A 69,606-nucleotide genomic window follows, 5' to 3' on the forward strand; every position below is an offset into this window, starting at 1 on the left:
ATTACATACTTTGTAAGTACATATGTAGTATTGATCGCCCACTTAAGGCCCTAACGGGCGGACACTGACACAAGTGTATTTCCCCCAGCTTGGGTACGTATGCCCGTGTCTTTGCCCAAAGCTCTGCCCGTGGGCAACCGAGGTTGCCCTTTCCCGCATAAAGGCGCGTTGAACAGACCTGCCGTACACCATGCGAGACGATTGTAAATACAAACACATGCGAAAGCACAATATGTTGAGTGTTATAAATATGTGACATTGTCTAAGATTGAAATGGAAAGAACCACGAACACGCGTGCAATGATGAAAACTTCCGTGGATGAGCAAATGAGATATAATGAGTTTTCAGAAGTGAAATGAAAGTGAGAAAGAGAGACTGTCTAGAAGGATTTGCGACAAAACTAGTATATGCTGAGACGGTGTGAGCCAAAGTGATGAGTAATGGCCGACGGATCCGCAGGCACGCGGCATCGAAAGATCTAGAATCCTGTGGGTGCGCGCGTCGATCATCTATGTTCGGTTAACAAAAATTGATTGCTGCGCACAGATCCGGCCAGGCAGGGGTGAAATGAGATAGTGTGACAGAGGTGCTGCCACCACACGCAGCCAGGGGTGTACAAAACACTCAAACTTTTCAAATAGACACTGGTCGCAAACGTGATAACAATCCCTGATTAATTTATCAGTATCATGTTGTTAATAGATTATTTCTATTTTAATCAAGTAATTCAGATATTTATGAGTAACGCAAAGGTAACTCAAAAGATTTTTAGTTTTAAATTTATTTCCAAATAGCTTGAATATTTGATCCGGTTGAGTTTTTCAAGCATGGGATTGATTATATCAAATATATATATTTTTTTGATTATGAAAGAAAATAATACAAGCGTGCAACTTCTTAACAAAATAAAGAGATAAAAGGTCAAAAGACAAAGGCACTCAGAAGCTGAGATGTGTAAACAAGCAATAATTGCGCCAGGCACTCTCTCGTCTAAGTATCAAGACCAAGAACAAGAGGACTAAATTCAACAATGAAGTAAACGTATTTACCCATACTTACTTATCTTATCTTACTAAATTATCAAAAATTATTTATACACGGTATAACAGAAGGACATTGAATGCAGTATGGAATACTTCGACATCTCATAAGATTGAATTTTTACTTATACATAAAAAAAGATTTTCAGAAAAATCTAATATATCAACACTGTTCGGTTTCAATGATTTTTAAATATATTGTCAAGGACATGATTTGGACAACTTTTTCCTTACGCATAATGTTAGGAAACCTCTAGTTTCCGAGATAATCGCAAAATACTTTCGCTACCTCATAGCGAATTATGATATATACATGTATATACATGAGCGTGCTATGAGAGGTTCACAAGCGCAGTCGCACGTATATACGTGGTTTCAGCCTTCAACCTTTTCGTATTTCATGTAGAAAAAGCGTGGGCGGAGCAAAGGCAAAGCCCCTGCATGGGCTGCATCCCCACCCTGTGAAAAAGCTAGCCCCACTCAAACAGATCTGTAGTACCTAAATAAAATCCATCCCTATATGTACGAAAGAACATACGACACTATCGCGGTTGACTGGAACTCTTAGAACTTTTGTCGAGGAGAGTACATGAAACCGGAGAACCCACCCTTCTCACTACACGCTCATATAGGTATAGTAGTTTTACAGTACGCTGACAAATATAGAATTTTACATGTGGTAGCGAAAGTTTTTAGTAATTACCTTGGAAATTAGAAGTGTTTGTGCATTATATGTAAGAAAAGATTTGTTTAAACTCATACTTGACCCACCTTTGACAACATATTGAAAAGATCATTAAAATCGAAGGGTGTTGATATATTAGAAACTAGCTGAGTGTTTGCACATCGCAGCGTCGACAATTATTTTAGCGACGATTAAATGACGCGAAGGAACTTCGTTGGATGAAGTCCTGTCGTGTATGTACTAAGTGGCCTGTATCTTAGGTGAGTATCACACTAAGTGGTGAAAGCTGAATGGCCCACTCCATTGTGAGAAGTTGACTGTACCACTGGTTAGTGAGAAGTAATTAACTATCTCCTCATCGCCGACCGCGACGGCTCGTATCCTGTCGAGTACGCTGAGTCTTCTATTTCTCCAATCAATGCATTTTTGCCATTTCTTAAAAACTAGTTAACGCCCTTTAACCAGCCCCTTTCCGAGCGGGGTGAGGGCAAAGTACGAGTATGGGGGAATTCTCGGAGTTTCGATGGGTCGTGGAAATTTCCTTCAGGTCGACTCTTGCCTGGAAGTGTCGTCGTGCACATGTTTTAGCCGACCCTTCGGAAAAACCGAGTTTATGACCTGCTCGGTTATTAAGACGGATGAGATGAAATTCTAAGCCATTGTATGAAATTCCAAAAAACTAAGATAAACTTTACTACCGCGACAGACAGATGCCGGTTGTAGAACGCATAGGACAGAACATTGAGAAAGTACTTGCAGTTATATTACAACATCTAAAGAATAATTTCAAACCTTTAGTTTTAGGGTGACTAGAAATGAAAGATATGAAAAACATAGAATCTATAACCATGGTATATTTCACAATTTTGAGGACATTTAAGCAAGTATTCCATTCAATTGTAACATGCATTAAAACATCTATGTAGTAGGCCTGTTTTATAGACGCAACCACTGAAATTAATTTCATTTTCGTCTTCCAGAAAATGTACGTGCCATGAACGATACAGTTTTTACAAGGTGTTAGGTTCCGAACAAGATTAAACCTTCTCTTTTATTATTTCATCGGCCTGAGCGCGATTCAACAATGCTTATAGTATTCTGTGAATTCCTTAATCGAAGACAGTATGGTCTTTGATGTTTTAAGGTAGCTGTATCCTTGGTGATACAATTTTTGATTATGCTACAATTCATAATTGTAGTACCTACAGCAACTTTTATACAACATTGCACGCAGCGCGACACACAATCTTCGCGTCGGTACGACATTTTCCACTTTAAGACTTATTTAGTACAATTCAGTGTTATTTCTGGTATCACTGGAAAGAGAGATGCCTACCCTTTAATATAAGATAAAAATTGGCTACTACTAGCTGCAATTATGGTAGGTATTGGAAGTTCTTGGTACCCATAAAAATTGTTACGCTAACCACAGTTGCAGATAATAGCATATACTCGTAATTGTCATTTCATATTAACCGTTTTGACGAGACACAGACGATATTCTTTGAAACTAACTCGAAAGGAAGTCACAAGTACATTGAGAAAAAAAGTTATTTTATTCCAATATTTCACGTATCCAGGCATTATACAAAATTTAACATTAAATATCAGATTTTATAGTTTTACTGCGTTAAATCAAGTGGTGCTGGGAGTCACCTTCCGAGTGCACAGAGTGGAGAACAGATCGTTCCCTTTTCATCAATATCAAAAACAGCTCCGAACTCCACCAAATAGGTCTCAAAATTAGAAAAATCCACGTACATCCAAAAAGTGCATGACACATTGCGAGCGGCAGTGTGAATAAGAATTGCTCCGACTACCACAGTTGTAGCTAATAGCACTTAATTTTTATGCAATATTACAGATTGGGCCTTTCTCTTTCCATTAATACTAAAATCAACTCTGAACTCAACTGAATAAATCTTAACATTAAAATATGCCGTATCCATGCAAATACCGCTTGACGCTCTGCAAACGTCATTTTAAATAGAAGTTGTCATAGCTATTGCCTGATAGCAGCTAGTAACACTCAATTTTAGTTTTTTATTAAAAGTTAGAATTTGACTTTTCCCATGATACCAAAAAGAACACTAGGCTCTACTAAATTCATTTTTGAAATAAAGGGTGAATATAAAGAATGCTAAATAATGTATAAATAAAAAAATGTTTATGATATCGACATGAAATTTGGTAATATTCAAATATGTGGATAGTACACTTAATCTAACTTGGAATTATTTAAATTATAAAAGCAGTAAGGTTGTAATTGATTATTTTAGTTTTTAATCTTTCTGAAGTTGTTTTCTTTAAAGTTGTGTAGTTCGCGTTAATAATTAACAAATATAAAAAAAATCATGCTATATTATGACCCAAATGTTTATTTAACTATGTATATACTTTCTCGGGTTTTGGTGATATTTATGACGCGGGACTTTTTATCGCGTTAAGGAGGCAAATGCCCCATAGTGCGTCGCGTCGTGTTGTATATATGTCATTTTTTTTAATTTAGAAAAGTTATTACTACCGGTCAGTCAGTTTTCCGAAATGCGCCGAACACAATAGTTTATAAGAATTCATCCGAACCAATGTCGATGTTTATTTTAAGCATCCGCCCTGTGAAACACCGCGAATGTTCTCACCCTGCACTTATCTGTCTGAGAGAGTAAGAAAAGAATTCAAGGAATAAAAGGAGAAAGAAATAATCAGTAAAGAAAAAAATGCTCATAAATCCTAGTAATGATTAAATAAACGAATCGTGATCCATCACGCATCGAACTCGCAGCCTAATTCGTTGGACAACAGAAATGCAATATAAACAATTTTTAAAGCAAGCCCGTCTTGCCTTTCTTCGAAATGTTGAAGCTGCGACACTCTTTATTGCATAATCGCGAAGTGTGTTGCGGAGTGATCCGTGTATTAGTTTGAGCCAGAGTTTGTCGCAGTTTGGTTAAAGTGTTAGCAATAATGGGCAGATGGACCGATCTGCAGGTTAAACATGTTAAATACGTTAATGAATTAATCTCGTTAAAATTGAAGTCACTTGTTAAAGTTAAATCCTTTCCTTTGACACTTTCATTGAATTAAAATTGTTGTTCTCTACTTGTTTCAAAATTAAAGTTTAATTGGTTTAAAATTATAAATAATCGTAGATTTAATTAGTATGCAACTTGTGACTGTGTGTGTTCCTCTTCTTAACCGACCATCTCTAAATTCAACAGGCAAGCAACCAAGGACTAGATAGCAAATTCAGAAAATCTAATCATTGATAGATATGTTTTGTTATTAATCAATTGATGAGTTATTTTCCTTACCTCTTCAGTCTGATTATGAATTGTTTGTTAGTCGAATAATTTCCAGTAGTCATAATGGCTTTGGGATTACCCTCACTGGGAGTTATTCCGTATAAAATTCCGATAGTATATTGTCTTGGAAAATAACATTAAAAGAGATTCCTTTTTATTATTAATGTACGAATTTACTACTTGAGTAATAACCAGTTACGAATCTTACATAAAAACTTGTTAATATTTTATAACTTCAAATAAAATGAAATGGGGATGAAACTGGATTACAGTAGATTAAACTTTCCTTACACGGTCTTTCTACACCAACAATCAAACACTTTCTAAGCCAGAAGGGGCCTTTTTCGCTACCTTCGTAAACGCATCCTATGAGCTTAATGATATAAGTATTGAAAAACAAAAGAGCGTGGAATACAAAATATAAATTTTTTAAACTTACACTTATTTCCAACGCTTCCTCTTAAATGTAAAAAAATCTTTAACTAAAACAATACTAACTCTTTGGTATGTGTTTCATGCTTTGGGCCATTTAAAGCTTTACTTAATATATCTGCTACCATATCTTCACTTTTCAAGTACTTTAATTTAATTTCCCCTTGTTGCTTAACTTTAATTTTGAATCCACCAGTATTTTGACAGATTTTGTGTCAAACATGTTGAATTTCTGTAATAGTTTCGTAATGCATCCTTTTTGACTTAATTTGATTCCTTCTTGGGTCAGAACAAATTTAACTCCTAGGCAATATTTGACTTTTCCTAAATCTTTGGTAGTGAAAACCTTTGATGACCCTTCTTTAAGATACTTAATATTATAATAAGATATCTGTCTTACTCTTAAATATTTTAATTGTTTGTCCAAAGCTCCATACCATCGTCGACCTGCTTGTTTTAAACAATACAGGGTGAATCACGAATCGCGATCAGTAGAGATTACTCTGTTGTTAACAGTCGATCGAAAATGTTTTTATCAGCTTTTGCATGGTTTCAAGAGAGCTTTAACGTGATTATAAAAAATTATTTGTCAACTCTTTTTTTATGTTTTTTCTAAGGTCACCCTAAACTTTTTGCAAATAAACATATAATTTTTTTACATACATCTATTAGAGGATTTTAAGACAAATTCGGTAAATATAGGAACATAACTTTTTTTTCATCTGGGTCGAGAAAAAATTAAGAAACTTCGTATTACAAGGAGTATCATATGCTACGCCGTTGTACGCGTTCCAATGTTGTTGACAAATCGAGATTTGTTCTGACCTGTTGCCTGCTGTTTGTAAACATTTCATTCTGTACATTGGAACACATCTAAATGATATCTGAACAAGTATGTCGTTAGTAATCTTTGCGGTATTCGTGAGCGTACAGGTTCTAATGGTGAGTTACAGTATCGACGAAACGTTAGAGATGATTTTAATCTATGTGGAGGGCGGACGTAATTCAGTGTTAGTTCAACAGTTATACGCTGAACGATTTCCCGATAAACGTCACCCTTCGTGATGCATTTTTGAGCGGATATTGAAAACACTTCGAGAGACTGGTAGTTTACTTGCACGAAAGAAAAGTTATTCAAAATCTAAACCGAACAATGCAAATGAATGTATTGTTTTAGTTGCAGTAGCAAATAATCCACAGATTAGTTCCCGTCAAATAGCACATGAGTATAGATGTATCAATACATTAAGCACTTCATGAAAATGATTTTCATAATCGTGTAGTGTTTTGTTGGTGGGCGTTATAACAACTCCAGCCTGAAGCTTCATTTTTCGATAAAGTACTCTTTACGAACGAATCGACGTTTACAAATCATGGTCAGGTAAATTGCATAAATTTGCATTACTTTGGCAGAAAATCCTCGTTGACCATGGAGTGTTAATGTATGGTGTGGTATGATCGCGAACTGAATAATTGGTCCTTATTTTATCAGTGGTACCCTAAATGGTCAAAGGAACGCTGCATTTTTTGAAAATGAGCTTCAATTTCTTTTTGATGAAGTGCCGATAATGCACCATACTCAGATGTGGTATCAACACGATGGTTGCCCCGCACAGTGTGCTATGGTAGCCCGTCAAGTACTTGACAAAATTTCTTGGTCATTGGATCGGCCGTGGTGGTATAGTTAATTGGCCAGCTCGTTCGCCCAATCTTACCCTATTAGATTACTTTTTATGGGGTACATTAAAAGAAAAAGTTCATGTAGATGCTCCAACAACGGAAGATATGCGACGAAGGATTGTAGATGCATGCTCAGCCATCAGTGTAGAGGCCATAAAATATGCTAAACGATCTTTTATTCACTGTCTATGCGAGTGCATACAATTCGTGGACACCATTTTGAACATTGCTACGATTGAGGTTGGTAAATTTCGTTTTGTCAACAACATTGGAACGCGTACAATGACGTAGCATATAATACTCCTTGTAATACAAAGCTTTTTAATTTTTCCGATATTTACCAAATTCGTCTTGAAATCCTCTAACAGATAGGTGTACAAAAATTATATGTTTATTTGCAAAAAATTCAAGGTGACCTTGGAAAAAACATAAAAAAAGCGTTGACAAATAATTTTTTATAATCACGTTAAAGCTCTCTTGAAACCATGCAAAAGCTGATAAAAACATTTTCGATCGACTGTTAATAACAGAGTAATCTCAACTGATCACCTTGTGTATTGCTTTCTTTAATTTAAAAACTTTATTTCCTCAACTGAATTGTTTCAGCATTCGTCTTGCCTTTGATTTGATTAATCTATATTTTATCCATATTATTCCGTATTTTCTATCCTTATTAACTTATCAAGCATTTCCATAAAATGTTTAGACGGTTCTATATAAATTTTCTCATCCAATGAACTGTGCAAATAGGCGGTTGATGCATCTACTTGGTGTATACGCATTCCCTAGTGAACTGCCATTGCTACAGCTAAAAGAATTAATTCCAAATGAGTAACGAGTGCAAAAGTTTCATGGAAATCTCTCCTTGGTATTTAGCTGAACCTTCTAGCCACCAATCTGGCTTTTCTTTCATCAATACCACCGTTAGGACCGTATTTATTGATCAGTACTATACGACTGCCAATAACATTTTCTCCTCTTAGCTACTCAACAATTTCTCGGGCATTCTTCTCCAGCATGGATCTTATTTCTTGTACTATAGCAGTAAGCCATTCACCGGCACTTTCACTAGAAATCGCATCCTTTTCCATTACTTCTGATGCATAAACCGTAGAATGTTCTACTCTATTTTTCTGTTTAATATGATACTCTTTCCTCGATCTTCCTACTTAAACCTGTTCTTATTATCTTAGGACGGCCACGTCCCCTTTCGGTAATAACATTGTTAAGGTATTGTACAGGTCTGGTTTATGTCAGGGAAGGAAATGTTGGAGCACTGGAAACATTAAGCCGGAGCCTGACCAATAGTCCCTCACGGAAATCAATGTTGCTCTCTTCGTTTCGTTAGGAATGTTCCTGCCATAAGCCAGGCAAATTTTCAGGCAACGCACATGGGCCCAAGGTAGCAGAACCTCTCGCCGTTTCCAAATCCCATAGTTTTTCTGTAAAGGACTCACTGGTATTTTATATCCACTCTTCCCATCATCGGAGAAGGGGAAGAAATTAATTTTCCTTAGGGGTGAAAGAACGCCAAAGGGGGTATAGTCTTTCGAGCACAGTCTCTTGAGAACCTCGGTAGTAGTTTTTAGTTAATTCGCATCATTGTATATTCTCTCCAATGGTAGAGGGAGATCCTTCGAACCTCTAGAAATCTCAGTCGGCACACATAGTGGAATCTTCAATTGAGTTTGATGTATTTAAATCAGGAATCCACGAGGAACATTAACAAGCATCTTCATCGGTTTTGGAGGTTTCACTTTTCTCTTCGTAGCTGAGTTTTGGTTATCATCATTCTCAGAATCTATATTATTCTTATTAATCTTTATATTATGGTTATTCGTTGACCTTCTATACAGATCAATTACAACCCCACCTTTATCTGTTTCTTATTCACCTTCTGTTTCTTCATGATCAATGGCGAGTTCGTATTTTTGTAGATCTTTGTTATAATATATTTCGTTCAGAAATTTAACATCTCTACTTATGATAATCCTATTAGTTTCTGTATCTAATAACCGATATCGTTCAGAATGTGTATCATGACCTATAGGTTTTAACCTATTTGTGCATCTTAAATTCAAAATAAATATACATTTTTCAAACATGGCTCTACCTTACACCAACGTTTTATAGGTGTGATTTCTGTAGCCTTCGCGCATAACCTATTTTTCAAATAATTGGCATAATGAACAGCTTCTCTCCAGTATTTGTACAGCAACTTTGCATCAATTAATAAACATCTTGACATTTCCAATAATGATCGGTTCTTTCTCTCCGCAGTACCGTGTTGGTCTGGAGTATAACCCGCTGTATACTACGGCTGTATTCCTTCCTTACGAAACAATTTGTTGAGTCCATTGTTCAAGCATTCTTTTCCTCTGTCCGATCTAAGTGCTTTTAGTACTCTATTAAACTTAGTCTTCATGAAGTGTACAAATTCTTTAATTTTTCTAGGTACTTCAGGTTCATTATTTAAGAAATATGCAAATGTAAATCTACTATAATCATCTATTAGTATCAATATATATCTCTTCCCACTTGGTGTAATTGTCTGCATAGGATCACATATATCTGAATGGGTTAATACTAATGTTGATTTGGATTGATCACTACACTCTTGAGGAAACAGTTTCCTTGTCATCTTCCCCTTTACACATGTCTCACCTGTCTTATTCCACAATCTTTTATTTTAATTCCGTTTATATGTCTTTTTGAGATCATATCCTTAATTGATTCCAGGTTCCTGTGACTCAATTTCCTATGCCATGTAGGTTGACAATCATCTGAATGCTGCTGCACAATAACTAGTGTCCTATCAGTGTCCCTTAATGTAAACGTGTTATTATTGACATAGGTTTTAGCTACAACCTTATTATCTTGTAAGACAGAACATCCCTTTTTATCAAAGCTGATTACAAAATCTTTATTAGTTAATTTCTTTACTGATATTAAATTTTTTTTCGAGGTAGGGTTATGCATGGACATTCTCTATTAACTGTTTACGTTGATCTGTATATCATTATTACACATAATATTTACTTCCCCTATTTCTTGTTCTTCTATTTGAGTACTATCTGCAAATTTTACACGTTCATCTTCGCAGATCCTAATTTTTCTGAAAAATTTGATATGTACTAAGTATCTTTACTTAATCCCCCAACTTATATATCAAAACAATACTGGTCTGCCTTATACTTATGTGTATAGCCATTGTTTTTGTTATTGATACCTTGGCTAGCTTTTTGACTTTTCCTCTTTTCTAATCATTTCTTATATTTAAAGCAAGGATTTTTCGTATGTCCTAATTTATTACAAAAATAACATGACCTTGTAATTGAATTTGTTCCTTTAAAATCCTTTGAATTATTTGACTGCTTATGGGATAATTTTAGTGCTTGTTCAGTATCTTCATAAATGCCACTTCTAGAATTTGTAGGCCTATATGCCTCATCTGAAGCTCTAATGTTAATTCATCCTGCATTCTGGTGTCTAGTACTGTGATGAGAGTATTGAAACAGTCTGGCAAACTACTTCATAATAAAGAGATAACTAAGGTTTCCTTCAGAACTTTCCCTAGAGCTGATAATTTGTCTGTATGGAACTAGAGCGTTATCGTACCCTATTTAACTGTTTCTCTACTTAGGGAGCTATTGTAAAAATTAAAAATTATTCCTTTGTTGGCTGTTCGCAGTTTAAAAGCCATAGTCCACCGATCGGACAATCCCGCATGTAACAATGGCAACAACGGGGTACTCCCAGCGATGTAGGATCATACAGGATGTCCAATAATTATAGCTCGTAAATAAAAGGCCGTATATAACTCACTAAACTGAGTAAAAAGACACCAGTAAACTTGGGTCGAACTCTGAACGACATCCGAGATGAAAATAAGTTTCTTTAAAAAAAAATTTACTGCGACCGAATTCAGAACATTGGATTATCTCGAAAAATATCAATGATACGAACAAATATATTAGGTAGAAGTTAAAGGGTACGAATTGTTACATATCATGGCAGGAGGTATTTGACCCTGAAGTAATCTTGGGACGTCCTACGAAGGTCACGTTACAATTCCTTAGTAGAACTCTGTAGTATCTCTATTCCATATTTTGTAGTTGATATTTAGACGATTTCAAAATACTAGAAATTAAATTTTTCGCGTAAGCCGTTTTCATATCAGCATCCAAAGTTTCCGATTCGTTGCGAGTGATGGTACCTGATGCACAATACGGTTTTCCTTTTATGGGTACAAGGACAATGAGATGTTCGGTTAAGCAACGATGACACCTCAGTTTCAACAGGTTCTCTGTAGTGACGCAACCTTGCGGGATGGGAGGAAAGGACAGAGTGAGTGAAATATGTACAGTGCATTACTGATGTGAATCCAGCCGGCCTGTGGCTCGGAAGTGAAGAGGGGCAAGGGGACTCGGCCGCACGCTCCACCTCAGCTCGCGGCTTGGCCAGTAACAAAGACGTGCCGAAACTAATTCTGCCATCACTATCGGTCCGAGCGTCGAGAATTGCACGTTTCCACTTGCTTCTCTTCACTTTCAAGCCACAAGCCGGCTGGGTTAACGTCAGTAACGTACTGTATATACCTGTAGATTCTCATACGGACGCATGGGAGAGTAAAGATAACGAGTGCAGTGACTGTGTTCTCAGCTGTGAATCCACGACTTGATCGATGAACAATGTCTTTGAGATTTTCCATCGTGTAACAAACAATGATCCAAGTTATTGCGTTTCTTTACTTTCTCATGACAGTCGCAGTGTTCGTCGACTACCATCACTATCGACGAATCGACAGTTTTGGATGCTTATATCTTGATAACGGTTATGCGAAAAATTTAATTTGTAATTGTTTAAAAACATCTGAATGTTGACTTCAAAAATATAGGATAGAAATTATATGTAAGAATTGTAACGGGTCCTTTTTAGAACAGTGTAGGACTTTCAATCAAGGTATGTAGTATTTTACACCATGTAATTTTTGTTTAACATATCTGCTTTTATCAGTCATATTTTTCGAGGTAATTGGGTCTTCTAAATTTGATTGCAATACATTTTTGACAAAACCAAGACTATTTTAGTCTCGAACACCGTTAAGATTTCGACCCTTGTTGACTACCTGATCAGGCCTGATTTTTCATTGTTTCGAGTACGGTAGAAATCTGAAAAAATTCTGAAATACTTGTTATAGTTATTAATTTAATACGCAAATGTCATTTTAGCCAAGTATTATATAAATTTTGCAATAAAAATTCAAAATCAATGTGTCATGAAAAAACGTAATCTTTTTCATAGATGCATAACTTTGTAATAACTATTTAAAAAAGTTATTGTAGAATGTTAATTATGAGAGTATAACAGCATCCTTCGAAAAAATATGAAAAGATTTGCAAGTCATTGGAAAAGTATAATTATTTTGAATCTTTAGTGTGCGAGATTGTTAAGTGGATCGCTCGGAAATTCAATTGTTAAGCTCTTAGCGTTTCTTAATGCTTACAGGAAAAAATAAGACCGTGGAAAGGATGTGCAATGGTAATCAATAACCATCTACGAGTGTCCGTTTTCAGAGTATTTATTTCCAAAGCTTTATCTATAATACTGTTGTGCGAAGGTAATAGCGAACCGTACACCAACGAGAGTAGTGACGGTAAAACGCGTGTCTATCAGAGCCCTGTCGGTACGTTGTCTGGACTCCTCGCGGCTGCCACGGCCTCTACCTAATAAAGAACTTTTCCTTCCTAAGGAGTAGCCTAATTGGCTTTCTGCCAACTAGTGGAAGTCCCGAAAAGAGGCTTCCACCAATCAGGTAATTTTACAGCTACCCGCCTACTTTTTGCGCCCTCAGCGTGTTTGTTCCGGGGGTAGTTGTTGAAAAACGCTTTACTTAATTTACTGGTGATGATGCACCGAAGTGTCTTCCGGGACTAGCCTAAGTGCGGTGCGCAGCCTTAGGTCCGCGTAACTGGACTTCAACTTTTGCCGGTTGATGAAATCCAGGCGCACGCCTTACTTGAGCATCTCGAGCTGCAACCCTTTCGATGACCTAAAATTTATGGCGTCCGATTGCGCTATTGACACTGTCGTCGAAAAGCTACGTGGACCTATCTGTCAGTCAAATATCTAAAAACGTTGAGGACACCTTCTCAGAAACAGCGTCTTATATTGCGCATACCATAAATTTCGCTAAACACTTGTGTGTTGAAAGTTTTTCTACCGGCGCACAGCTAGTCGCTACAAGATGACTGTAAATGTATAAATTATGACAATTTTAACTTTCCATAAGAAATTTATATTCCTTTCAATTTTTTATAATTTTTTATTTTTTATAACTAAGATTTTAAATCCAAAAGGGAGAGTATAATTTGTTGAATTCTTTTTTATAAGTCTTGTTTACGACAAAATGAGTAGTACGAATATAATTTGATAATTTGAATTTTCCCCATAATTACCATTTCAATGAAGATAAATAGTTGAAATTTACTGAGAAATGTTTCTTTTTGAATAAGCTATCACACGGTTGGTCGTTAATTTCATTTTGTTTAAGAATATATAGTAAGTTTCTGTTCTACTATTTTACCAAGAGGCATGTTATAATTGTTTTCTAGGATGATCGGTGCTATGCCAGCGGTGGCAGTTCGCCACGAACGTAAGCGACAGGAAAAGAGATTAAAACGCCCTAGTCAACTTTACCTAGGAGCTCAATGGATGCCACCGCCTCAAGGTTCGCCGCCAACTCCTAGTCCTCACGGTCACAACAGTCACTTGGAACCACTACCAGAGTTGTATCTCTGTGGCAAGGTAACCTTTTTTAATATATAAACAGTAATGAAAATTATTGCATCAGTGTAGTAATTTGTTAATTTCGTGAAAATTAATAAGTATATACTGTGAAAACGTACTAAGTTAACCACCATTGTTTGACTAATTTAACAATACAATAAAATATGTAGGATAAACCTGATAAATGTATCCTAATCAATTTTCTGTTTTTAATCAAAAATATTTATTATGTAGTATTCAATTTATAAACGTCGTTTTAACCTCTAGACTTTCGGATTTTTCCATTGAAATTAATTTTTTAATTAATTGTTCTGCGTGTTTTTTGTACACTTTGATTAGTTTGTTACGTGAGAAGAATATCTTCTATATGATTCTTCAATTTCTGGCAGGAAACGACCTACAATTAACCTCCCCATACCTTTCATGTAAACAATAGGAGTTGCACTTTGGACTTTACCAGAAAAAGAGCGGCTGAAATCATGACTTCCATGCAACCATACCACATACATCAGTACGCCAAATAGACATCCTCACACCTTTTTTGGAGTATAAAAACCCACTAATTTTTACTTTCATTGGTCAAAAGAGGAAAGACTTTCGTCAAGTTACACGACCCACGTTGCATATTAGGGTATTCGCCTAATCTGAACGGCCAAAGTCCATTTTAAAAATGGTTGCTGCTTGAGATGGCTGAATATGTAAGGAACAATGTCTTACAAATTTTTTCTTCCTTGGAACACTCGAAAAGTGCTGAGCTATCCCAAAAGTTAAACATTTTTCGACTACACATTTTACTCTTGAAATTTCTCGCAACATTTTCCATATGTTTTGCAAAGGTGTACGAATTTTTCTTCACTATCAAAGTTTTCAAATAAGTATATACTTTGTCTTTAAGAGTTTATTACCTTTTTACCATGAATCATAACTAATGCATCATCGATATTTCATACAGTTGTACAAATTCACGAATGATGTTATAAATCAAGATGCGCTCCGGTATTCTTCAAAGCACATTTGTATTCAGTAAGGTCTTGACAATGAGATTAAAAAAAAACCATCAGCTCTTTTTTTGTTTATCGCGACGCGCCGCGCATTTAAAAAATTCGACCGCTTTTACAAAAGCCATGCTTTTCAATTCGTATTTAGGGCAAGGAACTGTATAAGGATCACCTAGTGGTTAGTACAAAACAGAAATCGTGTTGGACAGTGTTATCGTTCGATAATGCTGTTACAATACAAAATCTATCAATTATATTGTCTAGTTCCGAATCAAATGAAACCTAACTGCGTTCTCGCATTTGTGATCAGTCATTATTATATCTGTAAAAGAAAAAAGAAACATTAGAGTTTCACAATTACGATATAGAAATAAAATTAGATGTAATCCAGTAGTCATAAAAATTCGCCATAGATAACAACTTTTACACATTTCATGGTAATGAAAAAATTATTTGCAAATGATTGAAGTATAATTTTTGTGTCTTCAAATAAATCACAATCAGACCTACATTCGATATATCATTAGTTATAATTGGACAATTCTATTAAAAGTTATGAGGCCTGCCTATTAAAGTAATTACTGGGAGCTAAAGGGGTTGAAGAAGGTTGCATCAACAGTAAAAAGACTTACTGTTCAGCCCATTTAAAGTATTCCAAGCCGATGTTTTTCTGAATACTTGAAAAGGGGTGTACAATAATTGTAATCGTTGATGTGTAAATATTGAACTCTCTTTACATATATTATGCGTTCATGGTATTTTCGTACGGTATTGTCTAATTACCGTCTAATTATATTGAGAAGTAGCACATTACTGTCGAAAGTCCATGTGAGTAAAGCTGTACTCTCTTCCAATGTGACCAATTAGATTCGTATTGTTTCCAAGTTCCAACTCTGCGTCAACGCGTCATACGACAGGAAAACTATTGAAAATGTTTGAAACAGAAATTAATCAGCACCTGCTTGGTTACAAACTGCAGCAACAAATCTCGTATAAACGCGTTTTCTTAATAAGTATATTAATCTTTTTTCTAATGGCACTATGTATTTAGAAGATATATTTTACTTTATAAAGAAAAGAAATATGAAAGTATGATATGAGCAATATGAAAATCAGGGTTTACGATAGTCTGTTCGTTTATGACAGTTTTTTCTTATCGTTTGTTGATTTTTTCAATCGACAAACTTTTTTCAATCTAATTCAACATTGCCGCTATGGAAGTATGTGTACCTTAGTTGATTCTTTGGATTAATAACGAAAACATTTAGGAAAAAATTAGTATTAATAAAATATTAGATAAAATCTCAGCAGTTTTGGTTATAGTTTTGTCGTGAAGTTTAGTGAATGGAAGCAAGATAGACATCGTCCGTCAACCATCGGAGGTCGAGACGCGAAGTTTCAAGCCACGCCGCACGCGTTAAATATAAACATGCAGTGAAGAAAATTTCCTTACCTTCTCAAATGCAGTGCTAGTGAATTTCTGAGGTGGCAGTGATTAAAATGAGGCCAAACGCGATGGAAATTGGACCAGTTTTATCGACTTAATGTAATTAACGAAATTAAAGGTTTATTTCCCTCAAATCGATAAAACTAGATCGGTTTACGTCGTGTTTGGACTCATTTCAAAGAAAAAAATCTCAATATCCCATCGATACTACGATTAAGAAGGTAAGGTTAAAATTGTACATGATTATGTAAAATAATGTTGTTCTTATCGTTAAATTTACTTATCACTTGTAGTTAGCTCATAAATTTATTGGTTTGATAACTTTAGAATCGCTTTGAATATGCAATTTCGTTGAAATAAAATAATTTTCTCTATTAAGGTTTCCAACAGTTTCATTGCAATTTATGAGCTCAAGATGAAGGAAAGATGATCACATAGTAGATCGTTGAATTCGTCTCGGTGTCAGCTGTAACTTCATTCAATTAAAACTACATAATACCATTAAAAACAGCTAATATGATCTTAAAAAGTGTACTAAAGAAATTTTTTTATTGCTGTTTTGCAGTCAAGCGGTGATTAATTTTTGTTTCCAATATTTTTTTTGTCGGATTGTTGTAAATGGCTAAAACAGGGCTATCCAATTCAGAGCTCACGTGCTCCATAGTGACTTTTCCCTCACAAAAAGTTAGTAGAGGTAGTGGGGGAACGCCGTTTGCGAGTTACTAGCGTGAGGAGAGTCAGTTAAACAGCGCTGATCTAAAATATGGTGGATATTTTTAGACGATACAGGGAGAAGTTCCCTATATTGGACCTGCGGCGGCATAACGGGACACAGGAAAGGTTTTCTTGCCGTGCCGATGCTCTAGCCCAGGTAGCACGGGTAAGCAAACATCAGCGTTGCAGACCCGTGCGGGTGCGTTAAATTGTCGAGCCCTAAAACGGGCGACGAAACAAACAAACTACCTAGCTACGCACGTGGGGGAAAACCTTCCTTTTCCGAACGGAATCATGGGAATTTTCATGTACCCCATATCTTTGTCTGCGGACAAAGATGTGGGGGTGAAGCGACGTTAAATGGAAGCCGCCGTGGTAGCCAGATCTCACTCCGCGTCCATTCGTTCTGGCGCTAGGTCAGACGGAAATCCTTCCGCGTATCTTATAAGTGTTGAGTAATAAATAAGAGTTTTCGTTAAAACTAGTCAGTCATTTCGCACCCTACTACCCACAGGACCAATTAAACAAATAGCTTCATAAATCGAATACGTGTTGATATCGTTGAATAGAAAAAATTAAGAATAATTGTAACACTGTGATTGATGCATGCTGGTAAAAAATTGAGTTGGACATTATATGACTGGTTTCTAAAAAAATATTATTAACATAGTGTCAACGGTTCAGTTTAGGACATCAATTTTCTAATTTGGACCACAAGTGTCCAAAATTGAACCATGCCTATTTTTCGATATTTTAATTAAGAAATGTATCAAATACACACTACAGATAATTATTATAAATGAGGATACATAGAAAACAATAATCACATACTATAAAAAACATAAAAACCATTCTGACAATAGAAATTCTGATTTAACAGCGCACTGAAGAAACCTAAATAAAATCTTTATTTGGAACTGTAGAAATAAAGTATATGAGAATGAAAATTACGAAAATTATACGTGAGGTTTTTAAAATCACAATAAGTAATATCTCAATTTTAAATTTTAACTGTGTAGCTTTCGATACATACATTGTACGACCTAGCGATTTCATTTAATCCTACATTATTTTGTATGCGATTATAATCTTGCTCATACTTTCTTTATCCTATTTTCAGGTTTAGTCCCTTTTCATTCGTGTAATGGAGTATGTATTCCGTTACCCGCAGATGAAGTGTTAAAATGTTTAAACTTTGTGATATTTTGTTCTTTAAATTAGATAAGTTTTATTTATTTCTTTCATTAATATAACAATATATATATATATATTTTCATCGGTTTACGGATATTAATTAATATTTCAATAAAGGATGTAGATATCGTATTAACTCTTTTTTAAAGTTATTCTAGGATATTGTAAAAATACCTATATATTCTTTGTTTGTAGAAATTTTAGTAATAAATGATGTTCTACAATATTTTAAAAATATTATTTACCGTACGAATACTTGTTACACTAACTGTATATTGTATTGCTAGACCTAAAACATATATGACTTTTTAAATATGGGCTTATAATATATTGTTAATGAATAATTTGTAATTAAGGACTAAATTTTTACGTTTATGTTGTGTACCTCGTTTGTGAACATCTGCTTTATCAGTTATGTATACGCCTCTCACGTTAGCTCCATCGATCACCACATTGTAAGTGCACAGTAGCAAACGGACTTTTCCACATACGATGCTCAGGCCGCCTCGACTTTAACGCATGGTCATTATTGGCGCGCGGCAATGACAAAGGACGGAAATGATACCATTTTACGACACGCATTCAATTCTACTCTCGGAGCACGTCAAATTGCAACTGTAGCGGGAATAAATACTAGCATCCACAATCTTCAAAGAATCATACAAAAGAGAAGACATATTAAACGACGTAAGCTAATGAAAAAACCATCCCTAATAGCCAGCATAAACAGGCAAGATTGGAGTTCGCGGAGCATCGTGTGCATTGATGGAAACAATGGAAGGAAACAATGGAATGTAACCTTTTTTGACGAAAAACAGTTCAATTTGGACGGACTCGATGGCTTACACTACTACTTTCACGGCCTGCGGAACGAGATGATAATGTTGCAAAGAAGGCAAATGGGTGATAGTGAAATTATGGTCCATACCATAATAGGTTATTACGGTAAGACCAAATTAAAGTTTGTTAACCATAATAGCAAAACAAAAATGGATTTTACAACAAAATAGTGCAGCAGTGCATAATGCTGGCATAGTGAAACAGTGTTTCAAGGAAAAAAAAATACAAATATTACCGTGGCTCGCTAGATGTTCCGACTTAAATACTATCGAGAATTGTTGGGGTACACTCGCCAGTAATGTATACACAAAATGTCGGCAATTCAGCAACATTGAAGACCTCAAAATGTGTATACAAGATACAGAGGGCAATGAAACAAAAAACGATGGATGAAATATATATATTTGTTCCCAAACAAATGTTAGAGTCGCACACATCATTAATAAAAGATAATAAAGAAATTTGTATTTTATTTTTCCGTAACAAAAATAGCCTGTCCTATTGTCTTGTCGTAGATCATCAGAAGTATTTCTATGATTCTACATGTAATCGGAGAATACTGTAAATCCAATATATTGCAAAAGAACATTCCCTAAAGTGAACGTTATAAATCCATTAGCAGGAGAAACAAACTCAGAACACTGTTTCCTCACCGATATGGACGACCCTGAAGTATGTTGTCAAGGTCATTATTCTAAATAACTCTTTCTTATACATGTTACCGCCGCTCGGGCTTAGTTTTCCAAATATTCGGAAAAATATTCCCGGGAATGTGGAGCTTTTGTACTTATTTACAAAAAAAGTAACTCTTGTATGAACTCGGTCTTGACATATATTATTAACACATTGTGTATTGGTAACGAGAAATTTCGTTTTTATATAGACACTTAGCTATGCAACTTTTCTAATTACCACAGCATTTAAAAAAAACATTAAATTTGATTCGAATTGATTATCTGTTTAAAATATATTACATAACGATACGATATTTGAAGTTTTGTACGTGTAAGTTGGTCTCACTGAAAATTGCCATCCGTACAATTCAGTTTTCTGAAAATTAGCCGTTCGGTAATGTGTTATGGTCATTGTTCTGTATATCCAGGACTTTGAACTATTTATGCAGTGAGTGTTGGATGAAAAGTTATGAAGCATTAAAGTTTTGCATTGCGTTAGAAATTCTGATTAGCTTTTCTGGGCTGGGGTGCGAGTTACGCCCCCTTCCGGAAAATCAATCCCACTAATATCCACCTCTATGATCTTAACGAAATTCGAGTATACATATTACAACGAATACATCTTTAATCAATGAAAATGAAGACGAACATTTCTAGTGCTATGCGAAACTTTAATGCTTCATAACTTTTGATCCAATACTCACTGCTAAAAAGTACAAAATCCTGCATGTACAGAACAATGACCTTAACAATACATGTCAAGACTAAGGTCATACAAGGATTACTCTTTTGTAAATAAGTACAAAAACTCCCCATTCCCGGGCATATTTTTCTGAATATTTGGAAAACTAAGCTCGAGCGACGGCAACATGTATAGGAAACGGTTGTTCAGAATGATGACCTTAACAATATATTTCAAGATCATCTAAATCGGCAAGGAATCAGTGTTGTAAATAATTATCACCGATTCCTCCATGCAGTACCAATATATACGATTTGAAATGTAAAACTACTGTAGACTACTCCTCAAGGCAACCACCTTCGCAAGATCATTACGACTTCCTGGGAACGTCAATAAGAAAAGCGTCCTTATCATCTCATCTGTTTATCTCTCGTTGCAACTCCCAACATCTGTAGGTTTTTGACAAGATCGACAGCGTTGATGAAGAACGAAGCAGTGTCATTTAAGTACATCGACTACCTGCACTTTCAGCGACCCTCAAGATATTGTTTATTGCGTAAAACCCTATCGTTTCATAGCCAGATTTTCGACATTTCTGACAATATATTCATTTTTTTGTGGCTATAGTTTCATTTAATTTGATTACATAACACTAGAAACGAAATTTTTCGTATAAACTGTTTTCAAGATATCAACATCCGAAGTTGCCGATTTGCCAGTAGTGATGGTAGCTGACGGACAGTGCGACTCTCCACTTGTGAACAAAAGGGCAAGGGGATGCTCGGTTGAACAACCGTGACATCTGAAATGGAGCGGAGCGAGTGAAACGCCTATAGATTTCCATAAGAACGCATGGGATAGTAAAGAAAGATAACGAGTGCAATGACTATGTTCTCAGCTGTAAATCCACGATTCTATCGTATAACAGACAAGGATCCTGGATATTGCGGTCCTTTACTATCTCATGCCAGTTACATTGTTCGTCGACTACCATCACTACCGGCGAATCGGAAATTTTGCATGCTGATATCTTGATAATGGTTTACATGAAAACTTTCACTTCTAATGGTTTGAAACGTCCGAATGCCAACTACAAAAATATATTGAATTCTATTACAACAGAATAGAAACCATAAGGTTCCAATTTAAGAATTTTAACGTGACCTTGCACGTGACCTTCGTTCGTAGAATTTTAACGTAACCTTCGTTCGTATCACTGATATTTTTCGAAAGAATTCGGTGTTTTGGATTTGATCGCCATACATTTTATCAAAAAAATAAACCTATTTTTATCTCGGGCACCGTTGACATTTCGACCCATGTTCACTACGCTATTTTACTCAATTTAGTGAATTACATACGCCCTTACATTTGTGTACCATAGTTCCCAAACATCCGCTGTAATATCTATTGCAATTAATTAGACAATTAAATAATATTAATTGTTCTGGTCATTTGCAGTTAAATTAACATTCATCACAGCATTTAAGCACGTAAATATGTTTATAAAATAATTGACAGTATACTCATTAAATTGTTACTTAGGTGATATGTGTTTTATTATAATATAATAAAGCAATCGAAAGAGTATTTATTTGTTCTGAGAACTCACATAATACACGTTTAATTTGATCTGGACCAATTCAATAAATGTATTCATATAATGTATTATAATTGACAATTTATCCAAGTAAATTCTAAAAACTGTTCGATGAAGTATTCGAGAAACGGATTATACTAAAAGTTAATTGTCATATATGTTTAAACGATTACCCATTGTCAAGATATTTTAATTGAAAATTAATTGAAACTTTAATTAAAATCGTCATTTAATTGTGAATTATTAATTAAATGAATTTTCGTCTAATACTGCACTATATATGTAGTATGGCCCATGGTTCTCCTTGAAAGCTACGATCTTATGTTAACAGGCGTGATCCAGACAGCTTATCTACTCGACAAGTTAAGGAGCAACGAAGGAAGGAAGCATTCGGTTATCCTCGCGTTAATTCATGGCAAACCGATAAATCACTTTACGTTTTGTTTTAGCATTCAGAATACCACATTGCATTTATTTCATTTCAGCAAACTGTATTGTTTACACTGAAAGTCTTGATTGTTTTTCTATGAGCAGAAGATATTGTAAACTTCGTGTTTCAGTGCATTGAGTGTGATGTGTTTGATTACAGCACAATACGCCACAATGTAGAAATAATGGCACATTGCTAGAAGGTCTTTGAAATTCCTTTAATCAATAAGAAGCCACGAAACGTGTAAGGAATCACTCACAGAAGCTGCTTCATCATTCTAACGTATTTATCAAGTAACTACTCGAAGAAACTTTGCATTTGCAAACATTCAAACGATTTAAATCGTTCGACGTAAAAAGATATTTTAATACCCTTTAAATTATTATTTATACAGGATTATTTGAGTACATTGTAACATTCGCTTGTTTTTCCTAACAGATAGAAGTAACGAAGAATAATATAGAAAAATATCTGGATTTCAATATGAAAACAATGTACTGTTTTTAAATATGTTGTTAAATATTTAGTATAACCTTGTAATAACAGAATATCCAACAAACATTTTATTTCGTGTGATAAAAATGTACACGATTAACCCGTGATTTTTTAACAAATCTATGAAGAATATGATGATACACATTTCATTGTTTTAAAAACGATTTAAGATGGTTCGCATAAAAAAGATAAATATGTTTCACAGATATCGGGACTACATGCGGTGGTTGTATGCCTATTGTTGGGTGCAGTGGTATTAGTTGTTGGTCTAGTCCAACTCGTACCAGGAGCGACGACCACGGATCATAGACTTGCACTGCTTGTAGCGGGTGCACTTCTGCTTCTTCTTGGTAAGATATATTTATAAATCTTCCAGTAATTATAAAAAAATATTGTTACATCAAAATACTAGTTAACCTGCTGGAATGCTACACCCTCACCGGTTTTCATAAATTTGTAATCTTAGGAGCATGATTTTGAACAATTTTTCTTTATATGTGTTAGTATCGGTCGATTTTAGTTTTCGAAATAATTGCAAAAACTTTTGCTACTATTACATTCAATTCTGTGTATCTTCATGAGCGCATCTGCGAGAGACCCGTAAGCACAACTGTAAATTTGCTGGTTCGGTTCTCGAGTTTCTCAGGTTTCATACGGTACTCCTCTTTACAAAAGTTCCAATACATAATACAAATCAGATGTGTGGTGCTAGTTTTTATATTTATAGCAGAGAGAGGAAAGCGTCAACAAATTTGCTGTACAACTGCTAAAAATCTTATGCCTCCGTAAAATCCATTTAAATTTAAATAAAAGAAGCTCACAGAAATCTCGAACTGTCCTTTCCACTCCCATCCAGAGAAAACTAGCTCCACTGATCACAATCTATATTATCAAAATGAAATTTATTTCTATATATTGCATGAAACAGCGTTCGAAACTATCTCTGCTAACTAGAACTGATGGAACTTTTATCGAGAAACGTAGAGTGAAACTCGAGAAAATTGAGAGCTGATTCATGTAAACTGCTACCGGAGTGACGAATGCGCAACTATTCTTGTGGCCCTCTCATGAATGCGCTTATGAGTACAAAATTCAATGTAGTTGTACCAAAAGCTGTCCGAAATTGTTTGGTATATTTCAGTAAGGAAACAACATATTTCAAATTCATCAAACTCGGTGTGGGTGTAGCATTTCGGCTGATCTACCAATGTATTTTATGATTATTATTATTACCTTAATATTAATTATCTAATTACTTTTATTACCCTACCTTTAGCATCTAGATAAATGGCTATTAATAAATTATTTAGGATATAAACAATGGCATTTCTTTCGATTACAAATGAGGTCAGGTTGTTGATCTATTTCGCCCTCGCCAATTTTGATGATTTTTAACACGTTGAATGCCGTGGGGTCACTGGTGCCCCCTAACCAAATCGAATTACTATAGTTCACTCAATTAAACGTTGATTATTTGAAAACATTTCTATATTATAAATAATACTACATAATGCGGTGACATCCAGGTAGATGAACATGTAATAACAATTCAATGAAATGATTTGATATTGTAATTGTTCCATTTTGTGTACTTTGCTCTATGAAATTGTGCGGCGTTCAACGTGTTAAATATGTTGTTGGGAACATGATTTTGAACACCTTTTTCCTTTGTGTTGTCAATGGAAAGCTTCAGTTTCCGAGATAGTCGCGAAACACTTTTGCTACTACTCCGCTCAATTCTGTACACATGAGCGCATCTGTGAAAGAGATATAAGTATAACCGCACATCTGTCGCTTCGGCAGCGGCTTGCATCAATCAGCCTTCGTTCTTCTCAGATCACGTGTACACATCTTGACAAAAGTTCCACCAGTTCTTCTTCTTTAACATTACAGTAGTAGTGGTACCTTCGAACCTTGTTTCGTATAATATATGCCTTGTCGTCGAGGTGACTCTGAGATAACATTGCAATAAATGAAACTGCATTCAATTGATTTCACTTTACTTTATTGTACAAAACTTGCTACACAAATGAACAGAGGCGCAAGAGTCACCTGCTTCGAAAAGACTGAATTACTTTTGCTGTTTTTCCTCGGTATTTAAGGGATCTAGCTTAAGGGAGTGGGGGAAGGAGAGTAGAAAAACTGGGGCTGCAGCGGTGTGTAGGTTTTGGAGGGGCTGTTATTCTAGGATCCGCCGCTTTTGGTCCTGTAGTCGTTATCTAAAGCTCCCATTGCTGCAGTCCTTGAATTTTAGAAAAGAGGGATATTTTCACCGAACGCGTAAATTTGGTGGGTAATCGTTTGCAAAAAGAAATCCGTGAAGCGATAGAAGGAAAGAAGTATTTTTCGGATACATAAATTAAGTATTTAAAAAAGGCGAAATTTTGGAATGTGATTTCGAAGCGACTAACTCCGGTCAGTTTCAGGGCGAATTGAAAAAGGATACCGACTAAATCCATGCCCGTACTCTATATCGATGACCGCCTAGTCACAACACGCCGCGGCACGTAATTCGGTGGGCCACGTTCGCGAGTTTTTTTGAGTCGCGTAACGGCCAAGCCTATCTGTTTGACTCTTTGTACACGCCGGTTATTAATCTCTACAGTATATAAACCAAAAATATATTTTTTATTTTATATATTTTATGTATTACATATGCGTAGTATTCTGTAAAATACAATATAGTTTTTAACGTAATTAATTTTAAACCTTAGAAGCACGATGCGGTGGAATAGGATCTTGACAGACATAGGACCTAAAGTTATTTAAAGAAAAGCGGGACTATTTTTAGGTATAAGAAAGATGATTAGAGTTGGTAAAAAGTGAAAGTAGTATTCAGTGATTGTCGGTCAAATTATAAAGATGTGCCGCACGATCTATTAACACTTCTGAACCGGAAGCTGATCTTAACAGAATCTACTCAAACATTCTTCTATATTCCTCATCGGACTTGCCACTCTCGAGTGTCGATGCGACACATCATGGTTATTTTGTCATCTTCAGTCTGTGTTCATACTTGCTCATCTTCACACTTCGTTTACACTACATTCGCGCCTACCTTCTTAAAAAATGGAGCTTTATTTTTAGGTGTTTTCTTTTTAGCAGTAATAGTAGTTATTCTTTAGTTGTAATATCGCACAGCTTTTAAGGGCTTGTAAATAAATACCCATAATATATTATATTTTATTATGCGCAATTATATCTCTACACATGTTTTGCATAAGTGCATACTTCTTACATGTATACATGCATAGATATTGGAAATGGGTGATGAAGTAATGAAAAAGTATATATTTTACAGTGTGACTTTATTATAACGGCTTTGAAAAATACGTCTCTCTCTTTCAAGTTCTCGAATGCGAATCACTCGAATACCCAAAAGTAAGTTGGGGTCTGCTTTTCTTTACAAGACCGTGTATGGCCTTGCCTGGAGAAAAGTCTCTTGACTTCGCGTGACAAAATCCAGATACATTTCGTTTCCTTTCTATCGCCTTTGTTTAGACTAAAGATATATGAGAACGTTGGGCATTTTTGCTTTTGCTAGCTTAACATTAGTAATAATTCAACAATAGATTTTGCATATTTTCGTATTTGATCATTTCTCAAGATTGACGTAATATATATTGTGTTGATATACGATGAGAGACAAAACAATGTCAAACGTAGTGTTGTAAAAAGGTGTTCTAAGCCTTCAGCTTCCAAAGCTTCAGCGCTGGAGGCTTAAGCCTTGACCTCTAAAAGCTGAATTTTTCAACACCGGAGTCTTTAAACTCGAAGACTCGATCCGGCTGTTGCTTTATTAACACCACAAAGCCGAAACCTTTGAAAAAGGTATAGTAGGATGAGGGGGCCAAAAGTGCACTTACATCGATTTTAAAACCCCTAAAAAGTATTGTAAAATGTCGATTTCATATTGAAGCTTCCGAGCAACAACTATCATTTCTATAGCATTTCATTTTTAAAGCAATAACATATTAGTACGATAAATATTCCATTAAATATTTATATATAAATTTTTGTAATAGAAACTTTTGTCACGGGATACAGTTGCCCAAAACATCGATTTCTACAACACAAGCCGATTTATCAATGTGTGGCAAGTACTAAATTGTCACTGTGACCTTATCTTTTTCGTAGTATTTTCTACTTCGTTCTTATAGGATTTTTAATCTAAAGTAACTCCCGCGTAGTGTCGTAAAGAAGGGAAAACAAGTTGGCGAGGTTTAGTTTAATAAAAAAGAGTTTATTAAATAAAAATAAAACTACAACGATACTGTTTCACTTGTCGCTAACACGCTTTACTCGTTCGCTTATTAACGTTCACACAAGCGCTCTGCCAACGAGTTTTCACGTACGTGCTTTTATCTCTCATTCGCATTCGTTTTTTTTCTTTATATTCGTATACCGCTCACTTGCACTACAACCTTTGCATCCATAGTTAAAACTCACGCGGTTGCGTACAGAGTATAGAGAAATTAAGTTCAATGAGTACGGTAGCGAGATGATACACATTTGTATCGGTGACGATTTGATAAAAAAAGTCCATGCAAAATTGACTTTAACCTTGAATTTCGAGGTTAATGTCTTTTTAAATGCAGCGTATTCTACTCATCACTAGAAGAAAAAGTCTCAAAAGAACGATGAGTTGCAACTCAACCGTGTTCATGGAAAAAGACATTAAAGTTTAGTAAGTCCTCGAGATCACTTTACATATATGATATGCTCATATTAATTCTACAGTCGAGAGCACTAATAATGAAGTTCCGTACAGCACCATACAGTACAATACACAATACTATTGTTGCAGATACGTGCTATAAAATCATTAATCCCTCTTCTCTTTTAATTCATTCTTTTATTTTCTTCTTTATTATCCTTAACTATTTAGTTTATCTAAACTGTCGTTAAATAGTCCAGATAGTCACATCTTGACTATGGCCGAAAGGTCAGAGTGCAAGTGAGAAGGATGCAAGCGGAAGGAAGAAATAACGAATGGGGGGAACGAATTTTTTCCCGTTTTCTGGAGAAAACTCAACAACTTAAAAAGTATAAGTAATAAGAAAAGATGCTTCAGACGAAAGTTGTAAGATATAAAGCTGAACATATGGTGGTTATATTTCTTTTACCTTAATGAATATTTCACATTTCGATTGCAATGTTATATAAATAGAGAAACGGAATTCATTTGCACAAAATTATGTGAAATCGGATCTACATGCTTCGGAGAATAGTTTCCATTGTTAAAAATCTGTATAAATATATTTAACGATAAATACAAGATAAAAATATAAATAAGTGGTAAACCTGGAATGTCTGTAGGACAATCTTTGTGCGTGCTAAACAGTGGTTATTATTCATTGATATTTTAAATAAAAATCACTTTGTATAACAGAGACTACTTAGCAACAGATTCAGCCTAACACAACCTTCAGTTTTCGTTATGTGAATAGTTGAATTCTATTGGTTTTGTCTAGAGGTGGCCGCACTGTTTACTTTGCGACAGCGTGATAGCGAATTTTTCTGCTGTTTATTTTGTTCTCCGTGACAATAAACTGTTTGTTATTGTTACATCATGAATTCTGCGAGTCCATTAACCCTTTTATCTCTGAAAGCGAAAATCCTATAGAATTAATGATCAGTTTTTTCCACCCCAAGACGTCTAATCTGAAACTCTCCTTAAAAACCAACATGTCTTCCTAGAGTCTGAGCCGTTAATCAGTTATTGTATGAGATACACGAGAGGACGCAAGTCCTTTGATACATTTCTATGCATTAGACGATGCAATTCGCTATTCTACGTATAAAGTTATTAAGTCATTTGTAGCAACAGATCATTAGTTTACCAGATATTTTAATTTCAATATTAAGAAATGAGGTCAGTAGATATGTACACGGCCTAACACTTACTTTTTAAATTTTATTTTCGTTAATCTTCAACGTGATCCACGATAAGCAGAATATGTCAATAGCAAGAAGTTTGAATATTTTACCAAGCAAGTTCATTTGCAACTCTCGTCTTATTAATTTTACATCATCTTAATATATTAAACTTCATATAGTAAAGAGACAGGTATTCACGAAGAAAAAACCGGTGACCTTAAAATGACTACATCACGTCACAGTGACCATGCGACGAACCATTTTAGTGTTACTAAATACGCGTCCTGAAACCCTAGAGGCTCCTCTCAGTTATTTTTTCTCACTTACAACAACAATGAAAATAATTGAGATTATTTCGAATGTTCGACTTAAGTGGAACACGTATACAGAGTTGTTTTTGGAACTGATGGTGCAAGTGAAATGCAAGTGAAATTGTTCTATGAACTCTCATTTTCAAAGAAATCGACATTAAAACTGATTTGGTATTAAGGCTTCATAGAAAAGAAATAACACCTTACGTTTCTTACTTATCTGTCGATGTGGATTCGTAGGGCTTCGAGTTATACTATCCGTCCAAGAACACTCTGTGTTTCTAATACACTGCGCAAACATGTAAATAGCGAGTAGTATGATAATATAAAAAGATTTTAAGAATGTTTTGTCTTTTAGGTATTATTCTAGCTGGCGTAAGATGTTACGTCTTGCACTGTGTACCCTTACCGACGGAATCACCCGCAGCAACTCCATTTCCGCCCCCGGCTAACGAGCAATCTGGACTTCCAAGAGGTACTCTAGATCTGCTAGTCGGGCATCAAAATCAACCGGAGACCGATGCCCTTATGCACCCCGAACACCATCATCAACATCACCATCACCATCACAGCAACTATAAGAAAAAACGAAGCTCCCATGGGTCCCACTCCGACGAAGCCTAATGATCGATGGCACAGTTCTGACGAATTAATCGGGCTCCAGTCCGTCAGCGATGAAAACGAATTACGCTGGCAACTAGAGGCAGAACTACGTGTCGTTTCAGACCAAATTAAAGAGAGATCTCAAAGTAGATGAAACATTTGGAAAGGAAACTGAGGTAACCTAGTGAGAGACGGTTCTGTATCCTCTAATAGTCTGTACGTGTACATTATACCCGATTCTTTTATCATTTGTAACTTTCTATATATGTATATATACATGCATATACGATACTTATCGTCAACGTGTACTCAGCTTGACACGACGCTGAGGAAAGTGCACTTTTCTATCTTGTCTCTCTTCGATACCACTTTATAGACCACCGTTATTTCATTGGTGCGTAAGAATTTTCATACCGAGACAATGTATGAAAACCGAGGCGTCTTGTGCGTCACGCGGTAATTAAGTACTTACGGAAGTTGCCCAGCGTTACGCAACATTATTCGAATAAAAGGAATGCGAGGGAGATTTCTTCGGGTATTCTTTCGAGTCTGCTTGTCGTAACTGTGTAAGCTGATAATCGATAGGAGGAAGGTTATTAAGAATTTTGCATATGTTTTAATGTGAATTCATGAACGTCCAGGATATTAATCATAGAATTTTACTTGTACTTCAGAGTATCACTTCTTTGATAAAGAAGTTTCATATAAATCTTGTTAAGGAACTTTTTCCGACGGTAACGGAATTGAATCAAGGTACAAAATGAGGAAATTTTTGACGTACACCTTGCATGTGAACGATACTCGTTACCGCTATGGGAAAAAGAATGACTCTTTCTGAGAAACAATGAGAAAACTGTCCAAAAACATATTGTATGAAATGCGTACATCGCGGTGTCGCATCGTATGAACAGAGTCTCTCGTGCGATCAAAGCGGCGCGTTCTACATGGCCAGACAGAACGGAAAGGTGGAAAGTATAGATTTTCATTAATGATTTAAGAAGCGTTGATATTCAGAACGCAAGAATATAAAGGTCCAGCGAAAGGGGCAACAATGCAAGATGCAAGGAAACAAAGATCGGTAAATCGTGCCGTCGAATTCGATAGTAAAGTTGGAGAAGGATGTTAACACTCTGAAATCCGGAAACTGATGTTTGCGTCTATGTTCAGCCGTAGTTTACAGATCGAGAGGACAGATTCAGATTTTGATGCGGTACGATGACAATGCCCCCTCATCTTATCTGATCTTATCTCATCTGCTCGTTTCTCTCGAGAAGCTATTATAACGTGTCGGTAATAACGCCGAGGGTACCGGTCTTCAAGGTGTTAAGCATGATTTCACGTGCCAATACTATTGAGTTTACGACACCGTCAGAGAATTATACCGTAGTCTTCTGAACATCCTCCCTTCTTTGTGCTCTCTTGTTCCATAGCTTGGTGCGTGTTGATCGTATACCTATTTGAAGAAAATGTAGGTTAGGGTATGGCGTTAAAAAGTTAAAAATTTAAAAGGGATGGCCTAGCGTCGATAGGTTTACTATGAAGAATCGTGGGCATTTTCCAAATTTCGGGGACGTATTTTATTTAGCGAACCTAACTGGATTAGAAAATTATTATTTCTATGTACGTATCTGCTACTTGGAATCTTGTACTGAGACAGACAATTATAGACATTCTCTAACAAATTATTCAAGGGCATGTCGAAATAATCAAAAAGGTCTAGCAATGAAATTTGCAAGGTGTCTACGAAAGAGAACTCTATCCAGCACTTTTTCGATAGTTACTAATTGTTTTTCTACTATGACATGAAATAATTTCGACACGGAAGTATCGAAGGAACTTTGATAGAAAATTTATTCGCAACTGATTAAATGAATACGCTCTTGATAATTACAAGGGCCTCGAATCAAAGTATTCATTGTTATCTCTATGTGTTTTTGATTATTTTACAAATCAATGATTTTTTAATATAAAATTACTGTTACGAAAGGAAAAGATAAAAATCCTAAAGTCTTCATATTCTACGCACAGAAAACTTCATTTATAAATGTACTGCTTGTAAATAAGCTGCTTCCTATTCGAAATTTCTTTAGTCATTTCAAATTTATTCAAGACATTTTAGGTTTTTCATAAGTATTTCGGTAAAGTATACATTGTCGTAGAACAATTTGGGTACACGGATTTATGAAAAATAGTCATAAATTGATCTGTTCGAAATTTCTTTAGTCATTTATCATTTATTCGAGGCGTGTTAGGTTTTCCAGAAGTATTTCAGTAAAGTAAACATTGTTGTAGAAAAATTTGGGTACACGGATTTATGAGAAATAGTCATAAATTGGTCTGACCGAAAGCAGTACATAAAGGACATAATTGATGTCTAAAACGAGCATAACTCATACTCGCCTTCTGTTTAACTCGAATTTTCCATATGTTTGATATTTTTTAATAAGCACTTTCATTTTTCGTTGATTCATCTTGGTATAAACACGATTCACGCAATTTTCATATTTAATAAAGATCTTAGATCTTAACCTATATAGTTTGTATGGGGAAACTAAAGTATTTACAGCGTTGCGTCCCACTACCTGTTAAACCTCGCTAGAGTACCCAAAAGTCGTAACAAATGCTGATCGATTTTCCACCTATTCACTGCATTAACAAATTCAACATTTCAATTAGTACCTCCGAATAACTATGCTTTGTTATATCCTTTCATCAATGCCACATAATATCGTTGAAAATGAAAGTATAATGGAACAAACAACCATGTAAAAAGAATTGATGATAAAACACAGACCAAGTAACATAAGCATTAAACAATTTCAGAGAATATAGTATCTTTTATGATCAATACATTTTACTAAAATAAAACACATATGAAAATGTTATTACCCATATCTCTTCAAATTCATTATTTATGATTTTTCATTATTGCAGTTAATTGTTTTATATTTATGTCAATATGTGTGTGTAAATATAAATATGTATGTATAATATATTATTATTTATAGTTCTTACATAAAATTCATTATTTTTAATAAAAGTTAGAAATAGAATTGAATCACGAATTATCTTTCTGTAAGGACATTGAGAATTTTTTCTAATTTGACTTTCAGAAAGCAATTTGTTTTACCGAATATTTTTAAATTTAATAAAGATCGTAGCTTACTACTATAATTGTACAGTAGAATGTTTGGCAACCAGAACAATTGAATAACAACATTTTTCGAAATATATTAATTTATTTAAACTCCTTTAACAGTAATTAACTTTTCGCATTATATTCAATCTCTATCATTCAATCCTAAACAAACCCAATAATAATAGTAATGGTAATAATAATAACAGGGAACTTTTCCATATCACGGTAAAAGTGATATATGTGATTGAGTTTTCTGCTTCGGTGGAGAGAAACATCTTAGTCAAGGAGGAGGAGATTAGAGGACAAACAGACTAAATACAAAGACCTTGTGGATGAGCTACACAAGGTGAAGCGGGGATATTCAATCAAACGGGTTGTTCTTATAATCAGGGTGATCGGGAGAATGAGGCCTTCGCTAGACCAAAATCTAAAGATCATTCCGGCCTGCCAGAAATACGCTATCGCTCTTGCAGGCCAAATGAAGAAAGCGATCATCCTGGGTTCGTTTCGTTTACTCACGTTACACGATTTAAACTCCGAGTTATGATAGTTGCTTATCCTGAGAAACTGGTGAGCGCTGTGGCAGTAAAATCGCCTGACACAAGCCGGCCTGGCTGGTCAGAGTCTAGAGAGGTCGGTCAGATAATCTCATTTAATGGGAAAATAATGATAATTATAATTTCAGTCCTTTTTCAGAAAAGAACAATAGCGAGTACTTTGCAACTTGGTTTAACTTGTTTCACGGGGAATAAACCATCCATCATATAGATACGAAATAGTAAAATAATAATAATAATAATAATAATAATGATAACAATAATAGTAACTGCGCGAAAAATAGGTATTTGTTCACAAAACAGCCGACCAATAACAACATGTATAACAGAAGAACGAGAAGGATGTAGGAAAAGCAACCGAGAATGCAAAGAATATGTAATAATAGTGTCATAATGAATCAAGCAACGAAGGAACACAGTAATCTTCACGTAACGCACATAGTTAACTGAGTCAGTATCACATAACTGGCCCACAAAAACATTACAAATATACAAAATACATCCAAAAAACCAAGAACTTTTTAACACAGTAATGAAAACATGGAGGATAACAATATCTCTAACAACAGATGCACAACATACAACAATAGATAAAAGGAAATAAATAGAGGTGTTTTCGAAGGAGATTCTCTTAACGCCTTCTGGTTCAGTACATGTATGAACCCCCTATCCAATGCTCTAAATGAAACCACATACGCTTCAATGTTAAGAAAAACAAAGTAACAAACTATAAAATAAACTGTCTGTTATATATATGGCGACAAGGAATCTATGCAGTCACAAAAGAACACTTAACGAGAATGATAAAAACAATAGAAATGATCTCCAATAGTCATTAAAATGGAATTCCGAACAAACAAATGCAAAACTGAAACAACGCAGGAAAAGTTAATTAATGAAACAATAAATAGCATAAGTAACGATGAAAAATAAAAATACTTGGCTTTCCATTAATTAAAAGAAAGCTGCAAAACACTTATAAAAACCGCTTAAAAGCACTAAAGAAATCCCAATTAACAGCAAAGAATCTCCTTAAAACCATAAACAGCTATGCCATACTGATACTCAACTGATACTCAACTATTACTTTGGGGTCATCAAGTGAACACAGACGAACCTACGTAACATTGAAATAACCACCTGAGGAAGATTAACGAAACACAAATAACGTCATCCAAATTCATGTAAGAAACAAGTCACAATAAACGGAAAAGAAGGGATAAAAGGACTCATAGCATACAAACACTGTAACTAAACCAAATTAATACAAATAGAACATATTTTCACGTGAGAAACAACCAAGTACATAAACTAATAAATGTGGCTGATAAAACAAATGATACACGAGGAAACACGGATAGAATAAAAATAAAAGGGAAAAACTGGGCAAATAAAAAATTACACGCAAAACATCTACATATTACGAACGATTATAACATAGACAAAGTACACACCTACAAATGGTTACAAACAGGACAAATATATTTAGAAACCAAAGAATTCATTATAACAATCCAAGACCACATTACAGCTACACAAAATAATCGTTAGTACATTATGAAATATACCATAATACCAGACGACAGTTGCAGAAAATGTCAACAAACAAACAAAAAAATAGTAGATTATATTATTGGAGAATACAAACTACTTACAGGAATGAAATATACAGGAAGACACAACCAAGCAGCAAAAATAATGTATCAACCAATAACGAATAAATATAAACTAATCGCACTATAAATACACACAAATTACAGCACTCAAAAATAACCAATACAAATTATATTCGAACATAACAACAAATACAAATAAAACGACACTATACAGTAACACTGCAACATAAAATTGAAAAGGTTACATTCATCATAAATATTACCATATCGATACATAAACATAACAGCTAAATATAAAACAAATGGACAAATATTCACTATTAGTAAAAGAAATAGAAAAAATATGGAAACAAACATAAATGATAATAACCCTACTTATCATATCTGCAACCGGTATACAATAACATCCAAGACATTTATGTAAAACATCAAGCAACTCCAGTCAGACAGGAACTTACATAAACAAAAGAAGAGTAGAGTACCTTGAACCTTAGTTTAACCCATTTCAATTGACCTAAAATTATCGTCACGAAAAACATGTAACTAACAAAAGGAAACGTGTACAGTAAATATTAGGTCCACAACAAATTTCCTTATAAATACCCGGCAGTCACACCTATATAGCGCGCGATTGGGAAGAAATTCACCTTAACAAAGAATTCAATGATCGAGTAATGCAATTTAACTTGAAGTTATATATTCCGACAAGATTAATATTAATTTAATGATGGAACTTTATTTATTTCACTTTAGTAATGTTCCATTGTCTGATTCAAAGTAGTACGAGAATCGCTATGGACACAAAACGAAACTGCAGACGGTTATAGTAAAATTTGATATCCACAAGTATAAAATGTTTCAAATAGAAAAAGTGAAAAATCTAAACAACATGAATATTCATGGAATCATAAGTATATACGTAAGTATCTCGATTTTGGAGAAAACATAACAAATAAATGCAGGCACACAAAATCACACCGAAAACAATATACAAAACAACAACGAATTTCTGAATTTGAAACAGAGATCACAGAAAATCTTTTTAAATGAATATTTGGAAACGTTAATGTTTTGACACGAATAAAAACCGATAAAATACAAGGAACACATGTTATAATACTTCCACATCATGGATGTTGACTCTGTTAGGCAACAGTAAAAGTATCAAGAAGCTATACACTATCTAACGTAATCACAGAGAATCGTCGTTGCAATACATATAAAGGAATAGCATAAGTATAAAAGAAAATACACAACAAGCATTATAATATTACGTTGACAATTTTATTCGCGATTTTACCTTTCTTAAACGTAATTATTTATTAAAATACAATTAATATATAATACTTATATTCATCAATTCTTCAATACTACAACGGTAACACTTGGCTATGGTTCAATCAAAATACGTGGAAAAATGCGTTTTAACATTCTGAAATTCGGAAAATTATTTTCCAGCCAAGGAATCATGTAACGATACAAAGAAATGGGACAAGCATTGTCGCATCACAGAATGTCGCCTTTGTGTAATCGTTGACATTGATCAAGTTACCAGTTATTCATCTACACCAGAGATCTCGGGATGCCTCCCCTCAAGCGAGTGACTCTCAACTAGCGGTTTCTTTAGTATTGCTACTCTGGAAGCTACCAAGACTGTGTAAGTACGCGGGCAGCTCTATGTGGTATTCAGTACAAGTAGGTGAAATTAGGTATGGAAAGGGTAACTCTCGCCTACCAGATCGTGGGGGGAAAAACCTTAGGTAAGAAACGAACTCCCAGTTCGGCATCTTCGATTCAAATACACTACCACCATTTTCATCTAATTGCTAGTAAATATTACTTTTAATTTACTAGCAATCAAAAAGTCGTGAATGTAGTTGCCAACCTAACAACAACAATAATAATGAACACATAAGGATAGAATACACATTTGAATGACTGTAAGGCCCGATACAATTATCAGTCCGTTTTCGACCTGGTTACACTCCGTTCAAAATTCTTTCCTTGTATATTGCTAGAAAAACTATAGACCACGTAGTAGCAGGGTGCAAAGTAGTCGGAGAAATAGCACACCTGACCAATCACAGTGCAGTAATAGAAATCATAATTATGCATCTGAGAAAACTGTAGACTATAAATAATTTATAACTATTCAAATGACCGACAAATCCAATAAAAATTATTTGTTACTTAGCTCGAACTAATTTCAGATGTAAATTATCATACATCCTGAAAATTTTCTCATGATAATAATCATTTTTCAGATTTGTTTATAATATCTATATTACGTATTAGCAAAAATTTACAAAACTGAATGTAACATTTATACTATGTTTGTAAAACGTAAAAAATAATGTCAGTGAAAAGATACAAAAATACAGTAGGGTATCTCGTATTTGAACGCATAGGAAAACGAAAGTGTTTGAATAAAGGATTTTTCATGTAGAACAATGTCTTTTCTGATACCTAGATATCATTTATATAAATAAAGATCATGAAGACTGACAATATGTACAAATATTTATGATCTCATATCACTTTGACTATGAAATTACATAAATATAAGAAATTATAGGTTAAACTGTCTATTGCTAGAAGACACTATTTGAATATGGAACGTAAAATGTTTAGATATCGGTGGAATATTCAAATGTAATAGTCGTACGGGTATGGGCTCTACTGTAGGATATTAGTTTCGAAAGAAATAAAGAAATAATAGGAATAAGACAAATAAGTGACAGTAATATAAAGCAGTCTTTGAAACACTGAGATGCTACTGTATTTACTTCATAGATCTCCAATAGATCTCGAATAGGTCTGCATTTAAACACGTACATACCGCTATAAAATCAATTATTATAAAAACTTATTCGCTGTATTATCGTAAATATTTTCAAGAAAATTTCTCAGACATATTTATGCATACATACAGAAGACAAGCAAACATTAAAAAAAAACCATAATTAGAAAAATATTGATATAACGATAGTACTTGTGATTTGGTAACCAAATTCTCGCATGCTCGTCATATTGCAGAAGTGTGAATTGAAATATTAATAATGCTGATATATTTTATAAACTTGAAAACTTACTTACTTTTCTACTATGAGTTTCATTATCACGACTTTAATGAAAGAACTCTCCTAAATCATAGTAAAAGTGTTTATTTCGTTTTGTTTCATACATTCATGAATTGTATTACAAATTCATCAAATCTGCATTCTACTTATATAAAATATACAGGATATCTTATTTTAATATTCTGTGACAACTATTTCGAAAAATATGAAGATGCAATATATTTTTCCAGTAAAAGTTTTGTCATATGAAGTGAGACAAATTATAATTACGTTGATTTATTTTATTAGTTTAAATTCGATTTAAAATTTTTAAACGAGAACATATATTTTGTTACGTATGTTTCTTATTTGCATTGAAACGATTTCAAAATAATACTTACATTATTATTATTATTATTATTATTATTATAAGTGCTAGTAGTATTATAAATTATCCATACTTCCATATTTTATACAAGCGACTCCCGTAGTAGTATGTTTTATAATTGTCATACTATCAACATACAAATCTAACTGAGCTCACACTAAACATCATCAAAGCTAGAGGAAATCCTCCTAGCTTCGGATACTTAAGCTTTCCTAAAGATATTTATAATTAGGGAAGTCTTTCAAATGATCTATGTTTGCATTAATTTATATCGGAAGCACTAAAAATGACAAAGGAAGGAATGAAATAGTCAAGATGAATGTATTTAATATAAAAAATGTTCAATAAACTTATATGTATAATCTTTACAAGAAAAGTAGCTCTTATCGTCGGATAGTTTAAGATGGTTCTCATTTGATGGAACTTTTCCTGCGTTAATTCGTACAATCTCAAGCGTAACAAACCAGAATTTTTTTATTTCGTTCTCGTCAATCTTTCCGTGGACAGAATATTTCCATTAAAGTTCAGGTATTTTACTAAACGCTAATGTCCGGTATTAAGAGGAATTCCTCCTATAGGTTCTTAAATATGCTTAAATAAGCTTAAGTTTGTAAGCTCAAAGAAGTTGTATTCTGTCTTTCACTTAATTACATTATCCTGTATTTTCTATATTTTTTGAGATATTTGTCTGGGGATATTAGAATGAAACATCATATTTACGTTTTTATATTCTTTATGTTTTTGCATCGTTTATATAATGCGTTTATGTTTCTTGATACTGGACTTACTGCATAATTCCTTCCTCTCCGATTTAATTCGTAATAACGCATAATACGGTCAACAACAAAGTTACTGACAAAATGTGAATCCACAGTGGTCGGCTGTAGGCTGAATCACTATTTGCCAATCACGTGAGAGCTAATGATACCGTGATGCAAAATGACACTTTTACATTTACAACGATTACTTTTTGCTGATGTACATACGATAACAACGACACAATTTTACAAACGGTTAGTCTATTGAACGAAAATAATTCTTGGCCTAAAAATGACATATGTATTAACAAATTTTATTTAAGAAGTTATGCTTATTAAAGAAGAAAGCTTATTTTTTGCAACTAACTTTCGAAAAACAACTAACATGGAATTACTAGTCCAGAATTGTGCAGTGTCACAAAACAGTTTACTAACATTGATCCAATCTTATCTTGTATTTTATTTTAGACAGAAAAACCCCGATATAAATACAATATGCAATTGTTTATACTGAACCTAGCTCCTTTTCATAGATTAAATTGTTTACCGATACATTCATGAATATATTGTGTTCTATAATGTTAACTAAGTAATCTATTACATCAAAGTTTGTATACTTAAGTATATGTATGATTTTTACTTTAAATTCGTAAACTTTTGCTGTATATCATGTTTTTTATGTTTAACCTGTAAACCGTACACTGTTAATTATTACTCATAACTTTCACGCTATCATAATTATAATGTGAGATAACACTTGTCCTATCTTTTGTCTGGGTGTCTATGTATTTTCATTGACATTATTGAAAGAAATTATAGTCGTATAATTTAGTTTCCAAATATTCTTTTTCTTTACGCGGAGGGAAGCATCTAAACAAAGTATAGTATATAAATATGTTGATGGCAGTCACTTAACGTGGTGGCATAAAGACAAGAATGGTGCGCCACTCGCTTCACTTGGTCCCACCTTTAATATTTTCGTGGTTGAACCGTTTGAGATGCAAGCGGCGCAATCGCGTATCTCCACTACACTTTATGCGATCACAACGCTTCGCTCTTTTCGACCGGCTTATTGCAAAGACCCATGTCACTGAAATGATTAAAAGAAGCTATCTTCAAAGAGGTCTATAATTAGATTTGCAGTCCTCTAACTAGACAACTTGTTATGTTAATATTCTGAGAGCGTCTGTGCCAACCAGTAGGTGAAGTTCTTCTATCTCTTGTCCAAACAATCCTCTGTAACGAGTGAGATATACTGATTCTAAGGATTCTCGCCCAAAGTTTAACATTCCATATTGTTAAAGAATGAGTTCTTACAGTGGCATGAAAATTTGTAGTCTACTACCATAGGTATAATCTACATTACAAACTCCATCAGAAATAAATCATGACCTATATGTTGTAATAAGTAATCTACGTTGCAATGTTGAACTAACATAATGTCGTGGAAAGGGATTCCTTGTTTTCAATTCATTGTTATTCATCATTTTCCCAGAAAATTCATTGTTCGAAAATAATAGCAGGTATTCGAATATTTTATGCTGTACACGCATTTGCAAGCAATTTATAACAGATAAAAGATTAGCACGTAGAACGACAGAGATTCAAGGCGGGTATTTCAATATGTGTGTTTGTCTGCCGTATTCATTCAACATTATAATATTAGTGTCGAAAATGCATATAAAAAGGGACATGCCTCCTTCTACTTTGACCAATTAGATTATCATTCCTTTTAGGTGACTTCTTTAATATGCATTCCTCATTTAATAATAGTTCTTTCTAAAGATTTATGACAAAGAATGATTCATTTCTATATTTTATTGATTTCAATTCAAATTTTATATCCTTTACTTCTTTATTTCAATCATTTGAATTGACTCCCTTGAGGGATCCTACTTTACTTTCCACTTGTAGTCCTTTATTATTCTTACCTCATTCATACGTATATCATTCCGGTGTTACAAGTCGGGGTTTCAGTCCTTTTAATGGGTTAGACAACATTCTCTTGATTGATATGCCTTTTCTATAGTTAATGATCCTTTTTAACTGCATACGGTATTTGTCTTTGCTTTCGCTTCATCCATTGCAGATATTATCATTCTTTTTTCTTCCAGACTTTTATTGCTATTTGTCATGTATGCAAATGTGCCAGAATCTTTGATACAAGTGTTTAATCTGCCTGATTCTTTTGTCATGAAAACATCTTGCTGCCAGCTAATTCCTTTCGATTTTTTAATCTTAAAAACTCAGTCTTTATTCTAACGTTTTCCTTCTTTTATATGTGTATATTACAAGACCGTTTCATTTTAAATGCTTAGAATTTTTTGACTGCTTTACTTTCATATACTTCTTCTACTTATCTACTGTAAAATTCATTATTTTTCTTTCTTTTTTTTCATTTAGATTCGTAGGACCTATGAAATGTTTGTGCTCTGTCATTAATATTATTAATGCTTTAACTGTGCTGTCGAACAAATTTGAACTTTTTGTTTCAAAATTTGATATATAGTTTTTGTAGATTTGTATGCCCTCCACATGTGCAGTTTTAGAGAACCTTAATTTTAAAAGAAGGAATCGAATTTACAACGTGAACAATTATTTGTGCGAGAATTACAAAAGCTATACGAACAACTCTTCGAGAAGATGATTTAATACATTCTTCAAAGTAAAATGGTATTCACTTACACTCCGCGACAAAACTATAAGACATCGGCGATTTTATCCAATATTTTATTAATAGTAATTTTTTCGTAAAAGTTTTCGTTATTAATGCAAAGAATGAACTAAAGTACATACATTTCCATAGCGGCAATGTTGTTGAACTAAATTGAAAAAAGTTTCATTAAAATTTCTAATTTTTGATAAAATAAGGTGCGACAAAATTATAAAACAATGTATATTTTAGAGAAGAAAAAGTGGGTGGAAGTTAATGAGAAAAATTTTTTTTTATTTGTTAGTACTTTATCAAATTTTTTATTTGATCTTGACTTAATTTGGCTCATTGTTCTTCAATATAAGCTTTCAACTCTTCCACCGACAAAAACTGTGCCCCATTTCTGTATACAGCATGTGCTAAGATTCTCCAGATGTTTTCTATTATATTTAAATCTGGAGACCTCGTAAACCATAGTAAAATTTGTATATTACGGTCTTCAAAATATTTGTTTACACGTTTTGCTGTATTTACAGCGTTATCATGTTGAAAAATATAAGTTCCACATGCAATAGTATTGGCATGTCGCGTTAATTATTCTTTTAATATTTCTATATATTTAACTGCATTCATGGTGGTGTTAATAAATTTTATATCGGTTCTCCCGTGGTTCCCTATTACAGCCTACACCATGATGCCGCCTCCGCCCATTTGCCTCCTTGACAAATGCAATTCTTCCTTCCGCAAATCATGAAAATAATATGAAATACCATCTGGTTCATCTAGATTCAAACGTGTTTCATCTGAAATGATAACTTTGTGCTTCTACTCTCTGTCACAAAAAGTGCAACTCTTTCATTGGCTAAATAAATAAAACAGATTTCTATGTTTATACAAAATATCGTTTTCACACACTTCTGTGTCACATCTATCATTATCTCGATTACCATATGACTACAATGTGATTATTCTCGGAAAAAAACATTTTGCATTCACATATTAAGGTCAGTGCTAATATTCATTGTCTTCGAAGTATCAGGAAATTCTTGTAATTTCTGAACAAATAATTTTATAAAGAGGAACAAAGAGAGAAAAAATTGTTTGCATATATTTTTATTTGAATGGAAATGTAGTGAGAATCATATCTGTAAAATAATTAACACGTTCGTTACCACGGTTACACATTTGCGACGGGCGCAATCTTATATTTTACATTAAGCAAATGAAATTAATCTTATAGATATTGTTATTTAAAGTTACAAGCTATGGCATTATATTTAGGAACTCAATAACTCGTTCCAGTTTCATTTTTTCGATATTTTGTTTAAAAGATTTATTGAATTGAATAACATATTACAGATAAGGAGGTCCTCATTGAAATAAACGATGGAACGAACATGTTAAAGCCATTTAAAAGAATGTCATTATTACATAAAGAACAAGCGTGAACAGGTGCTCTAATTTCTAAAATTACCAGCCATGTTTGGACTGGAACTCAAGTTGTATTGGAGTAAGGACTGCATACCGTGTTCTAAGCGAAAATGTAGTTTCCTTTCATACTTGACGAAAGTGTCCGAATTCATTAACTCCATCCATCGCAGGTGTGACGTCTGTTTTCTGCATTCTCCGAAAAACATTGGCACATGATGTACTTAACATGGACTGGTCTCATTGTAAGTAAGACTGTCGCGAGTAAATCGGGAATCCATACGCGACATGCTTTAGTAAAATGGGACTAATATGCGAAAACAACTTTCCGAGAAAATCGTAGTTAACCATCTAAAGTTAGTCATTTCACAATGATACTATATTTCACTTAATTGTGAATTGTGTTATCAATAATTGTTTCAGCAAACCGGATTTGGCTTTTCTTGTAAAAAACATATATGAACATCGAAAAAGAACTTATAATAAAATTAATTTTTTTATATCTCAACCCTATTCTACTAAGACGCGTCACGTGTATCGTCGACCAAAGAAAAAGCTCTCGTAGGGATTCTGGAAGAGAGAATTAAAAAATATTGGTCAGCATACTAAAAGCAGCCAGATTAACATAACGCAGGTCTCAATCATATTCATTGATTATGTAGTTGAATATGCGTAACACTACAAAGTATCAAGTCAACCTCTTACAGATCCTCCTAAAGATCCGCTTCTGAAAAATAAACTGCAGTTAAATCTAAAACCAAATCTGATTCGTAAATTTTTTTGTTGGTTTTAATATGAACAGGTTTTGTCTCGCTAGAAAGTGCAGCTATGTTTTATGTCGAACACTTAATTTTCGATTAAATTGAAATTTTGTTCGTTTTGAAATTGTTTAACTTTACTTTAATGATAATAAATTTAAAAAATATAAATATATATATATATAATGAAAAGATGAACTGAGATACGTCAGGTACTATCACTATGATAAATGATAAATAAAACTGGCTTACGCGAAAAAATTGAATTTCTAATAGTTTGAAAACGTTTGAATGCAGATTTCAAAAATGTGGAATAGAAACTATAGGGTTCTTACAATTTAAGGATTTTAATGTGACAGGGTCATCTTACGGTCAAATACCTTCCGCGGTGATATACAGGGTGGACCACGGAGCATGATCAATTTAGATTATTCTGCTGCTAGCAGTTCGATCAGAAATGTTGTTAGCTAAACTGACATAATACAAGAAGAGTTTTAAGATGATTTTAGCAAATTTTTTGTCAACCGTTCTTTCCAGAGTTATTAAGATCGTCTTCAATAGACGCAAAACACAAAACACTACTAACACCTCACGTTCGATATAATTAAATTTGTTCTAAGATACAAAACAAAATGTTTACAAACAGTACGGAGGGATCAAGTCAATAATGACTAATACTAATCTATCAACAGCTGCAGAAGTTTACAACAGTGTGGCTTGCTGTTCATTCTTCATAATCTTTACGAATCTTGCAAAACTCGTCCAATTAAGAATTTTCTTCAATCTTTTTAAATTCAGAAAAAATATTTATTATGATGTTTGTCAAATTCGAAAAGATGGGTGTAAAAAGATTGTAGGTTTACCTGTAAAAAACTGAAGGTCCTTGATAACTCTAGAAAAAAAGGGTTGACAACAAATTTGGTAGAATCAGCTTAATCATTACCGTCATCGACATCGTTAAGATTTCGACTTATTTGCACTGGATTTTTTTTACTTAATGCAGTGAGTTGTATATGTCCTTTCATATGTGCGCCATAATTTTAAAACACCTTGTATATGTATATATATGTGTATATGTATATGTATATGTATATGTATATGTATATGTATATGTATATGTATATGTATATGTATATGTATATGTATATGTATATGTATATGTATATGTATATGTATATGTATATGTATATGTATATGTATATGTATATGTATATGTATATGTATATGTATATGTATATGTATATGTATATGTATATGTATATGTATATGTATATGTATATGTATATGTATATGTATATGTATATGTATATGTATATGCATATACAATATTTTAGTCATACCATTTTACACATATATATTGCAAACAAAAATATGTATGCAACAATAAATTTTACTAGTATCTTTGGTTTAAAATTATTGCTTACAAATTAATCATCTTATCTAATTATTGGATAAGTAGGTTTATTTACTGTGGTAAGAGGGTTCTTAAAAAAATTAATTGTTCATAATCGTGATTTTATTTTACACACAACTTTTATCAGAACTTTTAATCACATCATCTTTTGTCTACTTTGTCATGTTTAATTGTACCATAAATTCAAGTATATAAATGGATCATCAAAAAGAAATTTCGGCTTGTGATATCAATAGAAATAAAAAGTAACACACACTGACCATTTTACCCTGATCTTCCACACATATAATCAGTTTACTCATTCAATTCAAGCTTAATTTATTAGCTATGTATATTGACTTGATTTGACACGACATTGACTTGTTTTTACATTTATTAATTCTAACCACCTACGTGATGTTATTGTTTAATGTCTCATTTCACTTGACCTGCTGTATAAAACAGAATTCCCAGTCAGAATTGACCAAAGTATAACTTATTCTATTTCAGTGCATTTACCATATGTTGAAAAAGTCATTATATGTGTCGTCAAAAGCGTCACGTTTGGAGTCTCGTGCATTATACTTTCGTTTTGAAATACGCCCACAAATTTTGCTTTGAAGTAAAAGTTGAACACTGTAGTATCATTATTCTTGAAATGTTAAAAGGTTGGATGTATTAATATTGCTACCCATCAAATACACTTTCGTTGTAGAAGGAACTTTCATCTTCCAAACCATTGCAATGTCGTGTTTAATACACGTTTCCTTTATTTCACCTTCCATCTTGAATTACTGCACATTCATTTCCTTGTGCGTATCATATTTTTTACCGTTTTAAATTGGTATGGATATAAAATTTGTATTATTCCGTACAAATTATCAGTGTTATAAAAGTTGTAGTATAATACGACCTAATCATTATAATAACACAATATTTTAAGAAGACGCGTGATAGAAGAGAAAACGTTAAATAGGTGTAACATTTGAGTCTGGAGTAAAATTAGTAGTTTCTGAAGTATTACTGACAATGAGTATTTCAATTTCGTTTATACAAACATAACTAATACTTTATTATAGTCTTCATTATAGCTGTGGTCGGTGAGTCAGTAAATCAATAACGATACTGGCCTTACTATTTACAGTGTATAGGGTATCCTACATAAAATCAGTTATAGTAACTTCAGGTGCCTAAGATTTCAGGAGTGCTTTATATTCTTTTTTCGAATGGATGTAGATTGAATGAATTTTTGACGATTTTGAATAATGATGCATCTCAGTTCCCCATCTCGATTATAGAAGTGAGTTGGACTACTTTTTCGAATAGCTGTGGGGGGAGGAGATTCGTCCTTTTTTATAATCGCAAGAATCTATCTCGTCTGAATCTGTGGAATACAAAAACAGAGAGAACATCAAAAATTCGCTAGCCCTATGTGGCTAAAATGATAATAATTGATTTTACGTGTGATCTATATATATATGTTGAGGTCGATATCGTTATTCACTTAGCGGTTCATCAACGACAACTATTGCAGCGAAAACCGTTATATTAATCATGTACGCGGAAGTAGAATTCAATGCATTGTACTCTAAGATTTTCATTAATACCGCAGAAACTAATAATTACCCAGAACTAAAATTTAGTATTCGGGGTCCCTTTTTTCTTCCTCTACCTCCCTTCACGATTTCTTGTCATTGAGAATAATGTCGAACATCAGTGAAAGTAGCATACACAGTTTCTGTTTGTATATACTTTTAATTTTATTAAGTAAAAACTTTCCTTAAACATGGACTGAATGTTCGTATTGTTTTGATCATTTGGTAAGGGTAAGGGAGACAGGAAAAGATAAAGTATTAAAATTCTAAGATCCCTATTAATCTCTTACGTATTTTAATAAATATAGTAAATAGGTGTTTGTCAAAAGTTAACAAACCCTGTTAATATAATTATTTGTTCATGAGGTTGAGCAACCGATCAGATTTGTTACGAATATGACAGACCACTGATATTTATTACCAAAATAATTGATTTCACGATTTCCAAAATCATCCTACTTCATTGCGAACCATAAAATCAAGGAATTGTGCAACCGACCATATTACAATCTACCATGAAATAGAGACGATATAAGTATGTAGATAAGTGTACCCAAATTTTTCACTTGACGAAAAACTTTTGTCTCGACCAATTATGTGTCTGAAAGGCCTATTAGAATATATCGTGATTATTTTATGGAATGAAACTTTAAGAGAAGCCCATAAAACATTTGTAACACTGCACTTCCTTATGAAAATCGTTAAAATGATCTTTATATATCTATATATTTGATCTTAATGATCTATATATTATACTATATTATCTATAGTATATCTATATGTGTGTGTATATATATATATATATATATATATATATATATATATATATATATACACATGATACTGTTGTTGATGAATTTCTGTCTTGACCAATTAGACGCGTACAGAAACTGTTCGATCATGATTTAAAAACTTCTACTACACAAATGTACATATGTGATATAAGGTACTGCGCGTGTAAGTGATCTTCAAAGCAAGTCTATATCTGTGCAATGGCATGTCACACACAGGTTTAATTTGCGATAAAAAAGGTTAGTTTCAGGAGAAGACGCGAACGTGTTCGCCATATCGGCATGTCACGAATACTAATATGCGCATTTAAAAAATGTCGAAATAAATATATGTTTAATGTATATGTTTTAAGTATTGTCGAAGATAAAATAAGTTTAATTAAGTACGCGAGTAAGGTGTTCGAATTAAATTTGAAGTGCTGATTCCACATAATGAAGCAAAATGAAAATCAAAAATGACGAAATTGCTGTTCTTACTTCATTCTAAAATGTTTAATAATTAAAAACTTGACAATAGCAGTGAGTGAATCCGGACAGTAAGAGCACGAATAATAACGCTTATCTCGAAGTTACGATCTGAGGCCCCTATAATAGTTCCCAAAAAGCTCAGCCATAAATGCTTACACGACAATGACCCTTTTTATCCTTATGCACTGAAATTTTACTGGCCTAGTTCGTGTATCACTATTGGCAGACTCCTAATGGTTAACAAATTCAAAGTGAAACTAGAAATGCAGTTTTGTCATTCTTGATTTTTGTTTCATTTCGTCGTGTGAAATGATGTCTTAATGGAACCACTTGAAATATGTATAATTCGAAATTACGTGAAAATATGATGCTGCAATAATCTCTAAAACAATATTGTATCATATATGTTCACACTGTGTCCAAGCACAATATTATTCGAACCATACATATTTTCTGCGCAAATATTTGTCAGAAAGTCAGTTAATATTTTGTAAATTGAGGTTTCAGTTCTAAAATATTAACAGTTAAATATTCAAGATTTAACTTCCGGGATGCACAATTTAAACTCCTCATGTTGTAAGTGTTAACGTTCGGCCATTGTATACACGCAGCCGAAAATTTGAATACCATACTCCCGGTAGGCCTTTCCTCCCTTCTTTTATTTTTCTCACATCATACATAACTTTAACATGCATAACAAGTTTTATTTTACGTTTAGTAGAAAAAGTAGATATTATTAGCAGGCAGGAAAAGTCGTCCTAGGAAACCTGTGGATACGGTTTTTTCACTTTTTAAAGAGTGTACGCGAGGATATAGCCGAATACGTACTCAGCTGATCGAAATTTGAACTGTGTAGGTTGGAAGTTAAATAATATATTGTCAACTGTAAATATCTCTGGGACGAAATCCTAATTTTCTAAATCGTATAGAACTCTTTAAATTCAAATATCTGTATTAAGAGATGTGGATGTCTCGAATGACCCTACACACTATATTTCAGGACACCTTCAATATATTTACGTTTTTCCATTCTACTATATATTACTTTACTATATCTATCATCTTTTAACGGTTCGTTATTATTTGATCGACGTACTAATATTAGAGGTCACAGTTTTTAATGTGTTCTCAAATACGCGTGTACGTGATATGTGACACGAGTATTAAGGAATTAAAGATCCGTGTTTTAATATACGTGTAAAGGGCCGTGTTCGCGGGTCCATGTGTAGGTATTTACGTATAGACAGATTTTTTTGTTATCAGATTTTGCTATTTACATCTGAATTTAATATGTTATTATATCAATTTCATATTTTAATACAAAATTATGCTACTATGAAATATCCAAATTTAATTTCAGATGAACCTCGATTGTTTTACTTATATAGAAGTTTGTATATAAGTAATAATATATAATGTATGTACTCCTGGGTCTTGTTTTACACGTTTTGCGGTCTGAATTTTAAGGGGTAACAGACATGAACACGTATTATAGAAATATACGCGAATGCGCACATACACGGCTACTCATGTAATAAAAATTACACGGATTGAGATCCAGGTTCGTTTAATACATGTGTATTTACACGTGTATTCACAAACACGTGAAGCAATGATCTCTAATTGATGCGTTTGTTGCTTGGCAAAGCTTGCTTCACACTTTGTCTGCTTGAAACTTTTTATAAAATGCGTTCTTTCATATTTCGGACCAGTTCAATGAGGAATTAGATACTCGAACGGTTAAAAATCAGAAAAAATATATTTGGATTTGTATGAAATCATTACTATGCTGCCTACGAAAGCAGCAAAACAATCTTCTCTGCAGGTCTGAGTTGGAATATAGTTTACACTTTACCATGTTTCCTTAATTATATATTAGTGAGAAAGTTAAGTAGTGCGAATAAGTTAACCATTGCCAACGAGAAGCACTGAAATATATATGGCGAAACTGTATACAAAATTTCGAAAGTGATATGTTTATGGTAATAGTAATAACCGAAATAATAATGCACGTTAATGCGTTCACATTTTATTACTAACATACATATATTGAAATAAGGTGAAGTTATTGGAAAGTTCCTCACCGACTTGGATGTTTCTTCAATGTGTTATAGAAAACAATGTTTTGAATAACTTTTTCCTACACATATGATTGGCGATCTCGCTTAGTTATCAAGTTATTTGTTAAGAACTTCTATTAACACTATATACATTTAGCGTCTGTTAGAGCAGTCACTGTTCGAGTTTATGGCATCGGACGTACCCAGCCATCTCTGAGGGATCATCCTTCCTTACCGTTTTGACATCTGTGCTTTCCTATTTATCTGGTTTGTAAATTTCATTCTCCCAAATTCACTGTAACTCTCGATGGCGATCAGATGTGCCGTCAGCCCGGGGATTTCCGGAAAGCAGAGCTCTTGTGCAACGATTTTGTTCGGACGCCAGAGATTTGATCGCGGTTGCCAGTTTTTCTGCCCCCAAGAAGTACGTTTGGAAATAAATAACGGAGAGGGTCAATCGTCCTATCCAACTTCCTTTTCAGACTTTCTTTGGTAAACAGTGACAAAACGTCAGTCGAACCGGCATGTCATAGCACTTCTTTTAGTCTGTGATTGCTCGAAGCATAGCTGTCGAAGTCCTCGGCAATAAGACTTTGTTAACTTTATAGTGTTGTGTAGTGCTTCTCAGAGGGAAGATGGTTTTTCAATTCTGATTCAAAAAGGAGTCGCCACATCAACACCATCATGCAAACATCAACAAAGCTCGAAGGATTTTTACCGAACCTAACACGAGAATTAACAGCGTCCGTTATAATAGGATATTATTGACTTGTATGGCATAATAGAGATTGATATGTGTGGGCCTGTATTTTACGAGGTTGAATTCTAAGTTAAAAAAAATAACTTACAGAAATTTCAAACTTTTTCAGAACAATGCCATAATGTATGTACAAATCGAGTCTGAGTTTATTCACATTTTATATTAAGGCCATCGTTCCACAGGTGGTGAATAATATCCCATTACTATGGACGCTAAATTCATCGCAGGGCTACTAGGAGTTTTTAATAAATATCTCGATAACTAAGCGAGAACGCCAGTTATATCTACATATATATAGGAAAAGGTTGTTTTCTACAATGTATCGAAAAATCATCGAAATTGGTGAGAATTTAACTTCTTGATAAATTCAGCTTGGAACAATAAATACATTTATATTGTTTCAAGAGCACTATTTATATATAAATAAGTATATGCATATATGACAAGTATCCGTACTCTAATTTTGGACCCCAAATGATAGAAAGAAAAAACCAATGAATTTTTTACTGCGATAAATTTGTTAATGCGCATTTTGAAGCTTCCATTTCTATACGAATTGTAAACTAATACAAATAAAGCCGATTAATGTCTGCCACAGCATGCGATTTGTTGCACAGATGTGGACTCGGCTTCTGACAACTCGAAAATTTTATTTCTTCCCCGATCTCGACCTTCAGTCTTACATACCATTAAAGAAAATGTTCGTGAAACCACGGGAAAAAGAAAGTATATGTCTGTTTTCATTCTGAATCGATAACATGCAAAGACTTAAAGAAGATCTCCATAGCCTTTCAAAACATTAAGAATAGAATAAAACGAGTAAAAGATGCTACGTATACATAGATTGGTATGCGAATCTGATCAAATGGAACGAGTTATTTTCGTCAAAAGTATTCTGTTTTTCCAATATCATTAACGTTTAATGTTAGTGTGCCTTACAAGTAATAAGAAGAAGATGAAGGATTTATTATGCAGATGAATCCTTAAAAAGTGAAGTAAATTTCAGAAGTGTACTTTATTCATTCAAGCGATAAAAGAATATCATCCAACCAGCGGTCTACACGTAACAAATATTTTCAATATATTGAAGATCAAAATTTCTTATTAAAAACAACCAATTCGATGATAGTTCCCGTAGGAAAAATTGCACACATAGAAGCTTTAGAACTTTAGTTGATTTTCATTTATAGCGATTCTATGATGTCTGGTCCTCGATGGACGAGTTTTAAGTTTTTAAAATTATAAAATATTAAAACGTCGTGTTACCTCATCTAAAATGTAAAACAGTCATTTACAAATATACATATTCTTACAGTAAAAGTAAAATGTGCTTTCGCGATTGGCTTCCTTCGTTGAAAAAATCTACATATGAATTTACATTATTCAAATCTAGTATTATTTCACGTAGTGTAGTAATGTAATTTACAAATGACATTTAACGAAGTATCCGTTAATTTAAGGAAATGTCTGTTCAACAAAGGTTTCCCGGCTGATTATAAACGAATGAAGCACAATTTCTGTTTTTTTTTCTTATTAGAAGGTAAATACGAGTCACAAGGTTATTAAGTATATAGTACTTCATTAAGTTTGTATCACATAGATCTTTTACAAAATTTGAAAGTTCAATTAATTTATATACGTTTACGTAGGTGTTCTTTATTCATTCATTTATATTAGTTCCTATGTCTACATAACATCTTTTACTGATTAAAAAAAATATACATATATAAAATTTGTAACTTACTACAAATTCAGTAATTGAACAAAATTTTCAAATGTTTGATTTTAATAAGTAATTACGTTCATCTTACAAGATCTTTCTCAATGAGTTTCGAACGTAAATAGGTATGATATTTCTCTGAAGAGAAAGATTAAACGAGTAAGTCAGAACACTGTTATAGAAATACAAAAGGATCGCAAGAGAACTGGAAGATATCGCTATAAATATTACTTCTTTTCGATATATGTAACTCTGCATGAGCACTCAATTTTGATGTTACTTTTTTTAGACAAATTTACGGAGGAAGATCGTAGTTAAGATTTCGTTAAAACTTTGCGGAGCAACGTAAATACGATCTAAATGTGTCTTTCGCGTAACGAATATATAAATCGCCTATTTATAATTAGGGGAGAGAGGGGTAGGAGGCTAAGAAAAAATAACTTTAGAACATTATTCTCATTAAGCATTTATAAATAATATTAAATATGGTGTCAGTATCTGTATATCAAAAAACACTAAAATAAATTTCGTAAGATAACCACAAAGAGTATAAAAAATAATTTTCAATATAATAATGATTCCTGTTCTTGTCTTATATGTGATCCAAGGTGGGATGCAATTATTTATATATATATTAAAGGAACACGTTCGTTTTCCTCATTACTTCCAGCACATACGTGTAGGTAAAAAACTTTAAAAAACTTGACATTACGAACTCATAAATCTTAACATTATCTTAACGAACAAAAGGCCTCGGAAAATACATTCATCAGTTCTCTTGTACGAATCTTTGTCCCCTAATTTCACAACAGATATTTTTCTTCTCTTTCGTATTTTTCTGCTTCAGCCCCAGCTTTTACTTGCAAGCAATGATATATCGTTTTTTCTCAACATAACCGTTTATAAAAATGTCCCCATTTCAGTCTACACGTGATAAAATAAACAAACTGAATAATAATAGTACCACATATTTGTAAATAACCTTCTGAAGTACAAAATGAAATACTTTAAGAAACAGTTTATTTGATAGTATTTAAAAATTCATACATTTGAAAATTCAACAAATGAAGAAACGTATAATTACAGCTATGAAGAACAAACAAACGATCAATATGCGCATAAAGAGGTTCTGAGTTAACTGAAACCAGTGGGGTTACAACTTTCAAATATTTGTATTTAAAATAATTTTGTTTTATCCTACGACCTCGTATCACTCCTCTCTCTCTCCTACAATATTTATACTTAAACAATTAAACAAATACTTCTATGCGTGTGTTTCGAGAAGACTAATATTATATGATTCCACATTATTGACATTAGTTGTATATTGTATAAAAGGATGCGTAGTCGAATAATTACAAATATGAACTTCATAAGAATTTCATTTTTGTAAAAGATTTTGAAAAAAGAACCCCTGATTTGTATCTTTGACTCAATACAATTATTTCAATTGTATATTTTCTTGCATTAAAGGATAATTGATATTTCAAATATTGAAGTATTTAATACAAACGAAGTCAAAAGGACTGTAAACAATATATTGAGATAACAATATAGAAGATATTGATGATACAGGAGAAAAAAAGTAATTATTTTATATAGTTTAAGTTACCTCTCCCAAGTTCAGAAATCAGTGCTGCAAGTATTGTACCAGCATTGCTTAGATTAAGAAAAGTTGCTACCAAAACAATGCGAGTACACAGTAAAATTTATTTAAGAATCATAGTTGCTTTTCGGAGTAGACAAAATTCTTGTAGACACAATTACTGATCACAAATGTTAATGCTCGCAAATGCTTTCAAATTAGGAAGTGAAGAACATGTTTAGAAAATAAAAAGAAGGAAAATGAATGGAAATAAATTATGGCTCGATTTACGCCAACAGGACGTTTACAGCTTTGCCACGCTGTGTTTCGGCCATATATATCGATTATATATTGCGACATAAAGATAGTACATACCATAGTACCACAGAATAATTGTACAGTACTGTAATTCAGAAATACTGTTTTTGATATGACGTATCAACTAACCAATACATACTTAATTAAATTATTTCTGTCTTATATTAAACAACAGACTTTAACTTGAAACACAAATAGAGGTAGTGATTCGACAATATGACAGCATAGCTAACTATTTTCTTCTAGCATACTGTATATCGTGTAACCGTTCATATAAAATTCTAATTTTTGAGAGATTAAATCCATTCTTACTACAAACCGATAATCAGATATCTATAAATTATGTTTGCAAATATTTAAGTAAATAGTATTTATTTAAATGACTCCATTTAATACACGAAATGTGTTTAACCGTGTTTTCACGTAGAATTTTATACCATACAAAAAGCAAAACATAATAAGTACTTATAACTAATAACACTGTCTGTCACGATTTTTGTTAAGTAATAGTCACTAGGTGATCCTTATAGAATTCCTTGCCCTAAGTATACATGCGAAAATCAAATTGTGGGTGTACTCTTAATTTTCTAAAAACATAGATTTTTGGAAAGACGGTCGAATTTTTAGAAGAAACAAATGTTATGTAAAAACTGAAAACGATAAGAAGTTAAAATTTGCCATAAAAAGTTAAGTAGAGCTTCCCGAGTATGTAGCCATATAAATTTTGAATATTTGGTGATATTAAGTACTTATAAATAATGATCAAAGGTTAAAGAAGGATAGACGCGCGTCCATTGTGCGCATTTCCATAGCATTTTTAAGAAAAGTGGGTTGGCTAGCACGAATTTGTTATACATTATTAAATTTTGCTGATATTTCTGAAGAGAAAACTCCCAGCAGAAAGCGTGAGAACAGTTTTCCTTTTGAACAGGTTAATAACACGAACACGAAGCTCCGGCGCCATACAGCCATTGTTGCCGGCTACGGCTCGACACGGCGGTGACTACGCGCTGTATAGATCTAAACCTTGGTCACTTCTTAGATATGTATATATAATGCTTATTATCTTCATATATTTTCGTAATAATTATAGAAAACCTTTTCGTTCTGTTTTAACTAATTTAGTGTCTAATATGTGAATACACCTACACAGGTAGTATTATTACGATGACTAACTCTAGAATTATCGAATCAGTTAAGATGACCGATTTAAATTTTCTTATCTCCTGATTATTGATATTTCGAAAGTATTAAATATCTGAAATGTTTTTAGAAACAATTAATTTCAATTTTATACAAAATAATTTCTACAATTTTTACAATGATTATATATTAATCATAATAGTATGTCATAATATTAAATGCTCAGTAGTTTTAGTATTAATTTTAAAATACATCAGTTGTTATGTTGCTACAACACACGGGAGGAATATTCGCGGAAAAGAGGGTAGGCTCTTGACCGCCTCCAGAGAAAAACCGCAGTTGCTCAGGTTCTGCGTTTTATTGTGTCACGTGACGGCGAGTCCGAGTTGAAAAAACTTGGTACAGGTTCTAACTTGTTCTTCACCATTGCGTGGCTCGGATAACTCTGCTCTCCTTCTTAGTTGTTCTTAGTTGTAGTAGAGAGAGAGAGAAACATTTGGGCCTTGATAATTCACGTTGGGGGTCTAAGGATCTTGACATCGAATTGTCAGTTATATTTAGACTTCGTCAGATGTAGTCTTCGTTAAGGAAACGCAGTTATAATGCTGACGGCAGATTTCGGTATGAATGATCGTTGTCTTTAAATAGAGGTGATAATGAACACGTTTTCAGATGGACACAGACATGGTATGATGTCATGATAGTTGTTATATCAATAATAATAGTAGTAATAGTAGTAGTAGTAATAATAATAAAGTTATTATGAATATATAGGGTGCTTAGTGGGATAGGATATAACATCAGTAAACATTCATTGTAGATCGTACCATGTGTAATAGTTTTTTACGTAAAATTTAATTGTCTATTCGAATTCAGAACAATATATTAGGCGTGTCATTTAAAAAACCGATTACAATGATGTTTTTCCTTCTAAAAAACAAGCGATTTTTTCATGCGGTGACATCCAACCCAGAGAATTTCAAGAACTGTACATTAAGTATTGGAAGCAGGAGATGAAATATGATATTCCTGAAGCGGGTATCCATAAAAAGGTTGAAATTATTTGGTAAAAGAAGTATTAAGCTATAAATTGGTTAAAGAAAATACCAAAGAAACGCTTCTGTGTGACTTGTGTTATTTTCAGATATTGTTTATTGAATCTCAAATATCGTAATATTTCGGAAAGATTAATAATAATACATAATCGTAATAATAAATCCTATAACTTTGTAAATAATTACATGCTTTAACGGCTTCAAATGAATAAATCACAATATTACTCATGTATGTGTATTCACATATTAAACAGCAAATTATTTAAAACAGAACGATCTAGAGAAGCTATTCCATAACTCTATGAAAATACATAAGAAAAATAAATATTATATGTACATACTAGCAGGTGACCAGGGTCTAGATCTATGTAGCGCGCAGTCACGGCTCTGTTAAGCCGATTTTCTTAACCTGTCCCAAAGGAAAACTACCCACGCTTTCTGCGGGAGGTTTCCTCATCAGAAATGTTTGGAAAGTTCAATGCCGTATAACAAATTCGTGCTAGCCAATCCACTTTTCATAAAAATATCACAAAAGTCCGTATAATGGACGTTAATCTACTCTTCTTTAAACTTTGATCATTATTTACAAGTACTTAATGTTACCAAATATTCAAAATTTATATAGTAACATATTCAGGCAACTCTCCTCTATTTTTTACAGCTAATATGAACGGCCTGTCGGTTTTGGTTTTTACATAATACTTGTTTCAAAATATCGACTGTTTTACAAAAATCCATGTTTTTCGAAATCTCAAGGTGATCCATCAATTTCACTTTCGGATTCGTATTTAGGGCAAGGAACTCTATAAGGATCGCCCAGGAGTTATTGCGAAACACAAAAAAAGTTCAAATTTGTTGGACATTATAATTAGCTATAACAGAGCTATAATGTTCATTTTATTTTCTCATGTAATGTGCATTCAAAATTTAATTTTTTTCTTAATTGCGCTTGATTAAAGCAATAATATAATTATTTAATTATTAGTTTGGAAAAGAACTTGCTTATAATAGTAGCTATATAAATATATGTATCCACTTGAAAACTTTAACTTGTCCTCGAACATTATTTCTATTACCAATACTAACAAAAAATATTCAGACATCATTTCTTTATACATCCCTTGTTTATTGACTTGTTTATAGACAATTTTTGTGACATCGACTTTTCAGTTAGATTTCGAATACTGATATATGTATGAGTTTCTAGATACTTACTTCTCGGTAATTTTGAGGTTTTCATTTGTTGAAAGTATTACCGTCTTGTAGGCGATGGTGAATATTGAAGTTACTTTTACTGTTATAGTATGTCTATAACAACTTAAGGATTAACCGACAATACAGGCTTGTGGAACTCTTACTGTGATGTAGTGAATTTTTAATTTGGTATTTTTTACATAGTAAACATGGGTCACCTCCAGTGATGTTGGCATTCGCATATATTTTCAAGAACATTTTCCTGAGTAACTCTGAAAAGGTTCTAGCTGTCGTTCGTTAATGTTTAAAAAGTTACTAATTATTAAAGCTAGAACATTTCCCGGGTGAATACCTTAAACATCTATGTTTTAAGAACAAAAAGAGAATATTTTAGTCGTATATTGAATACTTTTGATTCCAACATGTAATCATAGATGCTTTCAGTCAAAATAATCTGACCTAATTCAAGCCAACTCTTAAACCAAATTTATTATTTGTATTCAGTAATAAACACATATTATGATATGTCTATGATATACCAATTTTATTGAAAAATCAATCTTCCTTCGGGTTCTATATTAAATAATTAATAGTTTTATGAACAATAATGAGCGACAATTAAAATTTTCTGTAAATTACTCAAGATGGTAATCCTAATAGCGTCATACATGTGTATGAAGGTCATTTGAGATAGGCACCCTAAACGTCATATTTACCTTTGATTTTAACGTGAAATATATTGTTTCTGAGATATAAAACGGGGCTGTTACGAACACTGCCTGGAAAAGTGTTTACTACAAAATTTGTTATACTATAACAATACACATTATTAAAGTATTTTCTATTATATAGAGCCCCTGTCACTTTGTTTTGCTTTTATTGATTGTTACAATTGTCACTTGATGTAAATACTTGTTCAGTAACACGATTATGGAAGGAAAAGAAGAGAAGAAAGATTTATCCTATAGGTGTGTTATATTATATGTATATGACACAGTTCTGGTAAATTTTCAACAAATTTTTTATACCAAAATAATTTCCATATATTTCTCAACTCAAATATATACAGACGAAATTTCTTTTAAGATTTTACAAATTAAAAAGTCATATTCAATAGTTTTTTCTGTATTTAAACTTTAAATTATCTTGTACTGTTGTTAAGACAGTTTAAAAACTGTCGATTTTAGAATTTCAGTTAGATGACAGCGCTGATTGTATTGAATTATCGAGGAATACTGATTCCAAATACGTTGCGAATTGATCGAATTTTCCCTCCAAGGAAGTAGGTTACGTATACTTTAGCTTACTAATAGTATTTACACTGTTGATACTGCCTGTTCGTTGTTTTTCATATTAAACATTAAGTTGGCTCACAATCAGTTCTGTGCAATTTTTCAATATGTGTATTCGATTTTTTATTCGTGTGAATTTATGTATTATTACGCAACGTATCATATACCTGGTAGGATAACAGGATAGGGGCAGATTCTATGTCAAACAATAATTTGAAAATATAGAATAAAATTGTTTCATGTGAGCCTTTGTTTTCGTGAAAACCGACTTTAAATAATATTTTACATTGTTATATAGGTATGTATAAGATATATTACACGTTATCGCAACATAAAAATAAAATAAAAGGTATATATAATATAAATAAAGTTTATTTTGTTTCTATGTTATAACATGTAATATATCTCATATATATTTACAATACATTACAATACAAAATAGCATTCCATTTAAAGGAGTAAAGATAAAAAAGTGTTATACATCACTCTACTATCTACTACCACTATTTTCTCACATTAAAGCAACGCGAACGCCCTATATATAGACAGTGGGGCAATGAAACCATTTGCACACTTTGTTTTTCAGTGATAACATCTTGTAAAAATGTAGGAAATTTATGTAGTGTACATTTTCTAGGACCTCATTATACATAGAAACAATATGCTCATTTAGAATTGTTAGTAATTTTCTGTTAAAGAATAATACAAAAAAAAAACGAAAATTTCGTACTCAAAAAAGTATTTGCACACTTACGTTCGGCGTAAGAAAGTCATATTTCTTCATAAATAAGAACATAAAGTACATTGTCAGTACTTTTCATGTGTTCCTTTGGCCTCAATAATTACTTCCAACCGGTTTAGAATTGACCCTATGAGTTGTTTTGCCGTACCAAATGAAATTTTTAACTATTCTTCAAGAAGTTTTTTTTCAATTATTTTCATTTGATATTTTTTTTCTAATGTGTAAATCCAAAATATGCCATTTTTCGATTAGATTCACATCTAGTGATTGAGATGATGTAATAATTTATTTTGGAACATTATATAAGAGCTATTCTTTTGTCTTCTTTTTGTTGTTATTTTATTAAAAATAATATCTTTCTCCCATTCTTAGTACAGCGGTACTAAGGATAAGCTATCCCACAACAGATAAACAAACTTCTCCGCGTTCATTGTACCACGAATAAATGTTAGTTTTCCAACACCATTATAGAACGTCATCCTTAAACCATAACAGTGTCACCGCCGTGTTTAATAATTGGTTGAATGTTTCGTTTTTTCCATACAAATTTTTTACCGGTGGATCCAAATATATTGAGTTTCTTTTCACTGTTAAAAATTACATTTTTCTAAAAGTCCAGTGATTTCTGTAAACATATTTCAGCGAAACCTAGTTGTTTTTCTTTATTTTTCGCACTAATAAAGGGATTTTATATAATAACGCAATAGCCATTCAGTAACTCTGGGCACTTACAGAACGATTTTTTATGGCTTTTCTTATGACTTGTCACTGTTCTCTCATTATCAATTTGCTCGGTCGGTTAAATTGCAGTTTATTTTCTATACTACCAATTTTTTAGTATTTTATTACTACATATCTTACTTTTACGTAACAAAGTAATTTCTTCTCGCACATGCATTAGTACTGTATTACTTTTAAAAACCATGATTACTTCTTCGATTCATAACATGAAATTCACGTCCAGAATAACGTAAACAACATCTGTTTATATCCTGAACATTCCACTATTACTAAACCTCGTCTATGAGTGAAGAAATGTTTAGTTCCTTTGCCAAGCATAAGTGTGCAAATACTTTTTTCAGTACGAAATTGTCGTCTTTGTTGTATCATTTTATAACAGTAAATTACTAACGATGCTAAATAAGCACATTGTTTCTATATACTGAAGTCTTACAAAATATTTACCGCATAAATCCCACCTTTTTACAGGACGTTATTACCGAAAAACTAAGTGTGCATATACTTCTTTGGCCCACTATATTTCTATTATAAGTATACCTTTGGTAACTGTTCTTTAATTAAATCTCCTACTCCATTTCTTTTTGAAAGTCGTTTAGTAGCGGAATTCAATTCCTTATTCATTTATGTATGGCTCTATGTTATATCTGTTAATAAATTTTTATTAAAACAATGATTATATATGCGTTAAAATGTGACTAACACAATAAAAAACTTGATGTCTTTGGTCATTTCGATATGATTTTATAATCGATGTCTTGGTTAGGTACATTAACTTGTCAGGATACTGTTGATTAACTACACTTCATATACGCGATTTTTCTGTTATCATAATTTCTGAAGTAAATACTTATGTATTTGACATCTTATAAACGAATTGTGAAATATCTCTTTGTGCCGTGAATATTTTACAGTGATGATTATATTGTATCGAATTCATATATTGTAAATGTGTGTTATTATTTTCAATCGATAGATGTTTAACCCCTTGCCTTACAATATTATGTTAGATTCATGGTGAAAATTTTAAATAGAATTTAACAAATATAAATATCACTTAATTCTTCCAAATCCGAATTGAATATTACTTTTTCTATTATTATTTGTGATGCTTCTGAGTAAACGTAGACATAAAGTGTAGAATTTTCCTCTTTGTTTAATGAATTGTGAACAATAAAATATCTCCGTTGAACACAATTGAAAAAGTAATCATCGGCAAGGGGATTAATAAGAAACATTGACAAAATGTCAATTTTTTCACGGTTTACAATGTTTCTTTATGGTATTTCTGGATACCAATTTTTAATCATGTTTACTCAACCTTGTTTCGTTGAGATTTATCTTTGTGCGGTTTTTTATTAAGTGTTTTTTTGTTTTCCTATTGTTTAGGTTCGAAGATATAACACTTTTCATCCTTTGTTTTAAGGTCTTTCATGATCCTCTTATAATAATTTAAAGTAGATCTTTTATTATTTAATTCCGTTATTTTTCATTCGGTTAAAGATAACTTCATTGAAGTCGGCTAAGTATGAATGATTTCTAATAATTGATCAATGATTGCATTTTCTCTATTTCTGTTTCTATTTTTCAAGACTTCATATTCATTACATACGGGCATACATTATTACTTCCTACCAGAAATTCGGCACAGGGGCTAAGAGAGTTTTTAAAGGCATTTAATGACTACTACAAAACTCGTATCATGCGAAAATCATGTACTTATGTCTCATTTCGGAGAACATTTTTAGCTTATGCTTATATTTTCAGTATAAGTTCCATTCAAAAGTAATATCCGGTTAAATTGAAAAATTTCGGGATCCAGGATTAAAATTCTCGGAAGCAGGCTAGCTTTTTGCTCCCTAAATTGACTCGAGCATAGCCTGACAAAGGCAGAAAATTGATATGTGAGCGGAAGCAGTATAGGCATACTCCGTCGAAAATCGAGGGTCCAGACGCGGGACTTCAAAGCGATGCCGCACACGTCAAATATAAACATGCAATGAAGAAAATTTCAGTTGCAGTAATTTTAATCTTACGTTCTCAAATGTAGTACCGTGGAGTTGTTGAAATTTTTCTGATTATAGAGAGGCCAAACACGACGTAAATTGGATTAGTTTTAACGATTTAATCTAATTAATGAAATGGAAGGTTCATTTCCCCCAAATCGGTAAAACTAGACCGAATTAAGTCGTGTTAGGAAAGAACCTCAATAAGCAACCGGTACGACATTTGAAAAGGTACGACTGAAATTACTGAAACTGAAATTTTTATAACTGCAAAATTACTGTTTACGTTTGCGGTATCTTATTGAAGTGTGTTTCTTTTCCTCGCGCTTGTTGTATTCATTTTCTGTTCTTAGACAAGGAATTATGTAGACACTGGGATCACATTACTCTCAGATCGAGACATTGACTAGTGGGGGAGAGTGGAGACGATTCGTTAAAATTTAACCGAGAAATTTCGTTTAAAATTTAACCGAGCATCACTGTAATAAGAAAAGTTTTGTAGATATCTATACTAAAACTCTCTTTAATTATAATTTTATTAATTGAATTCTGCTCTTTGAGTTTTTATAAAGCAGTTTATAAAAAATTGTATCCGTACAAAAATCCGCAGTCTATGGAGCAGTCTCTATTAGTTCTATAGTTGTTTTGTTTTTAATACTTGTTTTATAAAGGAAACTCATAAACAGTACAAAAGCATGCATATCTCAATTGTTTGATTATAATAAAGCAAGAACTGAATATTGAAAACTAATTTTATAGTGATTTTTAATTTTTTATATAATATTTAACATTAGAAAAGCTCTTCTTCCTTTCATAATTCACTTATACTGGTAGGCCAAGCATGCACAGTTTTATCTGAACATCTGAAAAAACATTAGAAATTGCTGAAATGTTAAAAATAATTGTTCATAAATATTTATAACATTCCCATGTATAGGTACATATGATTGTAATAATTTTCAAATAATGTACTATCTTTTTGTCGTACAAAATCTGTTTACGCATCGATTTTTCTTTACTTGATTCTATATATTAATTTATAAAACTTCCCTTCCTAATTTGATACAGTAATAGATCATACTGTATAAAAAGTGCTTTAACTATGTTCATGAAGCGTGTTATCTTATTGTCGCGAGATATAATATTTATTGTATTATGTATCGTCTATTCAACGTTACCGGAACGTTCTTTTGACTTGTCAAGCGAAATTGAAGATCATTGATAATCGTGTTTATTATTCTTTATCGTCATATCACTACTTATAAAGAGAGACGAGGATTTGTCTCATCACTAACTTCCAATTTTATAATATATAACGTAAAAATTGGAGGTATATAGAACAAGATAGCTTCCAACACGGTAGTTTTATTATTTGTACTCATAATAACAGAAAATTAGTCTTCTTGATACACAGGTGTGTATGTTCGACTACCGTTGGGGTCCACTTAAATTTATTACAAACTGTTACACCTACATGTATATGAAAAGTTGTAAGGTATTTTAATAACAATAAACAGTTTGTCCTCGCTCGCCAAGTACAGAAATATATGATATGATGCAATGTAATATGATATGATATAACAAAATATAATGTTATATAGTATGATATAATATAATAGAAGAGAATAAAATAGAACAAAATAGAGTAGAATAGACTGTAGTATTGAATGGCAACTCTAACATCTATGACTGTAAGGCGAAGCGGTATAACTAACAGTTTTCAAACATTCCAGTTTGAGATTTAATAAAGTTCTACAAAGCTGATACTCCGCTACTGTAGAAAGGTATAGTTTCTTTTTAAAATCATAGCAAATCGGAACTGAGAATATGTGACTGAAATTGTTTGGTCTTACAGCCATAAATGTATTAAAGATGACACACTCGAGTTTATGTTTGATAGAACATAAGGAACCTATACTTAGGTGTAAGTCAATGTATATATTTAAGTATGCGTAAAAAGTCTGGCCTTCAATTTAAACAATTTAGGAACAGTTCATAAATTTAGTTTGGCACGGACACTTTATAATGCGACTTTTTTATGCATGAAATTATTAAACTGTTTACTATTTTGTTCTGTTTGTCGGGGCTATTACACTGTGGAACAAATTTGAACTTTTTTTGTGTCTTGCAATAATCAATAGGTGATTCTTACAGAGTTCCTTACCCTACATGCGAATCCGAAAATCAAATTGCTGGGTCATATCCAGATTTCGAAAAAAATGGGTTTTTGTAAAAACGGTCGAATTTTTCAGAGAAACAAGTATTACGTGAAAACTAAAAACGGTAGGCAGTTAAAATTTGTCGCAAAAATAGAGGACGGTTGTCCGAATACGTAGCTATAAAAATTTTGAATATTACATATTATTAAATGTTTGTAAATGATCATCAAAGATTTAAGAAGGGTAGATACGCGTATACTACTGAGTATACTCGAATATTCGTTGTACTTCAAGTAAACTTAATTCATTTTTAAAAACATTTCAGACATCTACTACTTTCAAGATATTAATAATCGAAAAACAATAAAATTTGTACCGGCCATCTTGACTGATTCGATAGTTTCATCGTAATAATATTACTCATATATGTGTATTCACATATTAAACAACAAATTTTTTAAAACAGTACGATCGTGAAAAACTTTCTCATAATTATTATGAAAATTTATAAAACCATTAAACATTATATATACAATACATATAAGAAATGATCGAGGTCCAGGTCTATACAGCGCGTAGTCATGGCCCTGAATAGCTATGGCCGGCGAGCGATGGCCGTGTGGCGCCAAAGTTCTGTGCGCGCCTTCTTCACGGAGATTGCTTAACCTGTCCGAAAGAAAAACTGTTCTCGCGCTTCCCGCAAGGTGTTCCTCTTCAGAAATGTCTGCAGAATGTAATAGTGCATAGTAAATTTATACTAGCTAACCCACTTTCCGTAGGAATGTAACAGAAGTGCGTACAAAGTATTCGCATATACCCTTTTTTAAAATTTGATCATCATTTACAAACATTTAATGATATGCGATATTCAACATTTTTATACCTACATATCTGAGCAACTCTCCTCTATTGCTTACGACAAATTTTAACTGCTTATCGTCTTTAGTTTATACGTAACACTTGTTTCCCTGAAAAATTCGACCGTTTTTACAAAAGCCCATTTTTTTCGAAAACTGAACGTGACCCAGCAATTCGATTTTCGGATTCGTATTTAGGGTAAGGAACTCTATAAGAACCACCTAGTGGCTATTACAAAACAAAAATCGTGTTCCACAGTATTATCACCAGGAATTAATGTTAATTAATCAATGAGCTACTTCCTATATTTGTTTGTACGCAGAAAATCGAATCATACGTCATGCGAAAGTAAATCAAAAATATAGAATGAAATTTTTTCATATAATTCTCTGTCTTTGAGAAAATTAACTATAAAAACCCTATCGTAAGTACTTAGATTTCTATTTGACTGCAACACACGTTTACGTCTTTATTCATAAAAATTTTGTTTTACACCTGGAATTTAATTTTGCATGTTCAAGCTACCCTCTTACCTAGAATTTAAAAAATACCGTGTATGTTTCTACATTGATGCTGTCCCCTTATATTTTTTCAAAGTATTAGTTCAGTATTCAAATTTTTTTATCGTAAATTTGTCAGATTATTTGAATTGATTTTTGACAATTAACAAAATAGGATACTATTAAACACGAATTTTGGTCTGTAATACCGATTTGGTGATTCTAATAGATAATTTTTTTGTTATAAGCACGAATCAGAAGAAAATATTGCATCACTATACGTTATTAACATATGAAAGTTTTATTTAGTTTTAACAAATAGAAGAGATTCACTAGAATGTCTTAGCGTGCACGATTATTAAATTTTCTGGTATTGTTTCCTTCAAAATGATAATTAAGAAAATTGTTCAAAAGTCGGGTGTGAATGAGTACATACCTCATATGCATTCATTTCACTATTTTTACTATTTTTACACAAAGTTTTGTATCTAGAATAAATTCTTTGCATCCTACTGAACTCCATAGACAGTGCTGAAGAAGAAACTACTATAAAAATGTTAATACGATTATAAATTTAGATAGATCGGGAAAATGTTTTTGTTGGAACACTTATTCACAATACTCGAGCATGTATCATTTGTTCGTGTGAAGTAGACATATCGTTAACGAGTTAAAAAAATATTTCTGGACAATTTATTTATTATACTACTGTGGTTTATTTGTTACTGTTACTGATAAAATTAGAAGTAGTGCTTGAATAAGATTAACTTGACAACACACATTACACCGCCCTTCCCAACTGAAGATGTTACCATCCTCACTTGGAAAGTGTTCGTCTCTCGTTTTGATTGTTTCATCACCGAAGGACGTTGCATCTGGACAATGTCATCGTTTCTCGTGTGTTATCATACCCGCTTTCAGCACACCTTCAGATGTCATAGTTACGCAAAAACACGCAGAAAGTATTTAAAATACTTTCCTAAACATGCCAAAATACGTGTGTGAGATTATATAACAATATATAAAACATTGCAAAACCTCTTTAGGTATCGTTTAGGCATCTTCCTTGAATAAATACATTAATACTTCTGGAACACTATTTAAGAAAAGAATATGTTGAAAGGTAAAGATATTGAAGTAACAGTTTTTATCACAGGCAGACTTCTGAAATATGAACATTGTTAAATATCTCTCACTAACATTTTAAATAATTAGATAAAAAAATAGGGAGCTTTATTCTCTTCAAATGATTTGTATTAATTGTGCTACATGGTTTGAAAAGTCCTTAATTGCATCGAATAAAATGCATATCATGAATTACATTTTTTATAGTTCAATTGAGTATTTTCTTGACTATGTTAATGTTCGTAGATGTTTAAAATTTTCAACTAAAATTTACAAATAATTGTATTCACTTTTGAAATTAATTAAAACTGACCAGAAAAAGTTCTCTAAACTTCAATGATCCGGGTGTACACGAAGAAAAGAAATATTATACATATTGGAAAATACTGTCGATGTCGATCATGTACTACTACTTACTGTAGGGATCTCACGTTAGCCAAGCCAGCTTGTGGCTCAAAAGTGAAGAGGGGCAAGGGGAGACGTTATGGGGGTTCCGTTTCAGTACGCCCTTGTTATTAGTTGAGGTGCAAGCTGAGGTGGAGGGTGCAGCCGAATCCCTTTGCCCCTTTTTTTATAGCTTACATACTGAGTTAGAGACCTTTCCTGGACCAGACAGGAAATCTGGTAGAGTTTTGGAACGTGAGTTCGGCGCTGTCAACACGGTCTTCTGTCTACCTCCAAGGGACTCGTCATCCATACAAGGCTGCGCTGGTAAGGCTTCGGCCTCGGCTAATTGAGCCTGTTCTCAATTCCACGCTCATGGGGGCCTTCTGGGGTAGGCCTTCAGGGGTAGGCCTTCATGGCACGAATTCGGAAGTACAACTAACGACTTTCCTCTGCCCCTCTTCACTTATTAGCCGCAGCTCGACTTGGTTAACGTGAGATTTTTACAGTACGTCTGTGACAATAACGTTACGAGGCAAGCGAATAATGGCTTCATGAGCCAGCACAATACACGTGCTGTTAACGAATATTTTCCTACGCCACCTGTCACGAAGTTTAGGTCACATCAGTACTTTTTCTGTATAATTTCTTCCTTGCTAATATCTGCAGAATCCAATACTCTGTAAAGAAATGGTAGATAATGAATGTTTTCACCCTCGCAAGGATTACAAAGTTAATGCGTATAAAGTAAATATTACATTTATGTATATCCGCTTTTCTGAAATTCTGTGAATATACAAAGTTGAATAAGTATATACACTGGGATATTGTAGAAAATCTCTTCATTTGTTATGACTAACTTGAACTTTTTAGGGTTATTCGTATTTATGAAATATTTTATTTTTGCTCAAATTTGTACTTCTCTATAACAGCTCATGATTTTATTATACCAGAAAGTTCTGTCTGTTTTAGAATTAAAATAAAATAATAAGTTTTCAATACATTTATTAATATTTACTGAACAATATAATTTACATCATTACTAATGACCTATTCCCAGCGTGATGGTTAGTTGTGAATTCCATTTTCGCAGAATGACTCATCTTTGGTAATTTGAGATGATATTGTCGGACAGAACTTTCTGGTAGAGTGCACTTCATTTATACGATCGTGGAAATAACTGACAGTATAGCTGCAGTCATTCGAGCGTTGCGTCAGTGTCCATAAATATACAACAAATATTTCTCTCATCGGTGGATGGTTTACATTGCACTGAAAATACAAAAGCGAAACTGTAAAGCAAGAAAATATTGGTTACATCCTATAAACCATTCGTATTTACTACACAGTGCATTTTAAATGTTTTACTAACAACTAACAAGCAAAGCCTTTTAACTGCTTCTGCATGTCCCGATCATCATGTAATGAATGTTTTGATACAATTAAACGAAATATAATATATTATGGTTAGGAGGGGAATTTGTAATTTTTTAAATAGTATTTTTAAGTTATCAAGCTTATTAATGTAGAGAATGAAATGTTTGTTTATCTCGGTATCGAAATTTTT

At 33.1% G+C, this 69,606-nt stretch overlaps 1 protein-coding gene across 2 annotated transcripts; it reads left to right on the plus strand.

The window, feature by feature from the left end:
• Positions 1-6,368: 6,368 nt before the first annotated feature.
• Positions 6,369-45,246, plus strand: LOC116431010 (uncharacterized). Of its 2 annotated transcripts, none has more exons than XM_076368052.1 (4): positions 6,369-6,402; positions 13,755-13,947; positions 23,209-23,353; positions 29,553-45,246. In XM_076368052.1, the coding sequence occupies exons 2-4, from the start codon at positions 13,756-13,758 to the stop codon at positions 29,816-29,818; spliced, it is 603 nt and encodes a 200-aa protein (XP_076224167.1). In that variant the 5' UTR covers positions 6,369-6,402; position 13,755; the 3' UTR covers positions 29,819-45,246. The 2 variants fall into 2 exon arrangements, with proteins under 2 accessions (XP_076224167.1, XP_031841769.1); XM_031985909.2 differs by lacking the exon at positions 6,369-6,402 and adding an exon at positions 12,864-12,955.
• Positions 45,247-69,606: the final 24,360 nt, after the last annotated feature.

Source organism: Nomia melanderi, chromosome 1 (genome assembly GCF_051020985.1).
Source record: "Nomia melanderi isolate GNS246 chromosome 1, iyNomMela1, whole genome shotgun sequence".
NCBI classification, from domain to species: domain Eukaryota; kingdom Metazoa; phylum Arthropoda; class Insecta; order Hymenoptera; family Halictidae; genus Nomia; species Nomia melanderi.

Excerpts from the sequence above, each read along its gene's own strand:
- LOC116431010 (XM_076368052.1), top strand. The coding sequence starts at position 13,756 with ATGATCGGTGCTATGCCAGCGGTGGCAGTTCGCCACGAACGTAAGCGA. Across the intron at positions 13,948-23,208 it reads AGTTGTATCTCTGTGGCAAG|ATATCGGGACTACATGCGGT; the intron begins GTAACCTTTTTT and ends TATGTTTCACAG. Across the intron at positions 23,354-29,552 it reads TGCACTTCTGCTTCTTCTTG|GTATTATTCTAGCTGGCGTA; the intron begins GTAAGATATATT and ends TTTGTCTTTTAG.